The 64,357-nt window shown below is 50.6% G+C and overlaps 9 protein-coding genes and 2 non-coding genes across 23 annotated transcripts in view; 8 read left to right on the plus strand and 3 right to left on the minus strand.

Annotated features, from left to right (window-relative positions):
• The window catches only part of TRIR (telomerase RNA component interacting RNase), a 3,510-nt gene extending 1,271 nt beyond the window's left edge, over positions 1-2,239 (plus strand). Inside the window, exons 2-3 of the mRNA XM_043976550.1 lie at positions 82-159; positions 417-2,239. Of these exons, the coding sequence (XP_043832485.1) occupies positions 82-159; positions 417-524 (186 nt within the window). The 3' untranslated portion in view covers positions 525-2,239. The remainder of the gene's footprint in view (positions 1-81; positions 160-416) is intronic.
• A 788-nt stretch (positions 2,240-3,027) lies between these two features.
• On the minus strand, positions 3,028-6,476 carry LOC122739803 (RING finger protein 11-like). 3 transcript variants are annotated; one of them, XM_043981668.1, is made up of 4 exons: positions 6,125-6,476; positions 4,884-5,053; positions 4,079-4,292; positions 3,028-3,313 (listed from the first exon to the last, which is right to left on the minus strand). In XM_043981668.1, exons 1-3 carry the CDS (start codon positions 6,302-6,304, stop codon positions 4,121-4,123), a joined length of 522 nt encoding a protein of 173 aa, XP_043837603.1. In that variant the 5' UTR covers positions 6,305-6,476; the 3' UTR covers positions 3,028-3,313; positions 4,079-4,120. The 3 variants fall into 3 exon arrangements, with proteins under 3 accessions (XP_043837603.1, XP_043837537.1, XP_043837468.1); XM_043981602.1 differs by having other exon boundaries at positions 3,028-3,335; XM_043981533.1 differs by having other exon boundaries at positions 3,028-4,292.
• Positions 6,477-9,207: 2,731 nt separating this feature from the next.
• On the plus strand, positions 9,208-21,245 carry TNPO2 (transportin 2). 2 transcript variants are annotated; one of them, XM_043985913.1, is made up of 25 exons: positions 9,208-9,362; positions 9,930-10,044; positions 11,348-11,423; positions 12,251-12,400; positions 12,555-12,661; positions 12,837-12,970; positions 13,165-13,246; positions 13,386-13,508; positions 13,603-13,721; positions 14,410-14,470; positions 14,673-14,844; positions 14,965-15,117; positions 15,222-15,447; positions 15,723-15,894; positions 16,046-16,132; positions 16,360-16,467; positions 16,556-16,714; positions 17,139-17,226; positions 17,497-17,595; positions 17,693-17,788; positions 18,196-18,301; positions 18,526-18,625; positions 18,747-18,821; positions 18,901-19,033; positions 19,157-21,245. In XM_043985913.1, exons 2-24 carry the CDS (start codon positions 9,946-9,948, stop codon positions 19,006-19,008), a joined length of 2,700 nt encoding a protein of 899 aa, XP_043841848.1. In that variant the 5' UTR covers positions 9,208-9,362; positions 9,930-9,945; the 3' UTR covers positions 19,009-19,033; positions 19,157-21,245. The 2 variants fall into 2 exon arrangements, with proteins under 2 accessions (XP_043841848.1, XP_043841856.1); XM_043985921.1 differs by having other exon boundaries at positions 18,226-18,301.
• On the plus strand, positions 14,515-14,585 carry LOC122737806. Its single transcript, XR_006354578.1, has one exon. It is a non-coding gene; the product is annotated as a small nucleolar RNA SNORD41 (small nucleolar RNA).
• On the plus strand, positions 15,576-15,645 carry LOC122737804. Its single transcript, XR_006354577.1, has one exon. It is a non-coding gene; the product is annotated as a small nucleolar RNA SNORD41 (small nucleolar RNA).
• Positions 21,246-21,885: 640 nt separating the features above from the next.
• On the plus strand, positions 21,886-27,002 carry FBXW9 (F-box and WD repeat domain containing 9). 2 transcript variants are annotated; one of them, XM_043985941.1, is made up of 10 exons: positions 21,886-22,790; positions 23,048-23,187; positions 24,586-24,714; positions 24,803-24,915; positions 25,017-25,108; positions 25,389-25,537; positions 25,733-25,851; positions 26,294-26,383; positions 26,465-26,530; positions 26,619-27,002. In XM_043985941.1, the coding sequence occupies exons 1-10, from the start codon at positions 22,379-22,381 to the stop codon at positions 26,683-26,685; spliced, it is 1,377 nt and encodes a 458-aa protein (XP_043841876.1). In that variant the 5' UTR covers positions 21,886-22,378; the 3' UTR covers positions 26,686-27,002. The 2 variants fall into 2 exon arrangements, with proteins under 2 accessions (XP_043841876.1, XP_043841867.1); XM_043985932.1 differs by having other exon boundaries at positions 25,733-25,846.
• A 366-nt stretch (positions 27,003-27,368) lies between these two features.
• On the minus strand, positions 27,369-28,581 carry GNG14 (G protein subunit gamma 14). 3 transcript variants are annotated; one of them, XM_043985951.1, is made up of 3 exons: positions 28,551-28,581; positions 27,987-28,082; positions 27,369-27,897 (listed from the first exon to the last, which is right to left on the minus strand). In XM_043985951.1, the coding sequence occupies exons 2-3, from the start codon at positions 28,077-28,079 to the stop codon at positions 27,772-27,774; spliced, it is 219 nt and encodes a 72-aa protein (XP_043841886.1). In that variant the 5' UTR covers positions 28,080-28,082; positions 28,551-28,581; the 3' UTR covers positions 27,369-27,771. The 3 variants fall into 3 exon arrangements, with proteins under 3 accessions (XP_043841886.1, XP_043841895.1, XP_043841903.1); XM_043985960.1 differs by having other exon boundaries at positions 27,987-28,079; positions 28,551-28,580; XM_043985968.1 differs by lacking the exon at positions 28,551-28,581 and having other exon boundaries at positions 27,936-28,079.
• A 3,351-nt stretch (positions 28,582-31,932) lies between these two features.
• Positions 31,933-35,470, plus strand: DHPS (deoxyhypusine synthase). Of its 6 annotated transcripts, XM_043988301.1 has the most exons (10): positions 31,933-32,123; positions 32,260-32,410; positions 33,096-33,260; positions 33,424-33,545; positions 33,629-33,725; positions 33,863-33,949; positions 34,163-34,268; positions 34,410-34,513; positions 34,948-35,073; positions 35,163-35,470. In XM_043988301.1, the coding sequence occupies exons 2-10, from the start codon at positions 32,408-32,410 to the stop codon at positions 35,256-35,258; spliced, it is 906 nt and encodes a 301-aa protein (XP_043844236.1). In that variant the 5' UTR covers positions 31,933-32,123; positions 32,260-32,407; the 3' UTR covers positions 35,259-35,470. The 6 variants fall into 6 exon arrangements, with proteins under 6 accessions (XP_043844236.1, XP_043844256.1, XP_043844229.1 ...); XM_043988321.1 differs by having other exon boundaries at positions 32,021-32,410; positions 35,012-35,073; XM_043988276.1 differs by having other exon boundaries at positions 32,027-32,410.
• Positions 35,471-35,489: 19 nt separating this feature from the next.
• On the minus strand, positions 35,490-38,198 carry WDR83 (WD repeat domain 83). 2 transcript variants are annotated; one of them, XM_043988337.1, is made up of 9 exons: positions 38,065-38,175; positions 37,677-37,797; positions 37,251-37,356; positions 36,813-36,861; positions 36,596-36,722; positions 36,434-36,501; positions 36,254-36,362; positions 35,723-35,837; positions 35,490-35,642 (listed from the first exon to the last, which is right to left on the minus strand). In XM_043988337.1, exons 1-9 carry the CDS (start codon positions 38,165-38,167, stop codon positions 35,490-35,492), a joined length of 951 nt encoding a protein of 316 aa, XP_043844272.1. In that variant the 5' UTR covers positions 38,168-38,175. The 2 variants fall into 2 exon arrangements, with proteins under 2 accessions (XP_043844272.1, XP_043844264.1); XM_043988329.1 differs by having other exon boundaries at positions 35,723-35,865; positions 36,254-36,501; positions 38,065-38,198.
• On the plus strand, positions 38,172-39,816 carry WDR83OS (WD repeat domain 83 opposite strand). Its single transcript, XM_043988350.1, has 4 exons — positions 38,172-38,410; positions 38,715-38,820; positions 38,990-39,087; positions 39,260-39,816. Exons 1-4 carry the CDS (start codon positions 38,361-38,363, stop codon positions 39,324-39,326), a joined length of 321 nt encoding a protein of 106 aa, XP_043844285.1. The 5' UTR covers positions 38,172-38,360; the 3' UTR covers positions 39,327-39,816.
• A 126-nt stretch (positions 39,817-39,942) lies between these two features.
• MAN2B1 (mannosidase alpha class 2B member 1) lies at positions 39,943-59,596 on the plus strand. The gene is made up of 24 exons (XM_043988264.1): positions 39,943-40,187; positions 40,608-40,710; positions 42,495-42,668; positions 42,865-43,058; positions 43,196-43,328; positions 43,673-43,818; positions 44,128-44,244; positions 44,358-44,440; positions 44,530-44,650; positions 44,850-44,928; positions 45,064-45,173; positions 45,272-45,379; positions 45,562-45,678; positions 46,020-46,208; positions 47,862-47,959; positions 48,096-48,213; positions 56,640-56,758; positions 56,861-56,962; positions 57,762-57,849; positions 58,291-58,371; positions 58,486-58,728; positions 58,830-58,985; positions 59,067-59,172; positions 59,299-59,596. Exons 1-24 carry the CDS (start codon positions 40,068-40,070, stop codon positions 59,412-59,414), a joined length of 3,021 nt encoding a protein of 1,006 aa, XP_043844199.1. The 5' UTR covers positions 39,943-40,067; the 3' UTR covers positions 59,415-59,596.
• Positions 59,597-64,357: the final 4,761 nt, after the last annotated feature.

Consider the following 64,357-nt stretch of genomic DNA (forward strand, 5'->3'; position numbering starts at 1 on the left):
CGTTGTGTAGTGGGCTACATGGCCGCCAGGGCAGCCCCCAGGGCTCCTATAATGGTTGCAGTCTTCTATCCCTTCACCCAGGTGGGCAAGCGGAGAGGCGGGAACAAGCTAGCCCTCAAGACAGGAATAGTAGCCAAGAAGCAGAAGACGGAGGATGAGGTGAGTGCCTTCAGCATGTGCAAGTCCTGGGGTCCAGGGGTGGCTTTTCCTTCAGGGAGATTAGGACTGACTGGCCAAAGTCTCCGCAAAAGTCTGGACTTGAGAGCTGAAAGGACCTTCCCCTTCTAGGCTGCTATGAACCTGGCTCCTTATGTAGCACGACAAGGTTTAAGGCCTAGGGGGAAAATGGCCTTGGGCATCCTGAAGCCCTCATGGCTTGTGTGCCTGTCTTCCCCACTTTGTCCCCTGCTTTCCAGGTTATGACAAGTAAAGGAGACGCTTGGGCCAAGTACATGGCGGAAGTGAAAAAATACAAGGCCCATCAGTGCAGTGATGATGACAAAACCCGGCCCCTGGTGAAATAACTCTTTCCGCCAAGGACTTTCTGCATTGTACATACTTATTTAACGCAGCAAAAGAACAATAGCATTTTCACCAAGGACTCCAAACAGAAGACAAACTTGTAGCTTTCTGGCGCCAGCGGATGATTCTTCAAGACTTTTTATACCTTGAGCACTTCTGAGACTTATTAGTATGTGGTTTATTGTTTCAACCTTTTTCCTCTATCACTCTCTTCTCCACACCTTCACACCCCCCCCCCCCCTTTCTTCCCCATCACTTCTGGGAAGTAAAGAACTCAACTAAATAGTTGGAGGATTTTTGTTTCTTAATTTTTTTTAAATTTTTATTAAAAAGACAGGTTAGGAAATTGAGAATGACTTCGCCCTGAGTTGTACCCAGGGCCTGTGTTGGTGCTGCCATCTTTTCTAGGGGCCCCTCTGGTTTGGTAGACTCCTGTGGTATCTTTTGGGAAACCATCTCTGTCTCCTGGCTTGTCAGAAACACCCACCCTTTCCCCCCTTTCTGGAGATGGGGCTAGTGGGTTTTTCTGGGGCTCTTAGCAGCCTGGCTCTTGTTTCACTCTGTAATATAGGACTGTGGTGGTTTGGGTGGGACAGCAGGTGGCACTGGACATTGGAGTTCAGTGGAGTTTGACATTGTTCACTTTTTCTCTAGATTGACTTCTTTCCTCTGCCCAGGTACCCTTGTGACATTTATTCTCTGCCCCATGTCTTTTGCTTCTCTCCCCCCAGAAGTCTTTACCCCCTTCTCCAGGGTCCCTTTGAATCCTTATGACCTTCAAAGGGAGTTCCAACATCAGAGGCTTCTATTGTAACTGGTTGGCCTGCTGTGAGGCCAGTGTCTGTGCCAACCCCCTCACCTTCAGGCCACACATGACTTTTCTAAAATTTATTTTTAAAAATAACTTGGGTGTCCACATACGCTAAAATCCAAGTGTCTATATTTGTTTACCTTTGCCCCCCTGGCCCACTCCAAAACATAAACCTATGGCTTTGCCCCATTGCATCCCCTTCATAAGTGTGTTTTTTGAGTATGTATTTTCCTCTGAAGGCCTCGGTCTAAGGCCATGCTTCAGGGACACCTCAAATTTTACTTTTTGATTTTTGCCTTTAATGTAACTATCCCCTTCAGCCTGTGTTTAGGTACCTGGGGAACTGTGGTGGAGCAAGTGTTTCCTGTGTGTTGTGTTGGGAAAATGTTGAAGGGACAATTCCTTTGACCCAGTGTGTGTTGTGTCTCTTGCCCTTTGGCTAGGGAAAGTGAACCTGACTGGGGAGTGAAGACTGTCCCTTGCCTCTGAATGATGTTCTGTCTGATCCCAGTTTGATGTCCTAGGTAGCTTTGGGGCAAGTTTCACCCCCTAAGGCTGGTTGGGGCTTTTGCTCCTTGTGCTTTCCTTTTTCTTCCTAAAAGGTCCCTCCCCCCAGCCCCACCCCACCACACCCCCAGTAGCATGGATGGTGCTTGTCCCTGGACAGTGAGGTAATGCTTCAGGATACAGGAGGGGTGGTTGGGGTGTAGTGTAGGGGTATCCTTCCTGCTCTCCTGTGGTGCTGCTCTGCTTGTCTGAACTTAGAGTAGCCACTGGTCATTTTTCTTCCTTCTGGCTCCCTTTTTCTACCCCCACACATGTCCCTTTGTGTGGCCCCTTTACCTTTCCCCAAGGAATTAATGTTTAAAAATGCTGACTTTAAATGAAAATAAAAAAGTGATCTAAGAGCTGCCTGTATGTGTTCCTTCTGCAGGCAGCTTCTGTCCCCTGCCTGCTAGCTTATTCTTCTAAGCTGGAATCCCAGGCCTGAGATCACAGGCTTATAGATATGAGCTGGAAGGGACCTTAGAGCCCACCTAGTCCAATCCTCTCATTTTATAAATGAGGAAACCGCAGTTTAGGAAGGTTAAGCGGATTTGTTCAAGGTCACACCTTCAGACGGCATGGGGCAAAAGGTCTGGATTTGAACCCAGAAAGACAGCACATTGGCTAGCTGTCCCTCCTGCTTCCACCTCTTAAGTGCCAGGCCCCAGGAAGAAGTGTGGATACCCTGCTGCTTTGCCAGCTGATTTCTGGGAATGACCCAGGCCCTATGAGAATCAGTATCCTATGTACCTTTAATAGCATACTTCACTAGCCGTGGCTATGAGGCCCCAGGCTTCTTGAGTTCTGCCCCCTTGGTTCAGTAGGAATGTACTGGCATGAGATAGGATCTGAGCTCAGTATTGAGAGAAAACACTGCCTTCAGCTTGCTCAGAAGTAGGGAGAATAATTGTACCCATTTTGTGGAGTGAGCTGAGCCAAGCTGTAGTCTGCTTCTAAGGGACCCACCAGGATTTGGATTCTTATCTTCCCCAGGGAACCTAAGGCCTGAAGTTCTGTCCTGTTGGTGGATTTAACAAGACTGTAAGTCTTTTACTTAGCTGTTAGGCTTACTTTTATTCCTTTGGGTTTGGTACTCTGGAGCATTCAGTCCTGCCAGGTTTCCCATTTCAAAAAGCACAGGGGTCCCATTTTATGTGCAACACATTTTATTGCTTGTCTTCCACATGATCAGGGGCCCTGTTCATCTCTTCTGGAACTAGCCCAGAGATAATCATTTAGGAGGCTCCTCTAGTCACCTTCCCCCTACATTGACAGTGGCCCGGGGACACCCTCAATTACCAGGGGCAAGAAGAGCCCCTGCCAGCAGAAAGAAGGGCTGTGCCCTGGGGTGTCTCTTGGTTATGTTGAAGGCAGTAGTTCCTCCTCAGGTGAGCCGTATGTGTGAAATGTCATGCTGCTTCCCTCTTTGCATCCCTGCTCCACAGAATTAGTTTAGCTTAAGAAAAATAAACCCCAGATCTAAGAACCCTGGTTCCCAAAGTAGGTCATGTATTTTACCCACTGTCCTCAGGTCTAAACCAAGGCCTTTAAGGCAAGCAAGATTCACCCTGTCCAGGGAGTAGGGGAAGGACAGATGAATACCCCAATCCCCAGGATTATGAAAGAACAGAGGAGATACTGGAACCCATCAAAGTTGACCCAACCTGGGAGGGACCAGGAGTCTGACCCAAACAGGTGTGGGCCTGCAAAGAGTGAGGTATTGAGAATAGAGACTAAAAGAGTTACAAAATCCCAGGTTTGTTAGGAAAAGTTGCCACCAGCAAAGGCCCAAGCTATTTTATCTGTTCCTCCTGTACCCTCACCCCAATCGTCACTGAACTTTAGCCACAGTGGACATCTGACTCCTGGAATTAGATTTTAAAATGCTTCCTCTCCCATCACCCCTAAGGGAAGCTTCAGGTACTGGGCTTCAGGGCTCAGTATTATGGAGTTTTGAGAAATCATCTTTAAAAACTCAGCAGTAAAAATAGTCCATGGTGGGGGTGGGGGAGGAAACCGTAGTTACTTGACTTGAAAGAGTCAAACTTTTGAGCTAGGGACATTAATAGCTGTCTCAGGCAAGGACATCGATGGAACCATCACCTTGAGCAGGTACCAGCCTAGCTTCAGCATTCTTTGGTAAGTTCCCCAAATAGGAAAATTTCTAGCTCCAGCAGCTGCTTTTCCCCTGGGGCTCACCTGAGTAGGATCGGGGGACATGTAGGCTGCCAGGCTCCAAATTCAGCTTGTCTCATAGGAGGAAAGCAGGGCTGCGTCCACTGGCTCCATGCAAGAGGGACATGTGAGAGAGCGCATGAGCCAGTCATCAATGCACTGAACGTGGTAGGTATGCAGGCATGGCAAGAATCGTATGGCATCCCCATACACAAAGTCCAACATGCAGATCACACACCTGCAGGGACCAGGGATGGATGAATAGATAGCACCAGTTCTCACCCCCTTCACCCCCAGCCCTCACCCAATCCCTCTCCACTCCAGCCCAGCATCTCAGCTCTGACTGCCACAGAAGCCTCCCGATGTGTACCAGGCCGGCCTCGAACTACACTCTGTGGATTGAGGAGACAATAGGGCCTGGCTTCAAGGATCTTAGCCGGGGAGGGGGGGGGGAGACAAGGAATGGTAGACCAGATCCCCATCCATCTGGAGAAAACAAAAGCAGATTTTCCTGATCCTGCCCTTTAGTTCCGAGTTTGGGAGAGACCCCAAAACCTTGCCCTTTAGGAGCTGCCAGACTTGGGGTGAAGGGAGTTGGACATGGACCGTGAGCTCCCAAAACAGCCCGATAGAGGTTGAGTTAAGAAAGAACACAATGGGTGTGTCTCAGGCCTGGGTGTTTCCCCAGACTTTTCTCCTGAAAAGAAAGACTGAGAGCCTCAGCTCTCAGGGGTCTCAGATTTCTGCTGCCCGGAGGGCTATGCTGCAGGTCTACAGCAACATTCCCTTCCGGAGCCCTGAGCATCCTTATCCTGTTCCCCACCCTTACTCTTTCATTTTCTTTTCGGACCCCTCAGAGCCAGGGTCGTAGATGCCCTTGGGCAGGTGCTGGATGAGGCCAATTCTCTGGGCGATGCGGATCTGCTCCTCCTCTGTGAGCTGTGTGGCCAGTCGGCTCTGGCTCGGAGATGGGTGGTACACTGGGATTGGCTCCCGTCCCTGGTGGGGATGGGGATAGGATATATATGGCAACTTGTCTGTGGAGAACTTCTCTTTCAACCTGCCTGTGTCTAACCTCCTATCAGGGCCTCAAGTGGTCCAGCTCAAGGTCTGATTTAAGAGGATCTGTGAGCCACGCACTCTCTAGACTTCCTCTAGCAGTTCCCTAGGGATCCTAATACAAAATCAAGTGCTTCATTCCGAATAGGACCAAGCCTTAATACCCATAGCCCTACCTCAGTCCACTACTATCTTGCCTGACTCCAATAAGTTCTCCCATCTCTGAGTCTGATTATAGGATCTAGAACTGAAGAAGCCTGAGAGATCATTTAATCCAACTCTCATTTTCTAAAGAAAACAAGGGAAGGACTTTGGCCAAGTTCACAGGAGCAGATAACTGGCAGAGACAAAATGGAAACGGGTTTCCTTTCTGAATTCTGTGCTGTTTGCACTGTCTAATGATCTTATTCAATAGGAGGGCTTGTTTCTTTTGTTTTGTGATTCCTAGCGTCAGTCCTCTTACCCCCAGTCCTGACCTGGTCTGGGTTGGCAAATTCCCGTCCCCCCCCCCCCCCCCATCAGCCCGGTTCTATTCCTTTTCCCGTCTGCTCTACCATGTCCTGTCTTCATTATGTAGGGTGAAAAGGGTCGATTCCAAAGGTTTCCTCTGTCTCCGGGACAGCCCGACTCTCAGGGTCGCAGCCGGGGTCCTCCTGACCCTCGAGGTTGTAGGTTGTGGTGGATGCCCAGGGTTTCCCTGTACCCAGCCCAGTCCTACCTCTCTGGGGGTGGTGGGTGAGATACCTTAAGTTCCCTATACCTGCCTTGCCTTGTCTCCCTGGGGAACTGGGTGGTGGTTCCACAATCCCTTGCTCCCAGTTCTGCTCTGCCTCTCTAGGGCAGTGGGTGAGTAGTGGCAGATGCCGGAGTTACCCTGGTCAAAGTTCCTCCTAGCCTTTCTGGGAGTCGTCGCAGATACTCGGGGTTCCCTTTTTTGCCTCTCTGGGGCGCAGGGGGTGGCAGATGCCCCAACTCTGGCTCCCAGCCCCGTCTGTCTGGCACGGTGCTCACCCTGTGGGGCGGCGGCGGCGGCGGCGGCTGAGGCTGCTGTGGCGGCGGCGGCGGCGCTTCCCCGGGGAGACTGCTCCTGTCCCCGGAGTCGTTGAGAAGCGACAGGTTGTCTGAGGCTCCGGCCCCCGCCTCGTCTCCTGCCCCGGTGCCGGACCGCTGCGACGACAGGCAGTTCCCCATGCCCGGCCCGGCCCGCTCAGCTGCAGCCGAGGCCTCTCCTTCCAGGCTCCCAGGCCCCGGTGTCTGTTCTAGCTCCGGGGACCCCGGACAGACCGAGCCCCGCCATCCCACCTCCACCGCCGGGGCTGTCGGCCCAACTTGGACTCGCCGCTGTTTACAACTCCAGCCGGAAGTGCAGCAGCTCGAGGCGCAGAGCATCGTGGGAGTTGTAGTTACGGGTGTGCTCGGGGGCGGGGCGTAAAACTGAGTGAGATGCTGGCTTTGTCATGCGCATGTGCACGCGCAGGTGAGGCGCCTCCACTGCCTTGTATGAGGGCGGCGGGAGAGGGGCGGGGGACCACGTGTTCCTCCTTCTGGCCCACGCTGAGTCCCCAAAGCTCTGTAGACCCCAGAACATCTAAGGGGAGGGACTGTAACCTGTTTGGACCACATCCTTCCCTGTTTTGTAATTATTCTTGGACCTTTCTTATCTGCCCTTAGGTGATTGTGACCCCCCTCCCCCACTGATCACATTATTTTTTTTCCTTTCCCTCCGTTTTTTAAATTAAATATATATATATTAAACTTTTTGATCATAAATGATCACATTCTTTAATCCTTGTCTCCCCCTGAGGTGGGGGTGGGGGTGGTCGGGAGGATGAGACTTGGTGTTCTAGTTTTGAGAAAATATTTGTGGAATGAAGGCAAAGACCTTGAGCCCTGGGTAGGATTAAAAAAATATCTGCTCTTCCCTCCCGCATCCTTATCGTGGCAGTCCTTTCACTCCAGTAAGCAAGGGCCTTGATCTCTAGTCCACCCTAGGTTGCCCTTCAGGATCCTTTTGTAAACCCAGCAGGATACCAGGGAAGCACAGAGCCTCCTCTAGCCCTTGGCTGCAAAGACTGGGCACTCCAATGAGTTCTGTTAACCTCAAATTAAGGAAACAATCAATATAGGAGAAATAAGGTCTTTAATCCGGGCAGAGGAACTATAGCTCGTGGTATCGCAAAGCTCGGGAATAGAGGACAGGGTTTTTAATGGGGTAACTGAACAAAAAGGGAACCAAAAGATTGCTCCAGAGTGACATATAGCTAATTAATGTAAATGAACCTTTGACAAAAGAAATAATAGAACTGCATTATAGGCATTACCGACTCTGAATAGAAACTACTTAATGTAGGTGGACCCTTTTTACATAATAACGTAAAGTTCTGGGAGTAAGGTGGGGAACATTGGGAGGGGATAAGTTGCTTGGGGGAAGGTCCATAAATTCATCAAGAGTCAGGAAATGACAAAGACAGTCAGCCCCAGGCAATTCATTTGCCTGGGAAAGAGGGGACTGGGTGGGGAATCAGTTCTCTGTAAATTTTGCAGTTCTCAGTTCATAGGATCATGACTTAGAACCCCATTTATTTTAGAGAGAAGGAAACTGAGGCAAAGGAGGAGATTTTTATGTCAAGTTAGAGAGCAGAGCAAGGATTGGATCTCAGGATCTTTGGCCTCAAATTCCTCTTTGCTCTGTATTCTCTTCTAATTTTTAGGATGAGGGCCTTAATCCCAATTCACACTGTTCATGGTTCCCTTTTATGGCCCAAACAATGGAAATTCCAACAGAGGTCTCCTTGAAAAAAAGTGGGTTGCTTCTCCTTTTAATTCATCTCTACAAGCACACACACTTTCCTTCCCTTGCCCAGAAGCCTGAATCCAAGATCCCCAGAGCCAGGACTTCCCAGCCAGAGTAGTTCACCCTAATTCCCCCCTCCACTCTGACTGGCCTCCTCACTAAGTTTCAGTTACAAAGACCGGTTCATTCTCCCTCAGGCCTTTATGTTAATTTCCCCCAACCGTTCTCCCGTCCTCTCAAATTTACTAAGCATTGGAATGTTTAAGATACTTGATGGATTGCAGCTATGGGGGAGTGGGAACTAATAAATCAAGGCTCTTTAGATCTTCACCCCAGGGTGAGGACACAAAATAAACAAAAGGCCAAGGACTTTCTTCTCTTACGCCTGCCAAGCCCAGGGTTTGAGGAAGGTGGCAGAAGTAGCTTGGGGAGGGATGCAGAAAGGGAGAAAGGATAAGAAGAATGGGGGGGGGGGCGATTGGGAAAGGTAAGGGGCAGGAGTAGGTGAGGTTGTTTGTGTACAGATCATAGAAACCCAGAACCTGTGTGATGGAAAGGATCTTCAAATCCCTTCCTCCATTGTATCTAGAAGGAAACAAGCAAAATCAGGGAATTTGGAAGGGCACTCTGGAACAGGAGAGACTGCGATATCCGGAGTGTCCTGACTCCTAGACCAACCCTCTCCATTGCACCTATAGGATGCTAGGGTCAAACAATGAAAGCCGGAAGAGAGGCTTTGGAGGTGATCTGGTTCAGCGCCCCTCACCCCTCTCCCGCCATTTTCCATGAGGAGTCTGTGACCCAGACAGGTTAACTGATTTGTCCAAAGTCACAGAGCCCGGCAGGGGCAGGGCTAGACGTCAGGAAGGGTGAGGGGAAATGGAGCATGGAAAGGGGTGCCCCTGGATGGAAACGAACCAGGTGCTTCACCGGATACAAGGTTCCGGCCCTCCTCACAGGACCAGGGGGTTGCCCAAGGCTCAGGACAAGAGCCAGTGGGGAAGAGTAAACGGGAGACCGGAGGACCCAAAGCACAGACAGACCCAAGAAGTAGCGGTCTCCCCCACCACGTGACGGAGTCCCCCTTCTGGTTCCGCTTCATTGCGGTCGACGGTCACGTGATACCCCCTCGAGGACGTGCTCCTCCCTTCCTTCCTTTCCCACCACCGCTCGTCGCCTTTCGCTTTTCTCCCTCCTCTCGAGTCACAGGGCCCGCCCAGCGTCTTGATTGGCTGGGAGGAGACAGTTTGAACGGCGGACGGAAGCCGCTGCGGTTCAGGCCAAATCGCGTTCTTTTTTTTTTTTTTTTTTAATTCGCTTCCTCGCTCCTCCCCGTGTGTGTGTCTCGGGAGAAGCCGCAGAGCGAGGAGTCGCCGCCGCCGCCGCCGTCACCGTCGCCGCCGCCGCCGCGTCTGCTGCCGTCGTCTCCGCCGCCCCGGTCCCCGTCGGGTCCCGGTGAGTGGCTCGGCATGAGCCCTGGTCGGGGCTGCCGGCCGCGGCCTGTTGGGAGGGAACAGGCGCGCCGGGACTGGGCCTCGGGGAGCGGCCAGGCCTGTTAGAGGCCCGACCCCGGGCCCGGCCCCAGGCCCTAAGAGGACAGGGCAAGCAATGAGGGGCTGGCTGGGCGCGGCGGCGGTGGCCGGGCTCGATGGGGGGGCGCAGAAGGCCTCGGCCTCGGCCTCGGCCTGGGCCCGGCGTGCACCCACCTCCCGGCACCTCCCCTCCCCCCAGGCTTCAAGTCTTTGCCCCGGCTGGGCCCAAAGGAGCCTCGGCCCTCTTCCTCCCGGGAGCCTGCGCTTCGGGGGCCCCCAGCTAGAAGCGGGATGTGGGGGGGGGCAATCGCCTCAGGCTCTTGTTTTCTGCCCCCCCTCCCCATTTCCCCACGTGGCCCCGGGGGCTTTTCTGCCTCCTCATCCTTCTCCCTCCCGTGGGGGTGTGGGTGCCCTGATGGCCAGTTGTGTGACCAGGAACTCTCCCGAAGGATCTAATCTGCCTTCTTTTCCCCTTCCTGCCGCAATTCAGACCAGCCCGCCCCACCATGGACTGGCAGCCAGATGAGCAGGGCCTCCAGCAGGTCCTCCAGCTCCTCAAGGATTCCCAGTCCCCCAACACGGCCACTCAGCGAGTTGTCCAGGACGTATCCTTTGGCCGGGTGACCTCAGGCCGATCTTCATTGTCTTAATAGAGAGGGAAGGGACTTAGGGCGTATGTCCTCAGGGCCTTTTTCCCTCTCGGGAATTGTAGGCCTGGGTGGGTTAGGTGGTCTAGGCCTGGTAACAATTCCCCCTTTTTATTAGGCCCCATTGCATGGTCGTATTGGACTCTTTACCATAATTTATCCTCAAACGTTAAAAAATGCCTACAGTTTACCACTGTTCCCCAGCACTCTGACATGGGGGAGGGGGCTGGTGAAAGAAGAACCGCTAGCATAGTGGGAAAACTGCTAGAAATTAAGTCAGAGGTCTTCGAAACAATTCCTGCCCTCCCCCTCTCCCCCACTACTTGATTTTCTCTACTAGTCCCTTCTCACTGAGTCTTGGTTTCTTTCTCTGTAAAATCAAGAAGTTGCACTGAGGTGATGTTTAAGAGCCATTCTTACTCTAGCACGGAGATCGTAGCTTTAGAGCTGGAAAGAAACTTAGTGCTTATCCAACCTCTCCTTTTATATATGAGGAAACTGAGGCCCAGAGAGGATAAATGACTTGGACAAGGTCATAGAGATTTTATTTTAGTCTGAGGTGTGATTTGGTTTTTTTTTTTGTAGTTTGTTTGTTTGGGTTTGGTGAGGCGATTGGGGTTAAGTGACTTGCCTGTGGTCACACAGCCCCCTGAGGTGTGATTTGGACTCCCAAGTATGATACTTTATCCACTATCCCACCACACTGCCTCTAAAAGAGCTATGGAGATGCCAGGGATTGAACTCAGGAAGTCATATGTTCAAAATTGAAGCATATGCCCTAGCCCTGAGCTAAATCCTCTCCAGGCATTCATGTGAGACTCTTATATACAGGGAAGAAAGGTAAAGAGTGAAATCTGAGGGTCAACTAGGTGGCTCAGTGGATAAGGCACTGGCCCTGGATTCAGGTGTACCTGAATTCAAATCTGGCCTCAGACACTTGACACTTACTAGCTGTGTGACCCTAGGCAAGTCACTTAACTCTCATTGCCCCACCAAAAAAAAAAGTGGAATCTGGGCCAGTTAGGGAAAACTTCATCTCCCCATTGGTCAAGACTAATGAAGCTTGTTTGGGGGTTGTACATGTAGTAGCATGATGACCACTAAGGATGAATAGAGTTTGTTAAAACAGAAAAAGATATTATGAAGTAGTGAGGGTCCCACGGGTCTAATTTCTTTTCTTCTCTTTCATATCTAACTCCTCACCCGTGTCATCTAGAGGGGTCAGTACTGAATTGCCTTAGTCCTTAATATTGCCCTACAGAAACTAAAACAACTAAACCAATTTCCTGACTTTAACAACTACCTGATCTTTGTCCTGACACGATTGAAGTCAGAAGGTAAGTCTGGTGAACCCTGGGCTCCAGCTCTCTGCCCTTCCTACTCTCCTTTTTCTGGCCTAAAGGCTAAGGGCTCTCACAGCCCCATCATCAGTTCAGCAAGTCCAAATCAGCAGATGTATAACAGGTACCTGTTCTGGGTAAGTCACTTTACTGAGGATACAGTGGTGAAAAATGGAGTAATTCCTATACTTGAGAAACAGCTATGGAATAGGAATCATACCTAAACAAGTAGAATATAAAATAAAATGTGATTTATAAACAATGGAATGGGGAGGGGGGTGTCCTGGGGAAACGGAATCAGGGAAGGCTCCATCAAGAGATGGAGGTGAGGGGTGGGCAGCTAGGTGGCACAGTGGGTAAAGCACCGGCCCTGGATTCAGGAGGACCTGAGTTCAAATCTGGCCTCAGACACTTGACACTTACTAGGTGTGTGACCCTGGGCATGTCACTTAACCCTCATTGCCCCTCAAAAAAAAGAGAAGAGATGGTGGTGAACAAACAGTGCATTTGAGCCACAGGAGGACAGCCTGTGTGAATGTGAAAGTGCCAGGTCAGGACTGCTCATAGAACAGTTTGACTGGAACGAAGAACATCTGGGTGTTTGAGGGCCACCTGGAAAAAAGGGGATTAGAGCCCATTCTCCCATTCCACTGTAGCAGGCTGACTAGGTCACTGACAGGTAAGTTGGGTCAGCTTAATTGTTCTAGTTCTTCAGTGTAGCTCTGGATCCTGCCATTCCCTAACCCTAGGCAATAATTCTGGTGAATTGGAATCGAGCCCCTTAGGACTTCTGCTCCAGTGTTTTCCTTGATCCCTTTCCCCAGATGAACCAACACGCTCCCTCAGTGGCCTGATTCTGAAGAACAACGTAAAGGCACATTACCAGAGCTTTCCGCCACCAGTGGCTGACTTTATCAAGCAGGAATGTCTCAACAATATTGGTGATGCCTCCTCGCTCATCAGAGCCACTATTGGTAAGGTGGGGTGGGCCGGGGGGGCTGGATTGGGTGAGGTTGCTATCTCAGTAAGGCCTCATTTATGCCATCTCTGTCCTTGCATCCCCTGCTGTCTCAAGGCAGGCACCAGTTCATAGCTTCATGATTTTCAGTCTTCCCTTCTTCCCACTAGGCATCCTCATCACCACTATTGCCTCCAAGGGAGAGCTCCAGATGTGGCCAGAACTGTTGCCCCAGCTGTGTAACCTGCTCAACTCTGAGGACTACAACACATGTGAGGTAGAAGGTCTTGCAGCCACCATAGAACTAAAAGTAGACTGTGCCGCTCTTCAGGAGGGAGAGAGACGGGGGCCATGTGCAGGGGCTGCTGTGCCTCTTTGGGTGTGTGGAGAGGACTGTGTGCCCTTCTCCTCTCCCACTGCCATCCCCCAGCATCTTCTCATATGCCACACAGGGGGCCTTTGGAGCCTTGCAGAAGATCTGTGAAGACTCATCAGAGCTCTTAGACAGTGACGCGCTCAATAGGCCCTTGAACATTATGATCCCCAAGTTCTTGCAGTTCTTCAAGCACTGTAGCCCTAAGATCCGGTATGTGTGGCTGCTCCAGGAAATCCAGGGCTGGGGAAGAGGGCAGGACCTTCAGGACCATCGGGGTTAGGCAGAGGTCACTTGCTGGAGCCGAGGCTGTTAACCAGCAGATAGGGACTGGATTGCTAGTCCCCTCTCACCCTGTCCTGTTACTTGAGCTGATCTTGGCCTCCTTTCTTGTTTGGTTTCTCCAGGTCCCACGCCATTGCTTGTGTAAATCAATTCATTATGGACCGGGCCCAGGCCCTGATGGACAACATTGACACCTTCATTGAGGTAGGCGTTTTGTTGTTATGGTTGGATGGTGACGGGTGGGGAAGGAAGAGCACTGACCCCACCTGGGGTCTGGCCCTTTTTGCCCCTGTTGGGTTCAAACTGTTGACTATAGGCTGGGCTGGGGTGGGGGCATGTCTAGCACCTGTTTGCCCTGGCGGTGGATGAGGACCCAGAGGTGCGGAAGAATGTGTGCCGGGCACTGGTCATGCTGCTGGAGGTTCGGATCGACCGGCTCATCCCCCACATGCATAGCATCATTCAGGTGTGCAGGGGTCTGGAGTGGGGGGGAGGCCTTCTGAGGAGAGCAGAGTTCATAGCATGCTGACCCTCTTTGCTTCTCTCCTCCTCTCCTATAGTATATGCTGCAAAGGACTCAGGATCACGATGAAAATGTAGCCTTGGAGGCCTGTGAGTTCTGGCTGACACTGGCTGAACAGCCCATCTGCAAGGAAGTCTTATCTTCACACCTGGTGCAGTGAGTTCTGACTGTCTCTCTGAGGCCCTCTCCTTCCTCACCCAAGAGGGTCATGCTGTCCTGGCCACTCTTGTCTGTCCTCCTCTGGGGTCAGACTGAATGACTTGCCCGTGGTCTTAGTTTTTTTTTTTCCTTTTTTTTCTGGGCAATGAGGGTTAAGTGACTTGCCCAGGGTCACACAGCATGTTCTTGTAACTACTTGGTGGCAGAAGTAAAACTAGAATCAGAACCTGGCTCCTGGCTCCTAATCCAGTTTTCTTGCCACTGAAATCTTAAGAGGAGCCTCTGTTAACCACATTGGGTTGGATTCTGTGCATCGTCCCTAATAGATTCAGCCACTTCTGGAAACTCAGAATCTCAAACAAATAAGCAGTTAAGTAGTTCATAAGATCACATGGATACCTTTATTCTAATTTAAAATGTACATGTGTTTTAAGGGAGGAATATAATTTAATTTAAAAGTTGACTTTGATGTAAATCCTGGGAAAGGAATGCTTCTGGCTTCTTCTAATGGCTATTTCTGAGCTGAGAAGACTACTTAAGTTGACAGCCAAGCCTCAGGGAGCTGCTGCTTGAGGTCTTTGCAATCACTTCTCTCCCCTCTTCCTTCTCCTCCTCCCCTTCTCCCCCAAGTATATGGTAAATGCACCTGTGGCTGCCTGAATTCACTTATTCTTCCTTTCCCCAGGCTGATTCCAATTTTGGTGAATGGGATGAAGTATTCAGAGATAGACATCATCCTGCTCAAGGTAGGGAGGGGTCTCAGGGGTGGGCTGGAGGGCTCCTTAGCTCTTGGGAAGTGATGCATCTTTCTTGGCCTGAATGTTCCTTGAAGGTTCGTTGTATTCATACTGTCTGATCCCAGGAGACTTTGCTCTGGAAGGGGAGGGGGAAATGGCAGGAGGTATCAGTCTTCCCAGCAGCATGACCCCTCCTGGGCCTTCCCCACAGGGTGATGTGGAGGAGGATGAGGCCGTTCCAGACAGTGAGCAAGACATCAAGCCTCGGTTCCACAAGTCTCGCACAGTGACACTGCCTCATGAGGAAGAGCGCCCTGAGGACCCTGAGGATCCTGAGGAGGATGACGATGATGATGATGACACCTTGTCAGACTGGAACTTGAGTATGTGGGGGAGGGGAAGGACCAGTGCCCAAGGGCATTTTCCCTGGTGGACTTGTCATCCCTGTTCTTGTCTGATGCCATGGGACCTGGGGAGGTGACTGTTCCCTTCTCTGCTTATAGGGAAGTGTTCAGCAGCAGCGCTGGATGTCTTGGCTAATGTGTTCCGGGAGGAGCTGCTTCCTCACCTGCTGCCTCTCCTGAAGGGGCTGCTTTTTCACCCAGAGTGGGTCATCAAGGAATCCGGGATCCTGGTCCTAGGAGCCATTGCCGAAGGTGAGAGCCACAGTGGGTCAGGGAGGGCAGAGGGTAGGAAGCACCTGGCTCAGATGTGCCCATCCATCAGTGCTTGCTGAGGGTATACCTCCCCATTCTTCCAGGCTGTATGCAGGGAATGGTTCCATATCTGCCCGAGCTCATCCCCCACCTGATCCAGTGCTTGTCGGACAAGAAGGCTTTGGTGCGCTCCATTGCCTGCTGGACACTAAGCCGCTATGCCCACTGGGTGGTCAGCCAGCCACCAGACATGCACTTGAAGCCCTTGATGACTGAACTGCTTAAGCGGATCCTGGATGGCAACAAGCGTGTGCAGGAGGCAGCCTGCAGGTGAGGCCACAATGAATCCCTTTCCCAGCCTGTGCTTACCTGCCTTAGCCTGTAGACATGCAGCACCTAGTGAGGGTGGTCTTAGGGACTTGGTGAGAACAGCCTTTGAACTTGACTTCCTGTCTTCCCTGGATATGACGAACAAGTTACTGTTTGATGTCAAACTGATCTCTGTTGTATTCATACTGTCTGATCCTGGGCATGCCAGGCCTCTTCCCTTGGGCATCCTGGCTGCCTGGGCTTGCCCTTATCATGGTGCCCAACCCTTCCCACAGTGCCTTTGCTACCCTGGAGGAGGAGGCCTGCACAGAGCTGGTCCCTTACCTGAGCTTCATCCTGGACACTCTTGTGTTCGCCTTTGGCAAGTACCAACACAAGAACCTCTTGATCCTCTACGATGCCATTGGGACGCTCGCTGACTCTGTAGGCCACCACCTCAACCAGCCAGTGAGTGCTGAGCACCTGGGAACTTCAGGCTTTTTTCTTCATTTCCTTCTCTTCTCTCTATTACTCCTTTCTTCTTCCTTCCTCACTAATATGAATTATTTTAATTATTATTAGTTATAATGATTAATTAGTTACTAATTCTAATAATTAGGAATACATCCAAAAGCTGATGCCCCCCCTGATCCAGAAGTGGAATGAATTGAAAGATGAAGACAAGGACCTCTTCCCATTATTGGAAGTGAGTGGGGAGAGATGTGTGTGTTTGGGTTAATTGTTGTCCTCGTTCCTCTTTTCTCAGAGGAAGAATGGGTTTGGTTCATTTTGCCCATTCCTTGCCTCCAGTGTCAGACCTTTGAATGATGTACCTGCTGTGTAGCATAGGACAGCATCTTGCCCACCTTTTGGGATGGCGTGGTGGCCAGGGCCAGGGCCGTTCCCTCACTACTTCTTTTCCTGCCCACACAGTGTTTGTCATCTGTGGCCACAGCCCTCCAGAGTGGGTTCCTGCCCTACTGTGAGCCTGTGTATCAACGCTGTGTCACACTTGTCCAGAAGACGCTGGCCCAAGCTATGGTAGGTCTCAGGCTCCGTGGGATCCTCTTGGCCGTTGTTCCCCTCCCTGGGGCTCTCCTTTCACTCGTCTTTCCTCTGCACTCCACAGATGTACAACCAGCACCCAGACCAGTATGAGGCCCCCGACAAGGACTTCATGATTGTGGCTCTAGATCTCCTCAGTGGGCTGGCAGAGGGCTTGGGAGGCCAAGTGGAGCAGTTGGTTGCCCGAAGCAACATCATGACTCTGCTGTTCCAGTGCATGCAGGTGAGTTGTCTCCCAGGCCTCAAGCCCTTCAGTTGTTCATGCAGCAGACACTGAGGGATGTTTATAGAGTGTCATGTCTTGAGTCAGCAGCTGAGGAGGCATGAACAAGAATAAGCCTTCATCCCTTCCCCTGACAAGTTACAAACAGAACCCTAAGGGTGGAGCTGGTAGAGGAGTGTAAGCGGCAAGTTTTGTGGGAGGTCAGAGGATGGAGAGATGACTTCCAGCAGGGGTGAGAAGAGGAATGCCTTGTGGTTGATCTGTTGGGCCATGAGGATGGAGAGGATTTCCCTAAGGTAGACGTTGGGGAGGCGGGATGTTGGAGGTAGTTACGGGCCCCATGGTTAGGACACAGTGAAGCTAGCCATCTGGCTGGAGAGGCGGTTGTGGCCACTGACCTTTGGCTGTTTCCCCCTTTCCCCAGGACACCATGCCAGAAGTCCGCCAGAGCTCCTTTGCTCTCCTGGGAGACCTTACCAAAGCTTGCTTCATGCATGTCAAGCCCTGCATCGGTACTTGCTAAGAATCTGCTGTACCTCACCTTAAGAGGCCATATTCTAGCTCTGCCACCCTCCTGGAAAGTGTTGGAGAAAAACCATTGGGGGGGGGGTGCCATTGATCTGATTTGTAGACATACTGTCTGGTCTGAATAGGGCCTGGGGCAGGAGATCTTCAGGTTTCAGTCCTCAAAAGTCATTGGGGTCAGGAGGTCCTGCCACATACTCCCCTTCCCTGTACTTCCTCTTGTGTAGCAGTATCTCACCCCTGACCTTTCCCCTCAGCTGAGTTCATGCCAATCTTGGGCACTAACCTGAATCCTGAGTTCATCTCCGTCTGCAACAATGCCACCTGGGCCATTGGGGAGATCTGCATGCAGATGGGTGAGTGCCCCGGGTCTCACAGAATGTTTGGAGTAGAAGCTGATTCATTGATTTTTTTTTTTTGTGGCCCTAATTATTCCCCCTTCATTTCCCCTAGGGGCCGAGATGCAGCCCTATGTGCAGATGGTCCTCAACAATCTGGTGGAAATCATCAACCGGCCCAACACTCCCAAAACCCTGTTGGAGAACACAGGTGGGAGCCCAGGCCTGACCTGGGCAGTTTCTTGCCCATCACCAGTTTGGAGAGCCAGTTTCCCCCCAGTGGGGGTCCCCCTTTCCCCTTAACCTTGGGGCCCCATATGCCCCATGTCATTGTGCTAAACTAGCTGGGGACAGGCCCCCAGTCCTCTTCTCCCCATGATTTGGGGAAGAGAGAAATCCACAGGAAATAGCCCAGTCCAGCCTCCTTCCCCAAAGAAGGGTCAAGGGACTGAGCCCCCAATGGGGCCTGAAGCCTGGCACAATTGGACTAGGCATCTTCTGTCCCCCTCTGCTGGCTCCTCTTGAGTGAGTCAGCTGGGGTTGGGGGCCAGGGTGGGGGTCGGTGCCCCCACCCAGAGGCCCCGCCACGTACAGTCCCGGGGCCACTCGGGGTTTCAGGTCGCCTGACGAGTCCCTCTGCCATTCCAGCCATCACCATCGGCCGCCTGGGCTACGTGTGCCCACAGGAGGTGGCGCCTATGCTCCAGCAATTCATCAGGCCCTGGTGGGTGTGTGTGTGTTTGCTGCTTGTGGCCCTGCTCTCTCTCCCCCCACCCCCCAACTCCTTCCCTCTCCCCACTCCTCCTTCCCTCCTTCCCTGCCCGGTTCTGCTCCCCAACTGCATGTCAGCCTTCTATTCCCCAGCGCTCCTCCTGTGATTTGTCTTCCCACTGGTCTGTGACTCTCAGAGCTGCCTGACTAGCCCCCTCTCCTGCTGCCCTGCCACAGGTGCACATCCCTCAGGAACATCCGAGACAACGAGGAGAAGGATTCGGCCTTCCGGGGCATCTGTATGATGATTGGGGTGAACCCAGGAGGGGTTGTTCAGGTAGAGGGGCCGGGGAATGGGAGGGGAAGGGGCTTTCCTCCCAGGCACCAGGACGTTGGGATGCTGGGGATTGTGACAGGCAGCCCCTCACAGCCAGCGTGGATGGGGTCTTCATTTTCAGGATTTTATTTTCTTCTGTGACGCTGTGGCCTCTTGGGTGAGCCCTAAGGACGACCTTCGGGACATGTTTTATAAGGTGAGTTCTGGGGCTCCTCTGTCTCCCCTTTCCCTAGGGGCGTGGCACCTCTTCTACCACCCTTCTTTCCCTCCCTCAGATACTCCATGGCTTCAAAGACCAGGTGGGGGAAGAGAACTGGCAGCAGTTTTCAGAGCAGTTCCCACCCCTGCTCAAGGAGAGATTAGCTGCCTTCTATGGCGTCTAGGCGAAGCAGGGAGACCACGCACTAGGTAAGGCCTGGGCCTTTGGGACCAGCCAGGGGAGGGGCCCTGCATGCTGGGGGCTGGGACAGGGGCCAAGAAGCCAAGAAGTCCCTGTGCTGATGCTCTCTCGATCTACCTCTTTGTCCCCAGGTTCCTGACGGCGTTGGGAGGGGTTGCTGGGAGCTCATCAGCATCCAGGTGTTGCAGTGCCCTGTCAGTGGGGGGTTAGGGAGGAGTACGTGGGACACAAAACTAAACGACTTCCCGTCTTCCTGCCATTGCGGGGGTGGGGGGTGGGGGGGCCTCCACGCTCATTCTACAAACCAGGGGCTTTCATCTCTGGCAGAAGCCTGAGCAGTGCCAGCCACACGGGGGGCGGTGGGTGGGGGGAGGACTCACTGCAACAGGATCTTGTTTTGGAGGAGGAGGAAGAGGAGGAGGAGGAGGAGGGGGAAACAAACGGGGAAAGGGAATTGTTCTCGTGATCTGAGAGACACTGACAGATGGTCTCTCACGTGCGCAGAGTAGGGTTAAAAAACGTTTAATAACGAAAGGAAACAATAGAACAAGCAGCCACTATTCTGGTACTGCCCATCAGTCTGGCGGGGTGGGGGGCGTCGCTGTGGGGATTATGGTGCATCCAGATTGGTGGGAGCGGGCTTTTGCCTGCTTCTCCCACCTTTTTCCCTGACTGCATGGTGACATTTAGAGTAGCGAATCCTGTGAGTTAGGCCATAATGACTTAATGTAACCTTCATCTAGAGTTTAAGATGCTTCTGTAATAGGTGCTGTGCAATGGTCCCAAGAAGGCCGTGACGGAGGGTCCCAGCTGGCGAGAGCCCAGGGCCTGGGGGCCAGGGGAGGGAGGGAAAAGAAGGTACAGAGCCTCCTCTGGGCTCTCTGGCCCAGACATTCATCCAGGAGGGGAGCGCCACTTCCCGGGCCCTGGGCCCTGCTCTGCTGCTCAGCACTGTAGAGACGCATGCTTCTAAAGCCACTGCTCAGCGAATTCTCCTCTCACTGGTGTGCACCTGTGTCTCCTGCTGCTGCTGCTGCATTTACTTCACCTTTCCCTTTCAAACCCAGTGGGGGGAGAGAAGGGGGGGAGGAGGTAGCATAGCAGCGGGGAGATGGTGAGGGGCTTGGAGCATATGGTGAGCCCTTCACCCTGAGCCCACTGTCTCCCAGCCTCTGTCCTGAGGCTGCCTAACAATCTTCCCACTGGGGGGAGGACTGTTTGCTTCTCTACCACTGTCGGTTCCCCATATGTGGATGGGCCCTAAGATATCTGAGTGTTAACTGAATACGACTATAGTATCTCTCCTTTCTCTCCTAGAAGTTTTGATAGGACAGTCTTAGGGGTTCCTTCCTGTTTCCTTTTCTGTCCTGTTATGGCCTCAAGGCTATCCTTTTATTGTCTCATTTTATTTAACATTTTTTGGTCCTGGGACAACGGCTGGAACCAGCTTTGGCAGTAGCCAAGAAAGGCTTTTCTTCTGGGTGGTTTACTTGCTGGGAATTGTCAGCCAAGTGGTGGCAGCAGGAATCTCAGTCAGAGCCTGGGGAATCAATGAGAGGGGAAAGTGAAATGGATGGCCCATGGTATTTCCACTTATTTATCACTCAGTCCTCACCAAGAGCACAGAAGGAAAAAGCGGTTGGTTGAGGTACATTGCTTGCGCTCCAGAAACCAGGACAGGGACCTTCATAAATGCTGCCCAGCCTGGACTGAAGGCATTCAGGCCTGGCGATTTTCCTGGGCCTGAGGACTGTCAGGATCCTGGAGGACTCCAGCTGGATGTGGGTGAAGGGGGTTGAGGGATGGGATCAGGGCTGTATCCCCTGGAGAGTTTACTAATGGGCTTTGATGGAAGCAAACTTACTTGGGCAGCATTCCCCCTCCAGTGGCTTTCTGCTCCCTCTTGTCTCCTTCCTCTGTCCTTGGATTTTGGTGTCTTGTCAGCCCTTAAGTGGGGGCCAAGATCTCCCTTTTTTTCCCTTTCTTGGTTGATGCCTGCCTTCCACCTCAGGGTGGGGAACCTTGTCCGCTTTGAGTCAGGGCCTGTCTGACCCTTCCATTTCTTCCATCCCTCACTCACCATTTCAAGCGTGGTGTCACGCACATTCCTCAGCTCAGCTTTTTAATTTAATTTTTTAAAATCGCGTAAAAACTCGAGCAGGTCTCTGGGAGCCGTTTACAAATGTTTTTTGTTTTTTTGGGTTTTTTTGTTTTGATTTTTTGTTTTTTTTTTTATTTTGTTAATTTTATTTTTTAAATTCTGGTTATTTGGAGAGCCTTTTCCCCTGGGGTGCTGGAGACTCAGCCTGTGTTCTGGGTTCTGCCTGTGCTCAGCTCAGGGTGAGAGGTTTAACCTCCGCGGGGCCCAGAGAAGGGGACGGGGGGAGCAAGTATTTTTGTTTTTGTTTTTTTTCCAGATTATTTAATTTTTTAGTTCATTTTATTTAAACTTTTTGGTTTTTTTGCACAATGAAGTCAGAGCTCCATGATCCAGCCGCCTCTGCCTCTGTTTGAGTTCGGTTCTGATTTCGGGAGTTCGCTTGGCCTGGGTGACGGTGCTGACTCTGTAGCTTTTAGCCTCCTGTCTGTTGAATCCTCGATTTGTACATTTGTAAATGTGCTGTAATGTTTCCTATGGTAAAACTGCTGTGGATTAGTGTTGAAGCAACTGCTTGCACCTTTGCTCCGATGAGATTTTTCTCATTTTATGTATAATTTTTTGTTGACTAAAAACCAGTTTCTTGTGACTCAAGTTTTTTTGGCCTTCGCCTTTGTGTCTGCCTGGTGTGGCTGCCGCGGCCCGGGAGGATAAACGGACCGCCGAGGGGTGGGGGAGTGGGGATTATCCGGGAGCCCGCGCGTGCTCGAACAGTTCGCGCCGAGAGGCAGCGGAAGCTAATTTCTCCCCTGCTTCCGCCTCGTGTGCCCGCTGATAGCTGTTACGTTACGTCATCATTCGGTGCCGGAAGTAATGCCCTGGTGCCTTGGAGACTGAATACAGCTGGTGCAGTGGCGCCCGAGCGGGTGACAGGTGGAAGGTGGGGCAGCTTCGGGGAAGATCCTTCGGCCGGTCCTCTGTTTTCACTCCCATCCTTAGACCTCTTCTACCCCAGGCTCCCTCTATAGCACGGTGTGGTGCGGTGGGAAGAGCCCTGGATTGGAATGAGAAGAGCTGGGGTTTATGTGACACTGGGCGAGTCCCCTCGCTTGAGCTTCAGTGTCTTCCTCCGTAAAGTGAGGAGGTTTTATTAGGGGGCCCGTAAGGGCCCTTGCAAGCCCTCACCCCGTGATCGTATGCTCTCAGGGTGTTTACCCACCAAACTCGGCCCCTTAGAGTGTCCCCGCCCCCCGGCATGGAGCCACCCCCCGACGACTCCCAGGACTGGGATGAGGACTCGGACCCAGAGACGGACCCGGACGCTCAAGCCCAGGAGTACATCGACCGAGTTCTGGGCTCGCCCGGTCCGACACTCGCCCGCACGGTCCTGGCTCCCCCGCCCACGGTCAGCCCCCGGCCACCCCCCGCGGAGATATGTCGGGAGTCCAGGCGGTCTCCCGGCGGGGAGCCCGGCCTGGCCGCGTCTGGGCTGCTGGGCCTGCCCCTGGAGCTGATCTTGGAGATCTGCTCCTACCTCGAAGCCAGGCTGGTGCTGGGGGTCCTGCCCCTGGTGTGTCGGGCCCTCCGAGACATCGTCCAGGACCAGGTCATATGGAAGATCCGAGTGCAGAAGCTCCTGGGGGGGGCCTCCTACCCCGTAGTGGAAGGTGCGGGGTGGGTGGGGTCGACGGGGGAGGGACCCGGCCCTGCGCTGGCCTCGGGGCTTTACAGGGTGAGGGACTCGGGTCCTTCGGGACTTGGCACCCATGCCAAGTTGTTTTCCTGGGTCGTGTCTGGAAGGGGCTGAATTAGGTATCGAGGCTGGGGTTGGGGGCGCGGGGGCGGGGAGGAGAGGACTAGAGAAGACAGATTTTCTGAATGGGGCAGAGTTCAGACCTTGCCTTCTCTCCCCCCCCCCCCCCAGAGGAGGACTTTGACTGGCCAGCTGCCTGCGTCGAATTAGAGGAGCACTTGGCCCACTGGGCAGACGATGGGCGCCGGGCCGAATACTTCAGCTTGTCTGACGGCCACTTTGCCTCCATCGACTCTGTGCTCCTGCTGCAGGTGAGGACCGGGCAAGCCTCCCCCCCGCTGTGAGAAGGTTAGAAGCGATCTGCATTTGAACTGGAGTAGAGTTAGCTGCAAGAGACCTCAGCTATGGTAACAAGTCCGATTTCTATAACTTTGTAGGTTTGCAAAGCATACCGTCCAAGGGATAGAGAGCAAGTAATAGATAAACGTTTATATTTGATAGGTGAAAAAACTGAAGTTTAAAAGTTTAGTAATTTTTTGGGAGGCAATTGAGGTTCAGTGACTTGCTCAGGATCTCGTGGCTAATTTACATTTTGAGCTCCACTCCCCATATCACCTCTTGGACATCTCCACCTGGATGTCCCAAAGACATGTCAAAATGCTACATGTCTAAAACTGAACTCATCATCTCTTATCTAAACCCACCTTTTTCTTCCTTGCTTCCTATTTCTGCCAAGGGCTCCAGCATCTTGCACCCTTCTCTCTCCTTTTCCCCCATATCCAGCTTAGGAACCAAGTATACTTCATTCTATTTCCACAACATCTCTCAGGCCCAAGTCACCTACCGACCCTGAAGGTTACAATTCCTCTTCTTGCCTCCACTGCCCCTCTTCTCTCATATATTTACTGCATGGATCTGAGCATTTTGCCCTCCTGCTTGAGAAACTTCAATAAGAAAAATGCTGATCATTTAAAGAGTATTTAAGGGGCAGCTAGGTAGCACAGTGGATAGAGCACCAGCCCTGGAGTCAGTAGTACCTGAGTTCAAATCCGGCCTCAGACACTTAACAATTACCAGCTGTGTGATCCTGGGCAAGTCACTTAACCCCAATTGCCTCACCAAAAAAAAAAAAAAAGGCATTTAGAGTGGTTTGTGTTTTTTGTTTTGTTTTGTTTTTTACAAAATCTGGTTCCATCCTCTCCTGTCTCTTGAGATTTACTGTGTCTTGATCCTCCTGCTTCCCTTCCCAACTAGCTTATTATTTGCTGTTCCTCCACCTCAGAATTGGACCTTTACTCTCTGTGCCTTTGCCCACCATCTCTGATGCCCAGAAATGCACACATTCCTCACCTTAGCTCCCTTCTAGTCACAGCTCAAGTGCTTTTTCCAAAAAACAAAACAAACAAAAAAAAGGCTTTTGGCTTACTTGGACACTTCTATAATGAATATCCATGACTATGTCCAGTGCGCTGGTTATTACTGATTACTGGAGCCAGGATTTGAACTCCAGTCCTAAGCGTGGTAGAAAGAACTTTGGCTTTGGTGTTGAAGAACTTGATTTGAACCCCGGCTCTTTGTGACCTTGGGCATATGGCTCAAATTTCCTGGGCTTCGGTTCCCTCATCTGTGTTGTGGTGGCTTTAGTCCTGTCCTGTGACTATATTCCATGCTTTTTATGGTCCTCACACCCCATCCATTTCCTCCTTCAGGGTGGGGCACTCTGTGTCTCTGGCTCCCGGGACCGAAACGTCAACTTATGGGACTTAAGACAGCTTGGAGTAGAGCCAGGCAAGGTTCTGGTCAAGGCCCTGGGTACTCAGCGAAGTGGGACCCACAAGGTGAGAGATGGGAGCAGATCTTTCTGCTGGACTCATGCCTGTGCCTCCCAGATGGGAGGCCTTGACCTGACTCCTCCCGGTTTTCCAGGGCTGGGTCTGGTCCCTGGCCGCCCAGGAGAACCGTGTCTGCTCCGGCTCCTGGGACAGCACCGTGAAGCTCTGGGATATGGAGGCTGACGGGCAGCAGTTTGGGGAGATCAGGTATGTGGCAGACTTGGAGGATCAGACCTCCTGGGGATGAAGACATGTGAGACCCAGAGGGCCCAGCTTCCCTTCCCTTAGCCTCATCCCTGTCTCCCTAGGGGCAAGGCTGCAGTGCTCTGTCTCTCCTACCGTCCTGACATCCTGGTGACTGGAACCTATGATAAGAAAGTGACTGTGTACGACCCCCGAGGTGGGCCCCAAACTCCTGGGCAGAGATAGGGAGAGCAGGGCCCCGGGAGTGCAGGAGAGGGCTCTGTCTGGCCAGACAGAGAAGACTTTCCCAGGGGTGTGTGGCTGAGAGCCAGCAGGTGGCTCCTTGTGCTATAGCTGGGGATGGCTAATGGTATTGTTACAGCCTGGGATCTAGTGTCAAAAGATGACCTTCCCAAGGATGCACCTGGCCTAGACCTGGAGTCCCTTGGGAGGGGAGGAGGTGACCAGCTTCTAATGCTGACCTCCCTCTGGCATAGCGGGCCAGGCCCTGGTGAAGAGTCGAAGGCTGCACTCCAGTGCTGTGCTGGCCTTGTTGGCTGATGACCAGTACATCATCTCGGGAAGTGAGGACCGGACCTTGGTGGTGTTTGAACGGCGGACCAACAGTGTGCTACAACGGCTGCAGGTGCTGGAACCCAGCAGGGCGAGGGAGGAGAGCGGCTCCCATCTGGTGCTGCCTTTGCCCCTGCCCCAGCCACATCCTTGATGGGGGGCAAGGGGGAGGAGAAGGGTGGTGCTCAGCTGCTGAGCAGCCCTTGGGCTGGAGTGGAGGGCAGGACCTAATCTTTCCTGCCATGAGCCTTCCTCTTCTTGCCTCCAGCTGGAGTCCTACCTACTGTGCATGTCCTACCGAGAGCCCCAGCTCTGGGCCGGGGACAACCAGGGCCTGCTCTATGTGTTCGAGAAGCACGAAGGCCAGTTCAAGCACATCAGGGTGTGGTACTTCTGACCTCCTCCCCCCAACCCTACTTCCCCCCTTTCCATTTCTCTTGTGGCAACAGGGCTAGGAGTGGGGGACCATGGCGGATGATCTCCAGTGCTTTCATTATCCTTTTCTCTTAAGCCTGTGTCTGGTTTGGGGTTTGGGGTGGATAGAGCACTGGCCCTGAATTCAGGAAGACCTGAGTTCAAATCCGGCCTCAGACACTTGACACTTACTAGCTGTGTGACCCTGGGAAAATCACTTAACCCCCGTTGCCCAGCCAAAAAAAAAAAAAAAGAGTTGGGAGAGGGGGTGGGTGGGCAGAAGGGCTCTGGGTCAGCAGCCCCTGGGAACACAATCTTAGTCGGGAATCGGGTTAAGAGGATGTGTGGAGAGCAGGGCCTGGTGTTGTGTCATAGAAACCCTGCGTGTCCCATCCCTTGTGTCTCTTCCTTGTAGTCTTTCGATGTGGGGCATAGGTCACAAATCACTGGCATTGAACATTCCTTGGGGTCACTTTATACCACATCCACAGACAAGACCATTCGGGTGAGTACCAACTGGCCAGGCTCCCCAAATTGAACTGTAGATCTTCACCTCCAGACCCTGAGCCTAATCTCTCTTCCCCAGGTACATGTGCCCACTGACCCACCACGAACCATCTGTACCCGAAGCCACCACAATGTTCTTAATGGGGTAAGGCCCACTTCCCAAGCTCTGCCTTGCTATATACCCTGTGCCCCCTGCACTCCCATAAAGCCTGTTCCTGATTGCCCTCTGCCAGGTCTGTGCGGATGGCAATATGGTGGTGGCTGCATCTGGGGGCCTGTCCTTGGAAGTGTGGCGGTTGAAGCCCTGAAGAAATGGGGCGCCCAGACGACCGGCTCTGGCTGAGGCATCCTGGGATCTGTGCTGCTGTCCACACTTTCCCCATCATGGCCCCAGGCCCTGTTGTTGGGGACCACCCCAACTCTCCAGGTCACAGACCTGCTTCTGTGGTGCTATCAGAGGCCCTGGCCATTTTCTCTAGTGAATGGGGTAATATCACTCCCACTGGGCAAGTTCCTGGCTCCTGATGAGGGCCAAACCCCATCACCCAGGGCCTGAAGAGCATTGAGAGTCCTCCAGTGAGGGCTCAGTCTCATTCCATCCCCTCCCCTGCCTTCCCCTCCCCTGCCTTCCCCTCCCCCACCTTGCTGTTATTTATCATTGGAATTCCCTTTTCTGTGCTGCTGAGGATGAAGCTCAGGAATAAAGCTGTTGGATGATTGCCCCCTGCTGTGACCTATCTGCTTCCGGGGCCTCTGATGGCAGGGGTGCATTTGGGCCTTCCTGGGCATGGAGCTTGTGTAGACATACATGTGACTGCTCTTGGGGGTGGCACTTCTGAGACGGTGTTTGTGGCCATGTACATTCGATTATGGCTTACTGAATGGCAGCATCAGGTCTGTGACAGGAGAATCATGGTTGTCAGAGACAGAGTGAGGGTTTGTGCAAGGGCTGGGTGGGAGATAAACTCGTGGGACATCTGAGTCTTTGGGAGGGCAGAGGAGTTCTTGGTTCTCCTTCCCAGACAGGAACTCAAACTCACACATGGAGCTGAGGACTTTAATAAGGCTTGACCCTCATTTTCCTGTGGCTCTCAGACCCTTTGGAATTGAAGGGCAAGGAGAGGAGATCAAGGGGATCTCTTGCTCTTGGCAGGGCGGGGGGGGGGGCGTGTCACAGGGTGACATGGGGGACCCGGGTGTTGGGGAATGAGGTGCTGTGGAGTGGCTTATATCTCAGGCCAGAGGGACCTGCTGGGCAGGGGCATCTTGGGACAGGAAGATGAGGAATCTCTTGATAGGAGTGTTGAATGGGGAATTAGAGCGGTGGGATCTCAGGATGGGAGTGTCTAAAGACACAAGTGTTCCTTTGGTGGGGAGGGGGGGGGGTCACAGGATGGTGCATGGCTTCTTCTCCTTGAAGGGGTTGACGGCAGCTGGGATGCCCATGAGGAATGGGTCGCTCTTGGCATGTTCCACACAGTATTGCAAGAGTTCCCCTGCTGCCTTGGATACCTAAGGCCAGATCAGGGGCCCAGCTAGTCACTGAGGACCCAGAGCCATCCCCTCCCCCTCCCCATCCTCTCCCAGGCTCGAGCCCTCACCTGGACACGATCAATGCCAGCCTCCATCCGCAGCTGCTCCACTGCCCGACGTGCTTGGCCTATGTCACTGCCGCTGGACATCTTGCTGGACATCTGCTGCGTGGGTGAGAGGAACCTGGAGCTGCCCAAGTAGGATCAAGCTCCCCTAGCTCCTCGAAGCTGTCAGCCCTCATGCCCCAATCCCTCCCCAGGCACTCTGAGATCCCCTCAGGCTCACAGACTTGTCCTGGCACTTAACTGTGTAACTGTGACCTTGGACAAGTCATACCTCCCCACCCCCAGTGCTCTGAGAAATGAAGTGCTAACCTTGAGCACCTCAGCGGCCTCTCCTAGCTTCAAGTACCATGGTTCCCAAGCCTGCTTCCTTCATCTCCTCCTTCCTGTGAATCCCCCTGGCTGGCCCAAGCCCACAACCCAGCAGGGAATGGATCATTTCCTGAAAGGCAAGAAGGCTGGGCTCTTTAAGCCTCTCCCCTTCTCTGGCCCTCAGTTTCTTTGAAAAATAAAGATATCGGACGAAATCATTGTCTTTAACCTTTCTACTCTAAATCCTATGATCCTCACCTCTCCAAGGAGAGAGTTCCTCTCTTTATCAGTCTGGTTCTGGTTAGTGCTGGGAAGCAATCCTGCCTCCCCCATCCACTATTAATAGCCCAGCCCCCTGGACTCCCAGGGTCTAGGCTGGCTCTTTCTTCCCTCCCACCAGTGCCTTTGAAGCCAGGACACCTGGGGAATAAAATGTCACAGCCAGGAAACTGTAGCAGCTGCAGTGGCTGTGAGGTGGGCAGTCCCTTTGAGGGGTGGGCAAGGGATGAGCATTAGCAGGAACTGGGAAGAAGCCTAGTGTTGGAGGTCCACCTACATAGCTTGATGTCTCGGGGTCCTGGCCAATATGGCAGCCAGAGGAATAGAGATTTACCTACAGCGGTGGGCTCCAAAGGAGAGTCCCCAGTGGTACATGATTCCAGGGGCAGTGACCATGGGTCACATCTCACCTTCCCTTCCATAAACAGTCATGGGCTTTTTTCCAATGCTTCCATACCAAAAAAAAAAAAAATCCCTATAATAAGGGATGCTCAGTTTCACCACGACCTTTTCTTCTATGCTTATGGAAATACTTCAATTCACTTGGCATTTGTTAAATTCAGAATAAACACCCCTCTGCCATCTTCCCCACTTCGCAGTATTCCACTACTGACCCCTTGTGGCCACATCAGGTGCCTGTTCCTCAGGGTGGTTCTCACTTCATCCTGACCCAGGGAACCTGAGGCGGATGGGACTGAGAGTCAGGGCAAAGCCGCTCCCCCAACATTCTCTTATGGTTAGACCTTGCTTCTCAGGAGGAAGAGCCACCTCTCTCCTCCCCGTTTCCTCATCACTGAGTCACCAAGGATTGGGAGAGGTTGTAGTCCTTTAACCCCTGCTGAACTTCCCTATTCCTGGCACCCAAGTTGATGTTCATACTCAAAGCCACCTCGTGCTCCTGAATTCCTGCCTCATCCCACACAGCCGAGCAATAGCTGTCTTCCTGTTTCTACTGCTCACAACAGTCCCTTTTTCTCAATTCACCCTTGCTGGGATCTTTGCAACCTCTCATCCAGACTTTTACCAATAGACCCATCGTAGCTGCCAAGGAGATTTTCTCAAAGCACACATCGTATCACACCATTCCCTTTTCATTCCAATGGCTCCCTGTTGGGCTGTATGATCAAAGATTGTTTTTAAATTTACGTTTTCATAAATTTTATTATGTGTATGTTATCCCAGTGGTAGGGTGATAGGGACTGTGATTTTCTTTCTCATGTGGAACTTCCACATATGGAAATTCCCTGTTCCAATGTAGGTTGACATCTTGGCAAATTTCAGCCTTATAGTTTCCTAAACCAGATCACCTTGATATTAAGTGACCTGTCCATCATCACATAGCTGCCACATGTCAGGACTTGGACCCAGCTTTCTTATCCACTATGCCATTATTTGTTGTTTCAGTTGTGTCTGACATTTTGTGACTCATTTTGGGGTTTCCTTGGCAGCAATACTGGAGTGGTTTGCCATTTCCTTCTTCAGCTCATTTGACAGATGAGGAAACTGAGGCAAACAGGGTGAAGTGACTTGTCCAGGGTCACACAGCTAGTTAGTATCTGAGGCTAGATTTGAGCTTGTCTTCCTGATTCCAAGCCTGGTTCTGTTTACTGGGTTGCCTATCTGCCCTTATACACTGTATATCTCTATATAAATAAGTTTATATAGAAAACTCAAATGTACACCCATTGTGCTCAAACTTTTTTTTTTGATTGACAACATGCATGATATCGGAAGGTTTGGAGACCATTGTGGCCACATCATTGTTGATTGATGAGTTATGATACAATAAAGTTTTGGAGACTTGATCTAGTGTGCAATGGAAAAAGATCTGAGTTTGGAGTTAGAGGATAGTAGTTGGATTCCTACCTGCTACCTAGATGCTATGTGACCTGGACAAGCCCATCAAGCTCTCAGCCCCAATTCCTTCATAGGTGGTAAGCCTTCCCTTGTTTTTTTGCTGCTCTACCATCCTTTATAAAGTGTATTATACCTTGGCCTGGCTCGCTTCCGGTAGCAAGGTGGTGCAGGGAAGAGAGTGCTGGAATCAGGAAGACCTGTCTTCAAATGTGACCTCAGACACTAGCTATGTGGCCCTGGGCAAGTTACTTAACCTTGTTTGCCTCAGTTTCCTAATCTGTCAAATGAGCTGGAGAAGGAAATGGCAAACTACTCCAGCATATCTGCCATGAAAACCCTAAACAGGGTCACAAAGAGTCGGACTGACAAAACAATCTCTATCTTCTCTGCTAGATTACCTAGCAATACCACTACTAGGTTGGTATCCAAAAAGAGGTAAAACCTCCCAAAGTGAAAGGACCTATATGTACAAAAATATTTATAGCAGCTCTTTTCTGGTCGCAAAGAATTGGAAATTGTGGATATGTCCATCAATTGGGGAATAGCCAAATAAATTGTGGTATGTGATTATGATGGAACACTATTGTGATATGAGATGATGAGCAGAATGCTGGATTTACATGAGCTGATGTAAAGTGAAATGTACTGTGTACAAAGTAACAAGAGTATTCTAAGATGATCAGCTGTGAATGACTTGGCTACTCTCAGCAATACAGTGATCCAAGACAACTCTGAAGGACTTATGATGAAAAATGCTATCCATCCCCAGAGGAAGAACTGCTGGTGTCTGATTACAGATTAAAGCACTTTTTTGGGGGGTGGGGTAATGAGGGTTAAGTGACTTGCCCAGTATCACACAGCTAGTATGTGTCAAGTGTCTCAGGCTGGATTTGAACTCAGATCCTCCTGAATCCAGGGGCTGGTGCTTTATCCACTGAGCCACCTAGCTGCCCCCCAAACTGCTTGCCTTCTTTTCTGTAGTTCCAATTTTAGTATATGTGCTGCCGAAGCGAGCATGAATTGCTTGCCTTCTTAAAGGGGGTGGGGTGGGTGGGGAGGTAGGAAGGAAGAGAATTTGGAACACAGTTTTAAAAACTGATGTTAAAAATTGTTTTCATACATAATTGGGGAAAATAAAATTAGATGGAGCTGCATGAAGGCAGTTATGCCGTGTCTAAACTTTCCATCGTTTCTGCTTTTCTAGCTCAGTGCCACCTACTTTGTTGATAGATCTGTGAAATGGGCAGATTGGCCTAGAAGATGGATCGCCAAGGTGACTTCCATCTTCCAGTCCGTGATTTTACAGAGACCCAGGGTGGGGCAGGGTCTTGTCCAAGTTTATTTTGCTCCAAAGCTGTGAAGGAGCTTTGACCCTGTCCGAGTCCGGAGAGTCCGCACCCTGTGCATCACCTAGACACGGTGCAGAAGCAAGGAGCGTCCACCCGTCTCGTAAGACTGAGAACCAAAACCGGGAGCCTGGAGGCTCTCTGCGGACCATCGACAGAGGGCGGGAGAGCGCTGGCGAAACCTTCGCGGCATCCGTAGAAGGAATGAGGCACAGGAAAACAGGGCAGCTGGGCTTTCGTCGCCACGTGACCCGCACATTTCCGGTCCTTCACCGGCTCTGTTCCCCGGCCTCACTTCCTCCACTAGCTGGGGAAGGGATGCGGGCGCTGGGGTCGCGCTGAACCCCCGGTGAGTCGAGGTCGGGCCGGACGGCCTGCCCCTGACCTCCGACCTCCCCCGTAGGCCGCATGGAGGGCTCTCAGGAGGAGGGAGGGGAGGGGCCCGGGCTGCGACCGCCCCCGGGAGCTGTGGATGCCGTCCTCAGGCACAGCTCGGCGCTGCCTTCGGGGGCGGTCCAGGTCCGGGGCTACGACTTCAACCGCGGCCTGGACTATGGCGCTCTCTTGCGCGCCTTCGCTACCACCGGCTTCCAGGCCACCAGCTTCGGCCGCGCCGTGCAGCAAGTCAACGCCATGGTGAGGAGGCGGGGCTAGGGAAAGCAGGGCTGGAGCGTGACGAGGGAGGGGCGGGGCTGGAGAAGAGGAGTGGGTCCAGGCCAGGTTTGGGGGCGGGGCCATGGCCGGGGGGCGTGGCTACAGCGAGGGTCCTTGGAGGAAAGGGAGCCAAGGCAGGGCCGGTCATTGCCAGCGTTATAAGGAGTGGATGAGGGAATTTCTGATAATCCAACTGTATAGAAAGATCCCAGAAGGGGAGGCCCGGTACCAGGGGAGCCAACCACAAAATTTGATTTCTGCGGGTCCAGGGCGAAGGCCCGGCAAGAGGGTAACCCAACCTTAGGGTAAAGGGGCACTTCAGGCTTAGGGAAATTAGGGACAGTGGGACCCTGAGGGGACCCTCAAAGCATGAGAGGCTGTTGGCAACAAGGGGCCCGGGTCAGTGCCGGGGTGAGTGGTGAACCGACGTTGAGCTACTGAAAACAGGATCCAGTGTGTGTCATTGTGTGCACCTCTGCCCAATCCAGGATTGAAGGGATTCAATCAGGAGACAAGTTCAGGTTTCCCTTTACGATTTTCTCTAGGTTCCAGTTTCTTCATCTATGGAACGACTTAGGGCATATTATCTTTAGGTGGGCCCTACTTCCCAGCAGACCTGAGTTTTAGGTTTGGGGAGATATCAGTGTCACTCCATCTTTTCTCCCAGATTGAAAAGAAGCTGGAGCCCCTTGAGGAGGAGGAGGAGAATCACTCAGATCTGAACCCAGGACGTCGGCCAGTGAGTGGCTGCACCATCTTCTTGGGCTACACGTCAAACCTCATCAGTTCTGGTGTCCGAGAGACCATTCGTTACCTGGTGCAACACAATATGGTGAGGGAGAGTGGCTGGGGTCAAGGCCTGGAAACCCCAGGGAACCTAGTTCAAAGATTTCCTTTGGAAGGGGGCAGGGCAGGAGTTTGGGGGGAGGGAGGCTGGAATGCCACCTAGGCCAGGGGTGATTTCTGCTGTGATTTTCCTGGGCTCGGCCATGCAGGTGGATATTCTGGTGACAACTGCAGGTGGTATAGAGGAAGATCTGATCAAATGCCTGGCACCCACATATCTGGGTGAATTTAGCCTGAAGGGGAAGGACCTGAGACAAAATGGCATCAATAGGTAAGGGGGTGGCAGTGGCAAGCCACTGTGGAGGCTTCTTCTCTGCCTCAGAGCCCTGAAGTGACTGACCCCTAACCCTTCAGGATTGGAAACCTACTTGTACCCAATGACAATTACTGCAAGTTTGAGGACTGGCTGATGCCGATTCTGGACCAGATGGTTCTGGAGCAAAATACAGAGGTGGCCACATTTGGGGGGGTGGGATCGAGGGTCTGGGGAGGGCATTCTCCAAGGGACCAAAAGGAGTGGGGCCACTAGGGACTGGGAGGGAAAGTATTCCTTGAGGTCAACAGACCCAAAGGCCTGTCCTTTCCTAGGGGGTGAAATGGACCCCATCGAAGATGATTGCCCGATTGGGCAAAGAAATCAACAACCCTGAGTCTGTGTATTACTGGGCCCAGAAGGTATGGCATAGTATTGAAAAGGGTGTGGAGTGTTAAGATTCCTGTCCAAATATCCCTGAAGCCCTGTCCCCCTGATCTTTGAACTTGATGCTTTCCCATTTTTTATCCTCTTCTCCTTTGGCCCAGTGGTTGGGGAGGGGGAGAGTATGGACAAGGAAGGGACTCTTGTATCCTCACCTGTCATGACTTCTGATTCCCAATCCCACTGTCTAGAACAACATCCCAGTGCTAAGCCCGGCTCTGACAGATGGGTCTCTTGGGGATATGATCTTCTTCCACTCATATAAGAACCCAGGACTGGTGTTGGACATTGTGGAAGGTGAGCTTTTCCCCTACCTCCTAGGGCCCAACAGTAGGGCCGGGTGGTGTGGCATGAAGGGGAAACCGAAACCATGGTATAAAGGGGATGATGGCATTGGGAAAACAAGGAGCCACTAGTAAAGCCTGATCTTTTGCCCAGATTTACGCCTCATCAATGCTCAAGCCATTTCTGCCAAGTGCACAGGCATGATCATCCTCGGGGGAGGCCTGGTGAAACACCACATTGCTAATGCTAACCTCATGGTAAGGGTGTCTTTCTCTTGGGGACTTTGTACTGTTTGATAATAATGCTCTGTCCTTCCATTTCAACCTGGAAAGTTCTTGCCCCTCACTGTTTGACTGTCTAGATGTTACTGTGAGTCTAAGAGTACTGTATAATGGTAAGTTTGTGACTTGGAGATAGGAGGGACCTGGGCTCAAATCCAGCTTCTGACACTTGTCCTGTGACAAGTGGATAAGTGGGGGGCAGCTAGGTGGTGCAGTGGATAAAGCACCAGCCCTGGATTCAGGAGGACCTGAGTTCAAATCTGGCCTCAGACACTTGACATTTACTAGCTGTGTGAAACCGGGCAAGTCATGCTGCTGTGAGGATTAAGAGATGATATTACCAAAGCACTAATTCGAGCTGTTGAGTGTCAGCTGCACCCACTCTCCCTCATCTCCCTTCAATCCAACAGAGGAACGGGGCCGATTATGCTGTCTATATCAACACGGCCCAGGAATTTGATGGCTCAGACTCAGGTGCAAGGCCAGATGAAGCTGTGTCCTGGGGCAAGATCCGAATGGATGCAAAGCCAGTTAAGGTGCATCTGGTCTCAGGCTGGGGTGTTGGGGGGTAGCCTTGGGCCTCTAGTTACTTAGTTCTCCCTTTTTTTCTAATTTCCTTCCCCAGGTGTATGCTGATGCCTCTCTCGTCTTCCCTCTGCTTGTGGCAGAGACTTTTGCCCAGAAAATCAGTGCTTTCACTCCTGAGAAAAACAATGACTGAGCAGCTAGTTCTAACAAGGATCTGGAAGCTGGGGGTTCTGGGATCTGACCCCTCCTATTTATTGTCTCACAGTTAGTCTCCAGACATCCCCAACTTTCATTGTGCCCTGGTCAAGGTTAGCAAATACCTAGGCCTGAGTGAGATGCAGGTTTCTTTTGGGGCAGGTAATGGTACACATCCCTAAGGCCAATAAAGTCCATGCGTCCCATGCAGGTATGTCTGTGCTGCCCCTCAAGCCGGCAGGTCATCTTCTGCTACAAAAGATTCTTCTCGCCAGCACTGGACAGTGCCTTCTGAGGCAGTCAGCAGGCAGGGCTCAGTGGGGTGGAAGGCCAAGGACTGGACTACACCTCGGCCCACAGGCAGGGTCAGAGCCAGAGTGCCCTGTGACAAGAAAAGACTGCAGTGAGGAGAGAGAGGGCAGGTTCGGGCTTAGGGGAGGGCGGGGAGATGGGGACACTCACCTCTACCAGGTCCCAGAAGTAGACGCTTCCATCCTCAGAGGCACTGACCACATGGGTATCACGCTCGCTTAGGCAGCAATCCAACTTGTATTCACGATTCTTGTGCCCCATGTACCTGGGATGGGGAAACATCAGGCTGGCTCCTAAGAGATCGAGTTTTCCCCTCTTACTGTGAGGAACATGCACTTGAAGCTTTCCATAGGGTAGTCTCACTCTGCTTTATCTAATGCTCTTCCTTCTCTGTGCCTAGGCCTGGAATGTAGTTGTTTCTGTCTGGCTTTGTTGAAACCCCCCATCCTCATTCATTCCAGACCCAACCCAGGCATGCCCTCCAACTGTGTTAAGCTTTCCCAGACTCCCCTGGGAAAGTCATCTCTGATTGGTGCCCCTCTCACCATCTTGTATTTTATAATTGTACACCCACATCCCCCATCATGGCTTTCTTTGGGTCAGTTTTCTGTGCCTGGAGAGCTTAATTGTACATGGACGCTTAATTGAAAGGCCGCCTGCCTGCTTTGTTGGCCTACTCACTCTCCAAGCAGCTCCCCTGTGTCTTTATCCAGGAGTCGAAGGGTGGAGTCAAGGCTGGAGATGAGTGTGCACTGGCCATCTTTGCTAAAGCACACACAAGTGATGGGACCTGCAAAGGGGTAGGCTCAAGCATTAATGTTCTCAGCTGTGCTCTCCCAAGCCCCTTGTGCCCATACTCACTTCCTACATAGTCTGCAGCCAGCTCTCCCATCCGAAGGTCATAGCGTCGTGACCGTCCATCCACAGAACTGGGGAGAAAGCAGTGAGAGGGCTTAGAAGTGTCAAGGCTCTGTCTGACCTCTGCTAGACACATTCCTCTTCTTCTTTCCCTCTGGTACTCACCCTGCTAGGATTTCATGGTCTGACAACTTTATACTGGATATACCATCTTTGGCTTCATCTAGGATCTGGACAGGGTCGGGGCGTCGTGACCGGCAGTCCCAGCATCGGACGCTGGAATCAATGGAACCTGTAGCCAGAACCCAGCTCCCAGTCAATGAAAAGAGGGCAGGACCTAGGCTCTTGAAGCTTCCCTATGCCCCCAGAACTCTTAACTTACCAGATACAATTACCGTGGCTTCTTCATTGAACTGCACACAATTCACCTTCTGTAAAGCCACCATGGGATGGGGTAGAGGAATGATTGGTCAATATGGGCTACTGTATGAGGCCACAAGGCCCAGCCAGAACCAAGCAAGGGTAGTTTAGGTTGTGGGATGGAGCAAAGGAATGATTTGGTTGGCTAGGGTTTCTTGGGAGAAGTGGCCCCTAAACTGGACTTTGAAGGCAAAGGAAGCATAGAGGGCTATGGTAGAATCATGGGTAAAGTCTGATTGCCAGGGCCTCACATCAAGTAGAGCATAGTTCAGGGTCTGGGGGACTACATTCAAAGGACTCGGGTTGGGGGTAGGGTGGGAGACAGATTCTCTGGGATGGCAGGGCATGGGGCAACCTTGAATCCAGCCCCTGCCCCAGTCATTCTAATCTCTGTTCTTACCCCTGCATGGCCCCGGAATTTTCGGAGAATCTGGCCCGATGCCACATCCCAAAACAGAACAGCTCGGTCGCTTCCCCCAGAGCATAGGCGGCTGTTGTCAAATGAGCTGGGAGGGTAGGGTGGGAGAATACAGGGATCGTTCAGGTACAGGAGGTGCCTATAGGAAAGCCTGGGGTGGGGGTGCAGAAGCTGGAGAGAAGTCTGAGTGGGAGGCAGTTTACAGTTTGTGGGTACATAGATGAAGACAAGGCAGAAAAACATCTGGAACCAAAGGAGTTCTGCCAGGGGAACATCTTGGGAAGAACAGAGGCCAACAGGGGCAATCAGGGAGGGCCTCCAGGAGGTGGCAATGAAGCAGATGCTCAAAGGAAGAGGCACGTTCTGAGAACAACTTAAGAAGGGATGGGGTGGGGTGGGGGCTCTCACCCTGCAGCGTCCAGCACCTCGGCCCCGTGGCCACTGTAGGTCCGAAGCAACGTCCCCCGCAGTGGGCTCCACAGGGAGAGGGACTTGTCACTGCCACAGGTCAGGCAGTATCGCCCATCAACTGCAGGGAAAGGGAGACCTCGAGCCCTCTCCACTCTCCCTGCCTCCTTCCCCACCTTCCCTCTCTTCTCTCCCTCTCGCCTTCCCTCTCTCCCTCCCGCCTTTCCTCTCTCCACACTCCCTCCCTTCTTCTCTCCACTCCCCCGCCCCCTCCTCCCTTCCTTTCCTCCCCCCCCCCTCCTCTCCCGCCCCTCCTCCATGTCCTTTTCTTCCCCTCCTCGCCATCCTTCCTCCCCATCTTCCCTTCCCGGGTAGGGAAAGCACGGACCATTGAAGCGCACGGCCCGCACGGCTCCCTGGCGGCATGGCAGGCTCCGTACGGACTTCCGAGGCAGCTCTGGCTTCGTTGGTCTCGGCTCTGGGAACGCCATGTTCGCGGCGGTAACTGGAACGGAAGCGTTCGAGTCTGTAGTGCTACACCTTAGAGGTTCCCCCACGCTTCGGTAGTTGTATGGTACCGGAAGTGCCGGCGGAGGGAGCGGAAGGGGCGGGGTCAGGACCGGTGGTTCGCGTGTCTTCTTTCCTACCCTCCAGCTGCACACCCCGCCCCTTCCCGGCCCGGCAATGTCCGCGAACAACATGTCGGACCCCCGGCGTCCCAACAAGGTGCTCAGGTGAGTATCTGACCCCGCTTCTGCCTCCAAACTCAGAGATTTCCTGACTGTGAAGCCCATTCCATAACTGCAATCTGCACTTAGAGATCCTAGGAGGAAAAGCTATTTCCCTAGACTCCCCAGCCTGCGCTTAGAGATCCTTACCTGGGAAAGCTGGTTATGTGTCTATCCTGTGCTTGGAGATCTGGAGAGGGAAAGTGATTCCTTGTGTTTCCCTACCGAGAGCTTGGGACAGGAAAGCCTATTCGTTGGGCTTGGAGACGGGCTGGCAAAGCCCTTTTCTGTGTCACCTTCGTGTTCCCAGGTACAAGCCACCTGCCACGGAGAACAACCCGGCCCTGGAGGATCCCACTCCGGACTACATGAACCTGCTGGGAATGATCTTCAGCATGTGCGGCCTCATGCTCAAGGTGCAGCCCTAGAACGGGATGGGGAGGGTCTCTGAGGAGGCACCCTGGGTGAGAATACATGCCCCTGGGTTGAGGATTCAGGCCTCCGTTTGAAGGGATCCTGGGGTTCCTGGTCAAAGGAGGAAAGGACTCCATCCCAGCCTGATTCTGGCTTTCTTCTCGAACCCAGTTGAAGTGGTGTGCCTGGATTGCTGTCTACTGTTCCTTCATCAGCTTTGCCAACTCTCGAAGCTCTGAAGATACCAAGCAGATGATGAGCAGCTTCATGTAAGTCCTGGTGATTGGGCAAAGTCCTAGGGAGGGCCCTGGTGTTGAGAAGGAGAGGCAGTATCCTTGATCTCCCCCACCCCTTTCCCCCCACCTGTCAAAGGATTGAAAGAGCCCCAGTTCTTCCTGGGCTGTTTGTAGCCCCAACCTCACTCTCTTTCCTCCCACCCAGGCTCTCCATTTCTGCTGTGGTGATGTCCTACCTCCAGAACCCCCAGCCCATGACACCCCCGTGGTAGACACCATCTCCTAGCTCTTCAGCCCGGACCTCAGGAGCTTACGGCTTTTACTATTGGTTCCTGGGCCAGAAAAAAGGAAAAAAAACCCTAGAAACTGTTTCATTCCTCACTTCTATGTTCACTTCCCAGCCTCTGATCCAAGTCTGGGGCCTCAGATTGTGAGTTCACGGTGGAACGTCCCCACTCTGACCTTACCTCCGCTGAAGGATTGTCTGTTCTTGGGCCTTGGCCCTGTCAGTGTCCTCCAGCCCCAAATTCCTCTCCAGCTTTTCTGCCCGCAACACCCTGGGCAGAGGAGGATTCTGCACCTGTCTGGCTCCTCGTCACATTGTCTATCCTTCCTTCTGGGCCAGAGTCCTTCCCAGGAGGCCGAGACTGGGCACTGACGCCTTCGGGCCGGGGCAGGCCGGGCTGGGGGTGCGGGTGCGAGTTTGGGGCTCTATCGCTTGTAACTACTTGTAGCAACCAATACAGATGGATGTGTAAGAAAGTTTCTCTCGGCTCTGCTTATTCTCCGCCTCTCCTCTCGGGCCCCGCCTCTCCCTCCCCCCGATTGGTTGGTCGGGTAACGGGCCCGCCCCCCTCGCGGGCCATTGGCCGGGCATCGGTTCCGGGGTCCGGTTCCGACTGAAGAAGGGTTAAAGGACCAGGCGGCTCTGCTGCCGGACGAGTTGCGGCCGTGCTGGGGCCGGAGCTGGGCCACTGAGACTGCGGCTGCGGCTGCCCACGGGGAGGAGAGCGATGGCCGCGGGCTGCTGGGCTCGGGCTCCGGGGCTCACGCTGCGGCTGCTGCTCCTGGTGGCGGCGGCGGCGCTGTGCCCGGGGGCCGGGGCGAAAGACGGCCGCTGCGACTACTATGAGGTGAGAGGCCGGGCAGCGTTCGGCCGGGGCCAAGCCGGGGCCAAGCCGGGGCCGCCCGTCCTCGTGCTGTCCTTCCCCTCCCCGCCCCCCCCCCCCCCGCAATGACCCAGCCTGGCTGGGGAGAAAAGGGGAAGTGACCCAGGGTGGGGGGAGGATGGCGCGGCTGCACCCCAACACTTCATGTTTGCTGGGTACACCTTGCCTTCTCTGGGAGGCCCTTAAGGCGAAAGGGGCTTCTCAGTGTGCAAGGAAGGTGGACTCTGGACTCATCACCCTTCCCCTTTCCCCCACCAAGCCTTTTCATGCCATTTCCCTATCCTGTGGTTTGGGGCCCTACCCGGAGAGGTGGGGCTGGCCAGGGGTTGTGACATTTCTAGTGATTAACAGCCCCTATGGTGGGGGTCTCTGCCCACTGCCCAGTTGTGCCCAGCTACCAAGTCCTCTATGCTCAATGTGCACCTCCTGCCCCATACCCATGATGATGTTGGCTGGCTCAAGACTGTGGATCAGTATTACTATGGAGGTAAGGGGAAGGGCAGTCTGGGACTAAACCAGGGGTCCAGTCATCCAGTCTCTGGGTCACTGACCTTGCATCGTCCTTTTTTGGGGCAGGGAGGGAATGGGTGTCAGTGACCAAGGGCCTCTCTGTCTTCAGGGCTTACTCAGCTGATCTGAAGTAGAAGCCTTCTCTACCAGATTCCTTTGGAAGTTCTGCTTTCAGCTTCTTTCTTTCCTTGTACTTTCTCCTCTTGCCTCATCATCTTATCTACTCCCATAGCTTGAGTTATCATCTCCAAGAAAGTCCAAGAAGCTATAATTTGAGTTGGAAAGGATCTCAGAAGCCATCTAGTTCCACCCATATCTAAAGGAGAATCCTTTCTACAAACCCTTTGGAGAACTGGTTATCCAGCCTGTTTGAAAATGTCCAAAGAAGGAGAGCCTCCTGCCTTCTCAGGCTTCCCATTCTCCTTGGATAACCCAATTAGGAAGCTTTCTAACAGCAATCCCAGATTTACACATTGCAACTTCTGCCTATTGCTTCTATGTTTTAGCAGAAAAAAATCGCATTAACAACATAGTAACAGGGGTACAAAAGTTTTATATTTGTGTAAATTAGCCCATGACTATGGCCAGGGCGGATCAGTACAAAATCTTATTTTCAGCCCCAACCTGAGATCTAGCTACACATCCCTATATACTTAGGGAGTATCCTGCCAGCACCTGAAACTGAATATAACCAACATTAAACTCTTCATTTCCCTACTCCAGACCTGCCTTTCTCCCCTTTTCTGTTTTTGCTGAGGTCATCACCGTAACTATAACTCATACTTGCATAGCATTTTTTTTTTTTGCATAGCATTTTAAGTTTCAAAAAGCACTTGCCTCAATCCTATGGACTAGCCATTGAATTCCCAAGGTAATTTGTTCCCAAATCCAGCGTTCTCCTCATTAAGTCACCTGACTAGTCACCCAACTTCAGTTATCTTGGCTCTTCTCCCCCTCCCAGCTTCCCATTGGTTGGCAAGTCCTGTCCCTTCTGCCTTCATCATATCTCTTTCATTTATCCCCTTTCCATGCACAGGGCCACCACCCTAGGTCAAATTCTCATTCCTTCTCACTTAGACTATTGTGTGATCTAACCAGTCTTCCTGGTCTCTCTGATCCATCCTCCCTATTTCAGTCAAATTATTCTTCCTAATGATTACTCTGATCATGTCATTCTCCTGATGAAAAATCTTTAGCGACTCTTTTTTTTTTGTCTAACAAAGTATAACCCCCTGACCAATTAAAGCCTTCTGTAGACTGACTCCAAGCTACCTACTTGTCCTACCTGTCTCATGTTGCTCCACTTCATATACTCTATTCCAGCCAAAGTGGACAATTTTTTATTCCCCTTTTTTATCTTGTCTTCCATTCTGAGTCTTTGCTCATTCTATCTCCGCTGCGTAGAAAGGATCCTTCTCCCCTATGCACATCTGTTCCATCAAGTTCTCCTTCCATGATATCTACTCCACTACTCCAGCTGAAAAAATATATATATATATATTTCTTTTTAGTGAGGCAATTGGGGTTAAGTGACTTGCCCAAGGTCACACAGCTAGTAAGTGTTAAGTGTCTGAGGCCGGATTTGAACTCAGGTACTCCTGACTCCAGGGCCGGTGCTCTTTCCACTGCGCCACCTAGCCACCCCCTGAAAATATTTTTTTCCTCAAAACTCTCTGATTTCATTTCTATAGCCATAGCACCTGCATACAGTAGGTGTTCAGTGAATATTTGAACAAACTGAATTGCATTAAATGCCCACAGCTCGAGATAGCATCCAGCATGCTGGTGTGCAGTACATCTTGGACTCAGTGGTATCAGCTCTGCTGGCCAATGAGTCCCGTCGCTTCATCTATGTTGAAATCGCTTTCTTCTCCTACTGGTGGAACCAGCAGACAGCCCAGATGCAGCAGGAAGTTCGACAGCTGGTCTGCCAGGGTGAGGAATGGGTGCTGCCTCAGTAGCATGCCTATCCTTCGTAGGGGCCCACCATGACATGACCCAGAGCAGCCTGGCAGCCTGGTGCCTGCTCTAGGCTTCTTGCAGCCAGGCCTCCTGAGGTCAGGGGTCAGGAGTTGGGCCCTAGGCCTCCTTCTTCGGGGGAACTCCCCTGACCCCATCTTCTACTCCATAGGGAGGCTGCAGTTTGCCAACGGAGGCTGGGTCATGAATGATGAGGCTGCCACATACTATGCAGCCATCATCGACCAGATGACTTTGGGGCTGAACTTCCTGAAAGATACCTTTGGGGATTGTGGCCGCCCTCGAGTCGCTTGGCATATTGACCCCTTTGGCCATTCACGGGAGCAGGCTTCCCTCTTTGCCCAGGTCTGCATTGGTGTTCTCTGATTGTGTCTCATCTTGCCACCCCTTTCCACCTTCTGTGACCCTTCCTTCCCCTTCCCACAGATGTTGTTGGAGAAGACCTTTCAGGCCCTGACCTCTCTCTGATTCCCTCCTTGTAGATGGGCTTTGATGGCTATTTCTTTGGCCGTCTGGATTATCAGGACAAGAAGAGGCGAAAGATTCAGAAGGAGATGGAGCAGGTCTGGAGGGCAAGTGCCAACTTACAACCTCCTCAAGCTGACCTTTTCACTGGTGAGTCTTTTTTCCCACATCATCCCTGAAGCTTGTTAGGCACTCACAGGGCCTGGGGAGACCTGGAGGTGGAAGAAGGAAGGCCTGGGGGGCAGCTAGGTGGCGCAGTGGATAAAGCACCGGCCCTGGAATCAGGAGGACCTGAGTTCAAATCCAGCCTCAGACACTTGACACTAGCTGTGTGACCCTGGGCAAGTCACTTAACCCTGGGTGGGGGGGAGAAGAAGAAGGAGGAGGAGGAGGAGGAAGAAGGCCTGAGAATAGGGGCTGAGGCTGGGGGAGTTCCCAAGAGCAGCATGGGCCCTGCAGTTTGGGAACCCTTGACCTCACTACCTGGTCCTTAGGTGTCCTACCCAATGGCTACAACCCACCCATGGATCTCTGCTGGGATGTGCTTTGCTTTGACTACCCTGTAGTGGATGATCCAGACAGCCCAGAGTACAATGCAAAAACACTGGTCAACTACTTCCTGAACATCTCTGCTGTCCAGGTCAGAGCTGTCCCTGGTGATGAATCAGAAGCCCTATACAACAACCTCAGGCAGCCAGGGAACAGTCCACATGGCTTTTGCTTTTTAGACACAAGCTCCAAGGTTTCTCCATCTTCAGGGCCTCCTCCTGAGGTCTTTGGCCTTGGGCTGTTTTCTTCTACTGGTTCAGACAAGGCTGACCGGTACCAGAAACCGACCTTCTGAAGAAGTCTTGTGGGGTGTTTCATTCTACACAGCAGCCCAGGCTGCTGACTGGGGAATGGGGGGAAGATTCTGCACCAGGATCCTGAACTGTCCCCCATTATGCAGGCCCAGTCCTACCGCACTAACCACATTGTGATGACCATGGGTAGTGATTTCCATTATGAAAATGCCCATATGTGGTTCAAGAACATGGATAAGCTGGTTCAGATGGTCAATGCTCAGGTGTGTACATATTGGTGGGAGAGGGAATGTCTTTGGGGGAGGGGGGAGGGGGGAGGGGGCAGCTGGGTGGAATGGGAGGCCACGTCAGTCACCCTCCTGTCCTTGCCTCACAGCAAAGCAAAGGGAGCCACGTCAATGTCCTCTACTCTACCCCAGCCTGTTACCTTTGGGAGCTGAACAAGGCCAACCTCACCTGGTACTGGGAGGGGAGGAGCGGGGGGAGAGGCAGGGAAGCCCAGTGGTCCCGGGGCAGACAGGGACTTCTGCCTGACCTCTGTGCCTCAGGACAGTGAAGCAGGATGACTTCTTCCCCTATGCGGACGGCCCCCACCAGTTCTGGACTGGCTACTTCACCAGCCGCCCTGCCCTCAAGCGCTATGAGCGCCTGAGCCACAAATTTCTGCAGGTGGGGCCCTGCTGGGGAGGGAGGAAGGAAGGGATGAGGCTTACTGGAAGGAGGATGGAATGGGCCATATTGGGAGTAGAGGCCAATGGGAAGGGAGTGAACAAAAGGAAGGAAGAAAGGAAGGAGGGTGGGTGGGAAAGGTTTTGCCTGTCTTTCCCCAGATCCTCAAACTCTTTCATTCATCTCACCCTCCCCTTAGGTTTGTAACCAGCTGGAAGTCCTGGCTGGGCCTGCAGCCTTAATGGGACCCTATGGACAAGGCAGCAGTGCTCGCCTCAGTAGGTGACTGGGTTCCTGGTCTGGGGGTAGGCATGGGGGAAGGGAAGAGCTTTTTCTTCCTTACTCATTCCTAGTCTTTTAGTCCTTCCCATGATCCTGCGAACCTTACACACTGTCCATTCTGGGTCCCCCAGGACAAGCCATGGCTGTGGCCCAGCACCATGATGCCGTCAGCGGCACCTCAAAGCAGCATGTGGCCAATGACTATGCCCGGCAGCTGGCTGCAGGCTGGGAGAAGTGCCAGGTATGGGGTGATCTAAGATGGAACCAGGGCAGGCCACCTGAGAAGCCGGAAAGGGGGGGGGGCAAGGTTCCTGTGATGGACACTCATTCCTTCCCCAGGTGCTGGTGAGCAATGCTTTGGCAAGTCTAGGGGGCTCCAAGGAGGATTTTGTGTTCTGTAACCTGCTGAATATCAGTGTGTGTCCACTGACCCAGACAGCCGGCCGTGTGAGTGGGGCTGAGCCGGGCCAGGGAGGAGAAAGTGAAGAGAGGGGAATGAACTTCCTACATGAGAGCAGCGGGAGCTGGGGTTACTGGGAACAGGGTGGACTCTGGGAGCGAGGACGGGTTGGGGGGGCGTGGTACAGGCACAAGAACCTTGGTTTGATCTCTCATTCTGGGCTGCCCAGTTCCAGGCCATTCTGTACAATCCCTTGGCATGGAACGTCACCCAGACCGTGCGACTGCCTGTCAGTGATTGGGCCTATGATGTGCGAAGTCCCAGTGGGCAGATAGTGCCCAGCGAGGTATTTCCTTGTGCTTTCCTTGGCCCTTCTCCAACCACCCTCCATCCCACAGGAAAAAAAATACAAACCCTCTATCCTGGTCCCCATTGTCCTCTCAGCTTTCCCATGAATGTCTTCCAGAATTTCTGCTCCTGAGTTCACCCACTGACATTTCTGTATCCTTTGTTCTGCGAGCCCAGATATATCATTTCCCCCTTGAAAGGCTTAGGACATTAGCATATAAGTACCATGCCTCTTAGGGACCACTTCCCCAGCAAGCTTGTGGCAAAGGGAGACAGAGAGTCTGTCACATTGTACCCCCATTTCCCTTCCCTAAACAGTGGCCCTGTTTCTCTCCCCAGGTTATTGATGTGTCAGCTAAACGATTAGAGAATTCCCATCCGGAGCTGATTTTCCCAGCCTCAGCACCTCCCCTTGGCTTCAGCGTTTATTCGGTGACTCGCGTGCCCAGCAGGACACCCAAATTCAGGGATTGTTGTTCTAGCTCTGTCGCCCAGAATTTTGGCCGTCCCCTGGTCATCCAGAATGAGGTGAGCTGCTGAGAGCAGGAGATGAGAATGGGGAATTCCCCCTAAGACGAGCCGGGGCTGGGGGGAGGGAAGGAGACCTTGGGTCTCAGGAGATGGGCCCCCATTTTAGAGTCACAGAATCAGAGAGTGACCGTGTCTAATCCAACTCATGCCCCAGAGGAATCACCACAAGCACATCCCCAACGAGTGGTCATCCAGTCTCTGCTTGAAGACTTCCAAGGAGGGGACACCCACTACCTCTTGAAGGGAAACCGTTTGGCTGGGCGGCACTTTTCCTGACACTGAGCCTCCCTCCATTCGCCCCTCTGCCACTTTCAGGCATCACTCCTAGTTCTGCCCTTTGGGACTCAGCAGAACAAACCTAACCCCCCTTCCAGGGATGGCCCTTGAGATACTACAAGTGGCTCTTACCTCCCCCCCACTTCCCCACCTTGAGTCTTCCCTTTTCCAGGCTACCCATGCCCAATTCCTTCAAATGATCCTCACATGACATGGACTTACGGCTTCTTACCGTCCTGACTGGTCCTCCTTTGGAGGCCCTTCCAGTTTACCAATGTCTCGCTTAACCCCATGGTGCCCGAACTGAGCTCAGCACCCCCAAGGAGGTCTAACCAGAGCAGAGGACAGCAGGACCCTCCCTTCCCTCTTCCTCGAAGCTCCACCCCTCTTCATGCTGCCCAACATCCCATTAGCTTTTTTGGCTTCCATGGCACGCTGTTGACTCATTGAGCTTAGCCGTCCACTCAAACTCAGATCTTTTTCGGATCTACCGCTGCCCAGCCCTGCCTCCCTTGTCGTGCTAATGAAGTTGATTTCTTTTGTACCCCAGTGTAAGACTTGACGTTGGTCCCTGTTGAATTTCATCTTATTCGGTTCAGCCCAAATGCCCTGAGAACCTCTCAAGATCCCTTTGGATCCTGTGGGTCAACCTTCTTCCTCCAGCACAGGTGTCAGCCACCTGGGCTGTGGAGTCAAGCCACAGGCTCCCCTTTCGGTGTCCCCGCCTCCTACTTTGGATTAGGGTGATGCATTCTGGGTGCCACAACTTCAGGACACTGGTAGACTGGAGAATGTCCAGAGGAAGACCACCAAGATGAGGAAGGGCCTTGAGCCCAGGCCTAGGAGGAGCAGCAGCTCTATTGACTCGACTGGTTTAACCCAGAGAAGAAACATATTTGAAAGGCTCTCATGTGGTAGAGGAATTAGGTGATGTTGATCCCAGAGGGCGGAACAAGAAACCATGGATAGATATAATGAAGAAGCAAGTTTAGGCTTGACACCAAGATAAAACTCCTCTCGGCGCTGGCTCAGAGTAGATTAGGCTGCCTCGAGAGAGGCTGGGGTCCTCCCCCACCTCCTCTTCTCCCTCTCCCTCTTCCCCCCTCCCTCTTTCCCCTCCTCCTCTTTTTCTTCCTCCTCCCCACTCTTCTCTCTTTTCTCCCTCCTCCTCTTCCCCCTCCTCCTCCTTCTCCTCTTCCTCCTCCATGGACAGCCATTTGTTGGGTAGGTGATAGTGGAGACTCCTTTCAGGTATGGGCTAGGCTGGAGGATGCCTGAGGTTCTTTACCACGTTTGCATTCTGTGATTAGGTGACCCCCCCCATTGCCACCCCATTCCTTTTAAGCTTTCCCACTTGTCTTTGGATCTGTTCAGCATCTCCGGGTTACATTTGATCCAAACACGGGGCTACTGCAGGAGATTGAAAACCTTGACCGTGGCTTGCGGTTGCCAGTCAGTCAGGCCTTCTACTGGTACGTGGACGGGATGGGGAGGGAACCTATCACCAGTGGCTTTTGATGAGATATCTTGGTGTACAAGGTGGTAAGAGAAGTCATCTAACCTGTTTTTCCTTATGTGTCTTTCTTGCCTCGCCCCCTGGTCCCCCAGGTACAATGCCAGCAGTGGGGACTTCATGCACCCACAGCCCTCTGGGGCCTACATCTTCAGGCCAGACAAGACAAAACCATATCTTCTGAGGCATTGGGTCAAGACCCATCTGGTGAAGGTATTTGGGAGTGTGTGGCTGCCCAGACTTGGCAAAGCTCTGGGTATGAGGGAGTGTGAGGAGTCAGAGGTGGGTCTCTTGTAAACAATGAACCATCTGAGGGTTAGGAAGAAGTCATGTTCTTTCAAGTGCAAGAGTATTTGAGGGGCGGCTAGGTGGCGCAGTGGATAAAGCACCGGCCCTGGAGTCAGGAGTACCTGAGTTCAAATCCGGCCTCAGACACTTAACACTTACTAGCTGTGTGACCCTGGGCAAGTCACTTAACCCCAATTGCCTCACTAAAAAAAAAAAAAAAAAGAGTATTTGAGAGGAATTCTTTTAAAAAAGAATGTGTATATATAACCTTTCCATCTTGGGGAGGGGGGAGGGAAGGGAGAGAGAAAAATTTGGAATGAAAAATCTTATGAAAACAAATGTCAAAAACTATCTTTACATATAACTGGAAAATAATAAAATACTTTTATGATTAAAAAAAAGGGAAAAAGAAAAAGAATGTGTAGCCGGAACTCCTCAAAGCCAACAAGAGACTAGGAGAATTCCTGATTGGCTAAGCATGAACTTGGCCTTGTAAACTCTCAGAGTTGGAAGGGGCCTTACATTTAATTTAGTTCAACATATACCTGAACCAGAATCCTTTCTTCAATATCTCTGAATATCAAGTGTTATGGTTCTTTTTTTAATATTTAAAAGATTAATTATTTTTTCTTTTTAGCTTTTTTTTTCTTTTTGAATTTTGAGTTCCCAAATCTCTCCCTCTCACCTCCTCCCCCAACCCCTGAGAAGGCAAGCAATATGAAAAGTGACATAAAACATTTCTATATTAGCCATATTTTTTAAAGCAATAAAAAAAGAAAGAGAATCATATTTCAGTTTCTACTCAGAGTTCATCGGTTCTCTCTCTGGAGGCGGATAGTATTTTTTTCATTGAGTCCTTTGGAATTGTCTTAGATCATTGTGTTGATCAGAGAAGCTAAATCTTTCACAATTGATCATCATTACAGCATTGCTCTTACTGTGGACAATGATCTTCCTATTCTTTTCAGTTTGCATCAATTCATGTAGGTCTTGCCATGTTTTTTTCTGAAACCACCCTCCTTTGCCATTTCCTACAGCACAATAGTATTCCATTACAATCCTATGCCACAACTAGTCCAACCACTCTGGGGAGCAATCTGGAACCATGCCCAAAAGGCTATAAAATTGTACATACCCTTTGATCCAATAATACCACTGCTAGGCCTGTACTCCAAAGAGATCAGGCAAAAGGAAGAACAACATATATGTACAAAAATATTTATTGAGCTCTTTTTGTGGTGGCAAAGAATCGGAAATCGAGGAAATGCCCATCAATTGGGGGAATGGCTAAAAAAGTTGTGGCATATGATTGCGATAGAATACTATTATCATTAATTTTTCGCTCATCTCCTCCAGCATTTGTCATTTCTGATAGGTGTGAGGTGGTACCTCAGAATTGTTTTAATTTGCCTTTCTCTAATCAATAGTAATATAAAGCATGCATTTTTTCATATGAGTATAGATAGCTTTGATTTCTTCTGAAAATGGTCCTTTTATATCCTTTGACCATTTATTAACTGGACAATAGCTATTATTTTTTTTAATAGCTACTATTTTGATAAATTTGACTCAGTTCTTAGGAGTAATGTATATCATCTTGCCATATAGGAATATGAACAGTTTAACTTTATTATCATTACTCTTTCATGTTTACTTTTTTATGCTTCCCTTGAGTCTTGTGTCTGAATGTCAAATTTTCTGTTCATCTCTGGCCTTTTCATTGGGAATGCTTGAAATCCCTCTATTTCATTAAATGTCTATTCTCCCCCCTGAAGAATTTTATATTTAGCTTTGCTGGATAGGTTATTCTTGGTTGTAATCCTAGCTTCTTTACCTTCCAGAATATCATATTCCAAGCCCTGTGCTCCTTTACATAGAAGCTGCCAAAACTTGTTATCCTGCCAAAATATTTGAATTGTTTCTGGCTGCTTGAAGTATTTTTTTTTTTTTGACCTGGGAGCTCTGGAATTTAGCTATAATATTCCTGGGAGTTTTCATTTGGGAATCTCTCTGAGGAGGTGATTGGTGGATTCTTTCCATTTCTATTTTACCCTCTGGACCTAAGCTAACAGGGCAGTTTTCCTTGAGATATGATGTCTGGGCTCTTTCTTTGATTATAGCTTTCAGGTGGTACAATAATTCTTTTTTTTTGTTTGTTTGGTTTTTTTTAGTGAGGCAATTGGGGTTAAGTGACTTGCCCAGGGTCACACAGCTAGTAAGTGTTAAGTGTCTGAGGCTGGATTTGAACTCAGGTACTCCTGACTCCAGGGCCTGTGCTCTATCCACTGCACCACCAGCTGCCAGGTACAATAATTCTTAAATTATTTCTCCTTGATCTATTTTCTGGGTCATTTGTTTCTGATTAGATAGTTTATATTTCTTTATTTTTTCATTCTTTTGACTTTGTTTTATTGTTTCTTGATGTCTCATGGAGTCATTAGCTTCCACTTGCCCGATTCTAATTTTTAAGGAATTATTTTCTTCAATGAAATTTTGTACCCCTTTTTCCATTTGGCCAATTTATTTTTTAAGGATTTCTTTATTTCAATGAATTTTTTTAACCTCTTTTACCATTAAGCCAATTCTGTTTTTTGTTTGTTTTTTTTCTTTTCTTTTCTTTTTTTTTTTTTTTTGCAGGGCAATGGGGGTTAAGTGACTTGCCCAAGGTCACATAGCTAGTAAGTATCAAGTGTCTGAGGCCGGATTTGAACTCAGGAACTCCTGAATCTAGGACCGGTGCTTTATCCATTGTGCCACCTAGCCACCCCCCCAATTCTGTTTTTAAGGTGTTATTTTCTTCAGTGTTTTTTTTTTTTAAATGTCTTTTACCAAGCTGTTAATTCTCTTTTCAGAATTTTTTGTATCATGCTTGTTTCCTTTCCCAGTTTTTCTTCTACCACTCATCTCTTTAATGCTTCCACGAATTCTTATTGGGCTTTGGTCCAATTAGAATTTTTCTTTGAGGCTTTGTTTGTATCTGTTTTCATATTGTTGCCCTCTTCTGAGTTTGTCTTTGTCTTCCCTACTACCTTAGTACTTCTTATGGTCGCATTCTTGTTGTTTATTCATTTTTCTAGTCTGTTTCTTTTTATTTAAAAAAAATTTTTTTTTAGTCTATTTCTTTTTCTTTTTTTTCTTTCTTTTTTTTTTTTTTGTGAGGCATTTGGGGTTAAGTGATTTGCCTAGGGTCACACAGCTAGTAAGTTTCAAGTGTCTGAGGCCAGACTTGAACTCAGGACCTTCTGAATCCAGGGCCGGTGCTCTATCCACTGCGCCACCTAGCTGCCCCTTCTAGTCTATTTCTTAACATTGAACTTTATGTTAAAGTTGGGCTCTGTTCACCTGGAGGGTAGGGAGGCAGTGTCCCAAGTTTCAGGCTTTTTTGTGCTGCTGTTTTCAGAACTAGTTCTGAGGGTCTACTAGGTTTTAGTGCTTCTAAGGTGGTGTGATCCTGGGAGAGGTATAGTCACAGCTCTCCTGGTCTGTGCTCTGGTCTTTGCCTAGGAAGGACTCATGGTCCCTTGCATCCACAAATGCTAGTGCTCCTCTCTGCTTTGATACTTTGGCCAGGGTCCCTGTTCCCTTGTCACCAACCTCCAGCACTCCTCTCTGCCTCAGAACTGCAATCCAGAAGTATGTATGGCCAGTGGAGTGCCAATTGACCCCAGCTGTACCCAGTGCCAACAGAGGGTCCCCTGTAATCTGTTTCTGACCAGCTATCTGACCTCTTACTGTCTCTGGGTTGAGAACTCCTGAAGCTGTCATGTTGCTGCTGCTATATGTGTTGGCTCTGCTGCTCCAGAATTTAATATGAGGCTTTATTTTAAAATTGTTTGGAGAAGAATGTTGAGAAAGTTCAGCGAGGCAACTGCTCTGAATCTGCCATCTTGACTCTAGTGTTGCAGTTCTTAAACACCTCTGGTGAGGGCAGTCCCACCCCTTCTGATAGCAGCCCATTCTAGTGTTAGACGAGAGGCTCTGATTATTAGCAAGGGTTTGAGTTTTTGTTTTGTTTTGTTTTTCTGACTTGGTGCTTAGAGCAACCTCTCTGTAACTCAGAGCTCCTAGTTTTGTCCTCTGGGGCCAACAGGACAAGTCAAGCCTGCTTGTCCACACGATGGTTCTTTAAATACTATTGTTGTAGCACTAATGCCTCCCCCCCAGCAAGTCTTTTCTGATCCAGAGTAACCATGCCCACTTTCCTCATAGGGCACATCCTTGAAGTTCCCCTCCCCTTTGTCTTCTCTGGAGGCCTGTAACTTATCAACATCCTTCCTAAAATGTGGTGCTCAGAACCGAAGCATCAGTCACTCAAGAGGCATTTATTTGGTGTCTGCTACGTGCAAGGCATTGTGCTAGGTGCTTGGAAATACACATTGAAAAGTGAGATGATCCCCATCCTCAAGGAGCTAACATTCTACTAGGGTGATACAACATGTGAGCAATAAGAGGCAGTTTGATATCTCTGAGAAATGACCTTGGAATTAGGGTAATCAGAGTTCAAGTCCAACCTTGGACAATATAGACTATGATCCTGGGTGAGTCCCTTAATTTTTCCCACAATTCTCTAAGACTGAGTTATATTTACTTGCTGAGTGGCATTGGTAGAAGGACCTTTCTTTATTGGGATTTGCCTACACCAGTGAAGTCAAAGGTCTGGTTAAAAAAATATATATATATTTTATGGGGTGGGGAAGGTGTCATGGTGAAGCACTAGGGACTGGAGAAATCAGAACAGGCTTCCTGAAGGAGGTGGTATCCAAGCCAATCCTTGAAGGGAGCTGGAGCTTCCAAGAGCTAGAGGCGAGGAAGGCGACAAGCCATGCAAAAACATGGAGGTGGGAGATAGTTTGTTGAATATGCAGAAGAGCAAGCAGACCAGTTTGGCCACAGCACCAAGCTTGTGAGGGGGAGTGATGTGGAATTAGCCTGCTGATTACATCATATCCTGCATGTGGTCTGACCAGAACCCACCATAGCCAAACTGTCTTGGTTCCTGGAAGTGAGACCTGGCATGGTGGCCCCAAATCACACCAGCATTTTTGGCTGCTATGGAGCACATCCCCTGCCCCCTTGTCAACTGAAGCATCCAAATCTTTTTCAGATGGACTACTGCTCGCAAGGCCTCCTTCATCCTTTACTTAGGATGCCGGCTTTTGAACCTAGTGTCAACCTTTATATTCATTCTCAGTCCATTTCATTTCATTAGATTTGTTCCTAAACTGACCCGTCAGAGAGGGTTTTTGTTTTAACCCGTCTCTGCATTAGCTAGTACTCCAAATTTGGGTCATTTCTAATTTTGTAAGCATCCCACCTCTCTCTTTTAAGTCATTGCTAAATATGTTAATAGCAAAGGGCCCAGGTCAGGTGCTTGAAGTACTACACTAGAGACCTCTGCTCGTATTAACATCAGAGCATTGATAACTGCACTTTAGGATCAGCCACTCAACTGGTCCTGAATCTGATCAGTTGTAATGTTGCTGAGCTCCTCTTTCCCTAGCTCATAGTTCATGTGAACCAAGCGACTTAATTCATTAAGGTTTAGCAAGGTGCTAGCATTATCTCCTTCATTTTAGCTTTCACTGCCCTGTGAGCCTGTTTTGTTTGGGCCTTTCCAATCTGGCAGAAGAAACAAGCAGGATAAGAGGTTAGGAGTAATTTAATCAGTGAGTTAACTCCCTATGAATCCACCTTGGTCTCTTTTCCTGCTCTGTGGAATTGTTTCTCTTTGGGCCTTAAGGATTCCATTCTTCACAGCTGCCCATTGTTCCTACAGGGGATGGACACTCCTTAGAGAATCTTAGTTCACCTTGTCCCTGGATGTGAATGGAACTTGAAGCTAGAGGTGCTGGTTTGGGGGTTTTTTTGTTTGTTTTTTTGGTGAGGCAATTGGGGTTAAGTGACTTTCCCAGGGTCACACAGCTAGTAAGTGTCAAGTGCCAGATTTGAGCTCAGGTCCTCCTGACTCCAGGGCTGGTGCTCTATCCACTGCGCCACCTAGCTGCTCCTCTTTGGGTTTTTTAGATGGAATCTCTAGTGAATTTCTGGACATCTCTTATTATCCTGCATTGTGGTGTTTCTTTGTGCCATTTAGCTTGGGAGTATGTGTGTAGGCAGTTTTCTTTCCCTTTCAGTCTAAATCCCTTTTGCTTGGTTGGCAGAACTTCAAATGAATGCTTTTTAAATTTTTTTTTTAAACACCAGCCCTCTATCCCTAGCCAAGATCCTGTCATTTTTATATTTTAATTTGTGTTTTGGGAATCCATTCTCAGACACCATCTTCTTAACCAGCTGTTTACTCCTCCACCAGCTGGGCCAATCCCAGTACAGCAGGAGATATTTTCAGGGGGAAGAATAAAAATGCCATTGTCCTTTGGGACCAGGTCTGGGGCAGGTCACCTGAGATGCAGAGAATCATAGGGACCAAGTTGTACCGGAAGTCTTAGCTCTGCAAGGGAGCTTAGTAATGTGGCTACTGTCTAGTGCAAAGGTGTCAGACTTGTGGCTTGCTTCAGGGCCTGCCTGATGAAGCAGATTAAAATGTAATTAGGAAATGTTTAGCAAAATGAATACGACATATAGAGAATGTTAACTTGTGGTTTTCTAACACAACATATGGTCCCCTTTTGTTCCATAGACATCCCTGATAATTTCCCCATAATCAGCTTTCTTAATCAGTATCCTCCCTTTCCTTCTCCATTATCTGTTCAAAAAAACCGTAAGTGTGGGGATACTCTAAAGCTGTGCTCTGGTGTCTAGCTCTGTCTCTCTGTCTTTGTCTCTGTCTCTTTTTCCCTCCTCTCTCTGTCCTTTCTCTCCCTCATCTCTCACTGTGTCTATGTCTCTCATCAGCTCCCATGTGTCTCTGCAGATCTATACATCCAGCCTGTTTCTTTTTTTGTTTGTTTGTTTTGGTTTGTGTTTTTTTTTTTTTCAGGGCAATGGGGGTTAAGTGACTTGCCCAGGGTCACACAGCTAGTACGTGTTAAGTGTCAGAGTCCGGATTTGAACTCAGGTCCTCCTGAATCTGGGGCCCGTGCTTTATCCACTGCACCACCTAGCTGCTCCCATAGCCCGTTTCTTTCTAGAATTCTAGTTCAACATCATCAATTTAACTGCCTGTTAGGGATTTCAAACGGGACGTCTTATAGACATCTCAAACTCAACATGTTCAGAGCCAAACTCATGACCATTTCCCCCAGAGCTCCCCTCTTCTGGTTTTCTCTACCTTTGTGGAGGGTACCAGCATCCTTTGGGCATCCCAAGTTCGATGCCCTAGTTATTCCCCTGGACTCTTCCCGCCCCCTCACACCATGTATCCAGTCACGTGTCAGATCTTGCCATAGCATCTTTTGGATCTGTCCCCTCTTCCTATTTACATGTCCACCACCCTAGCCAGGCCACCACTTATCTCCTAGACTATTGTGACAGCCTTCCAAGGCCTCCCCTCAGCCTGGATTGGACTGTGTGACCTCCCTACTCAAATCAACTCCAGTGGCTTCCTGTTGCCTGCAGGATAAAATTGAAGCTCCGTTGCTTGGCCTTCTATAGTCTTTAACCCAAACTTTTCTTTCTAATCACCTCATTATACATTGTCCCCCTTCTGGCACTGCTGTGCAGCCAGCCTGGCTTTCTCTCCCTCCCTCTTGTGATCTCTTATCTCTGGGCCTTTGCACTGACCATCCCCTGAAGCAGGAGTGCGCTCCCTTCTTACTTTTACCTCAGAACACTCCTTATTTCCTAAAAGATTCAGCTCAAGCACTGCTGTTTACGTGAAGCCTTTCCTGATCTATCCTCACTCATTATCTTGTATTGATTTCCTGTTTATTTCGACATATACTTGTGTGTTGTCTCCCATGATAGACTGTGAGCTTCTTCGAGAGCCTGCAGGGATGGTCGAAGTTTTGTGTTAATATCACCAGCACCTGGCAAGGTGCCCACAATGTAGTGGGCACTTTATAAGGGCTTATCAGTTGACTGACCTGATCAAGAAAGAGCGTTTCGAAGCCTTGGACAAAGGTTCCCTCGGTCAGGACAGGGTCAAGGGATGGAGCTGGTCCTTGGGAAGGCTTCCAGAAGCCTTAGGTAGGGGGCAGCTAGATGGCGCAGTGGTTAAAGCACCGGCCCTGGACTCAGGAGTACCTGAGTTCAAATCCGGCCTCAGACACTTGACATTTACTAGCTGTGTGACCGTGGGCAAGTCACTTAATCCCCGTTGCCTAAAAAAAAAAAAAAAAAAAAAAAAAAAGACAGAAGCCTTAGGTAGAGGTCGTGGAAGTGGCCAGAGAGGCTCAGTCCAGGTTAGAGCGAACGCTTTCTCCCCTGAATGTGCTCTACTCTTCATTCCCCAGGCATCCCTGGTGCAGGAGGTGCATCAGAACTTCTCTGCCTGGTGCTCCCAGGTTGTGCGTCTATACCCTGGGCAGAGGCACTTGGAGCTAGAGTGGACGGTGGGGCCGGTGCCTGTGGGGTGAGTGGCAGGAGAAAATTGGGGGATGAGAGCAAGGCAGGAAGCCAAGTGTGGCTTGCCTTTGACTCTTCTGAGATCTCCCTATCCACTTTACTCCTATAGGGATGGCTGGGGAAAGGAAATCATCAGCCGCTTTGACTCCCCGTTGAAGACCAATGGGCGTTTCTATACTGACAGCAATGGGCGGGAGATCCTGGAGAGGAGGTACAACAGCCACCCCCATCCTGTCCTGCTCCAGGGTCAGGGCCAGAAGTGGGGGTTGGTACACTGGCCAGAGAGTTTTGGATTTGGGGTCAGAAGTGCTGGGTTCAAATCCCCTCTCTGCCAGTGTGGGACATCGGACAAATCCCTTGGACTATCTGGGACCCATTGTGGTCATCTGTAAAATGAGGTATGGGAATGACATCCTCTAAGGTCTCTGCCAGTGCCCCGTCTGTGATCCTGCCCAGCCAGGTTTCAGCCTCCCTTTCTAGCCTTATTAGACATTATTCCCCTTCACACACTTCTGTGTTCCAGGTAAGCTGGCACACGGCTCCATCTCCCATCTCCATGCCTTTGGATCCCCTGGACCTAGTGCAGTATTTGGTTAAATGCTTGGCATGTAAAGCCCACTGAGCCCTAGTCCCAGCCTTCCCTTGCAGCCTTCATATATATTCCTGCTTTCACCTAATCAGCAGTCCAGCCAAATAGCTCTCCTTATTGTCCTTCTGACATGACATTCTCACCTCCAGGTCTTTGCACTGGCTGTCCCTCATGCCTGGAATGCCCTCCTGCCTTACCTTGGTCTTTCAGAATCTCCAGTTTCCTTTCAAGACTAAGATCTTAAACGCAGGCCCCTCCCCCACCCCCCCCCCACACATATGCATGCACACACACGTGCACACACATGCACAAACATAGACTAATGGTTCCTACAGTCTTGCTCCCACCCTTCTGGGACTCTGACACTGGAGAAGTAAATCCTGGAGTGATCCATAAACTCAGCCTGTCCCCACCTCTGCAGGCGGGATTATCGGCCTACGTGGGATTTAAACCAGACCGAGCCTGTGGCTGGAAACTACTACCCTGTCAACAGCCGCATCTATATCACGGTAATCCTCGCAATGTGTTCCTTACCATCAGGGCTAATAGCATGTATCCCGGGGGATCAGCGACATCAGGCAGCCCCTGCTTCCAACGGCCCCAGCCCCCATGCCCCACGCAGGAAGCCTTTGCTGGTCCCCCTCAGAACTGGAGTCTTCCTCTCCAGCCTTACTTACCTCTTTTTTGCTTTCCTTACTTACATGGCTTGTCACCTCACATAACAATCCTCCTTGAGAGGAAGGACTCCTTCTGCCTTTCTTTGATCCTGTGCTTAGCAGGGATCAGGCCCATAGTAAGCATCTCAGAAATGCTTTGTCACTGGCCAGTCAATGGGCCTCAGTGGGTCCCCAGTCTCAGGGAACCTGGAAGCAGGCTGCCCTGGAGCTTGGAGCACCCACCTACTCTTCCAGAAAGACTCATCCTGACTCCCTCTTGCTCTTACCCCCCAGGATGGGCAGATCCAGCTGACAGTGCTGACAGACCGGTCCCAAGGGGGCAGCAGCCTGAGGGACGGATCCCTGGAGCTGATGGTGAGTTAGGGTGAAGAAGATGGGGGGAGGGGATGGGGAGGGAAAAAGCCCTGGGCCATTGGGGGGGTGGCACACCTCTGTGCCCCCAAGGCTGATGCCCCTGTGTTCCTGCAGGTTCACCGTCGACTACTCTTGGATGATAACCGAGGGGTGGGTGAGGCCTTGTTGGAGCCCGGGGATGGGCCTGGCACTGGGCTGGTGGTGAGGGGCAGGCACCTGGTGCTACTGGACACAGTGGAGGCAGCAGCTGCTGGACACCGCCTCCAGGCCCAGAGGGAAGCTCTGGCCCCACAGCTGGTGCTGGCCCCTGCAGGGCAGGGCACCCCATACAGCCCGGGGACCCCTGCCCTCACACAGGTGAGAGTGTGTCCAGGAGGCAGGAGGGTGGGCCTTAGCAAGGGGAGACTTTGCCCCAGGGAGCCCTCTTTCCTCCTTCCTCCCCTCTCCCTCTGTGGCAGTTCTCTGGACTTAGAAGAGAGCTCCACCCAGCTGTGCACCTGCTGACCCTGGCCCGCTGGGGCCCCAGCACAGTCCTGTTGCGCCTGGAGCACATTTTTGAGCGTGGGGAGGGTAGCACCTTCAACCTGTCCCAGCCAGTGACCCTGGACCTCCAGGTAAGTAGGGGGAGGACAAGAGATGGGCAGAGGGAAACAAGAGAGGACCCACTCAGCCCCACCATCTCTTTGGTCTCTCAGGATCTGTTCTCAGCCTTCACCATCAGCCATCTGGAGGAGACCACTCTGTCAGCTGACCAGCCCCTGTCCAAGGCCACCCGGCTTCAGTGGAGGACCAGCACAGGAGGTGGTATAGGGTGGGGAGGGGGCAGGAAAGCAGCTGCTGGTGAATGGGCTCTTGGGAGGAGGAGCCTCCTGGGGCTGGGGTGACACACCCCTTTCATCTTCCTATCCCTCTGGTCTCCTTCAACAGGCCCGGCTCCTCTGCAGCCAGCGTCCTTCCTGGACCCCTCTGCAGTCACTCTCCAGCCCATGGAAATCCGCACCTTCCTGGCCTCTGTCACCTGGAATGAGGAAAGGGCCAGATGAGGCTGTGAGCCCTGAGTGGGCCTCCTGAGACTGTGCTCTCTCTCCCCAGGCTGGGCCAGAGAGAGCTTCCCCTTTGTTCCTTGTGCTGGGCTCTCGAGGTATTCAATGAGGTACCTCGAGGTTTCTTGGTTCCTACTGCTGCCGTCACCAGTGAAGGCATTAAAGTGACTGTGGCTCCCACAGAATGGCTGTTTTCATTGTGGAATGTAGGGTTGGCTGGGAGGAGGAGAGCCCGGTTCTACAGGAAACAACCCCTCCATGACACCCTTAGCCTTAGCAGAGCCATGGAGAGGAGGGATCCTCAGTGCCATCAAGAGGCCCCCTCACACTTCCATCTCTGACCTGATGCTCCCCAACTTGTGGCCATGGGCAGAGTTACAGGCCCCAGGAACAGAGAGGGAAAGGAATTCTTGGAATGTCTTTCAGTTGTCTGTTCTGGCTTCTTTCTTTTTTTTTCCCCCTTTTGTTGTTTGTCCTTCTCCCCCCCCCCCCTTTCTTTCTATTGGTTTTTATTTGTTTGTTTTTGCAGGGCAATGAGGGTTAAGTGACTTGCCCAGGGTCACACAGCTAGTATCAAGTGTCTGAGCTCAGATTTAAACTCAGGTCCTCCTGAATCCAGGGCTGGTGCTTTATCCACTGTGCCACCTACCTGCTCCGCTTCTTTCTATTGTAATAGGTCTTTTGTGTCTCTTCATGTGATGTGTTTTACCCCATTCTGCCTTCCCTTTCATCTTCTCCCAGTATAATCCTTTTTGTTACCCCTTAATGTTATTTTTTACAATTACATGTAAAGACAATTTTCAACATTCATTTTCTGAAAGATTTTAAGTTCCAAATGTTTTCTTCCTCCCTCTCTCCTCTCCTCCCTCCCCAAGATGGCAAGCAATCTGATATAGGTTATACATGAATGATCATGTAAAACATTTCTGCATTAGTCATGCTGTAAAAGAAGAAACAGAACGAAAGGAAAAAATCATGGGGGGCAAAAAAACCAAAAAGTAAAAATAGTGTGCTTTGCTCTGCATTCAGACTCCATAGCATTTTCCATCATAAGTCTTGGAATTATTTTAGATCTTTGCATTGTTGAGAAGAGCTAAGTCCATCATAGTTGATCATTACACAGCGTTATTGTTATTTATTGTGTACAATATTCTCTTGGTTCTGCTCACTTCACTTGGCTTCAGTTCATGTAAGTCTTTCCAGGTTTTTGACATCCACCTGCTTGTCATTTCTTTTTTTTTTTTTTTTTTTGGTGGGGCAATGAGGGTTAAGTGACTTGTCCAGGGTCACACAGCTAGTAAGTGTCAAGTGTCTGAGGCCAGATTTGAACTCAGGTCCTCCTGAATCCAGGGTGGGTGCTTTATCCACTGTGCCACCTAGCTGTCCCATGCTTGTCATTTCTTAAAGCACAATAGTATTCCATAAGTTGTTCAGCCATTCCCCAATTTATGGGTACCCCCTCAATTTCCAATTCTTTCTGGCACTCCAGCTCTCCACGCCTTATTGGCCATCTCCTCCTCCTTTTAACTCCCTCTCTCCCAAAACCTACATGCACACAGACACACAGAGACAACTACCCTATGGTAGGTTGGAACTAGAAGCAGATTCCATGCCCAGCCCCAGCCCTCAGCCACTAGAGGAGTTTGGTCTTAAGCAAACAAAGTGATCAGCCGGAGAGCTGAGGCCAATGTAGGGTGTAGGGTGGTCTTAGTGACAATCAGCTTTCCAAAAAGTGACTGTGAGACCCTAGGGAAGCTCATCTCATCAGTGTTCCCTTTAAAAACACCAATAAAAACATTAAAAGACGGTGGTTGCCAGAAATATTCAGAAGAAAATTAAGTCACACTGTGAATGAATTAGCCTGCCAACCCAAAGAGAAAAGTCCCTGGTAATATTGACTTTCATGATAGCAAAGAACTGGAAACATAATAGGTGCTTCATCAACAAAACAAGGGAGGTATTAATAGAATGGGAGATTAATTTGTTATAAGAAATGACAACCAGGAATTCAGACAGACACAGGCAGGTTTATAAGACATGGGCACAGTGAAGTCTTCAAAGCCAGGAGCCAGCTGGCACAGTGCCTACAAGAATAACCAGAGCAAGAAAATGCGACACAATTCTGTGACTCCAGCGTCCAGGCAAGGCCTGGAAATCCGCACCTAAGCAGAGATGGAGATGTGACTCCCTCCTCTTGTCCGGGAGGGGAACCACAGACTCACTTCTTGGCCTGCGCCTTCACCATCCCTCTATGACAAAGAATAAAAAAGAGGTTTAAAAACACACACACACACACACACACACACACACACACACACACACACACACACACATACACTGTTTTTAAAAAAATCTTTGGTCCAAGGAAAAGCTCCTTGGCTCAAGGTGGGGGAAGAAATAGATTTGGAAATAAATGTGACAGAAAGGCAAAAGGCAAAGATAAAACTTTTATTTCTGACCACCTCGGTCTACCTTCCCTTCTATCAGCCCCACCTCCTTTTTGTCCTTTCCCCTTTTAGTTTTACCCTCCCTTCTATCAGCAGCCTACCCTTTTCTTTCCCCTTTTACTTCCTTATAGGGTAAGATAAAATTCTATACCCAACTGAGTGTGTATGTTATTCTCTCTTTCAGCCAGATCAGATGAGAGTAAGGTCAAAACAATGCATACCCCTCCCTTCTTTCTATTGTAATAAGTCTTTTGTGTCTCTTCATGTGATGTGATTTATCCCATTCTGCCTTCCCTTTCCTCTTCTCCCAGTATAATCCTTTTTGTTACCCCTTAAGTTTTGTTTTTTTAACATCATCACATAAGAATCAACTTATACCCACACCTTCTGTCTGTGTACTCCTAGATATGCCTTAATAAAGATACAGTTCTCAAAGAGTTACAATTATCTTCTTCCCATTTAGGGATGCAAACATTCTAACCTTATTGAGTAACATTCCCCATCCCCTCTTTTTACCTTTTCATGCATCTCTTGAGTCTTGTATTTGTAGATTTAATTTTCTGTTCAGTTCTTGGCTTTTCATTAGGAAAGTTTTAAAGTCCCAAATTTCATTGAAGGCCCATCTTTTCCCCTGAAAGATTATGCTTAATTTTGCTGGGTAGCACATTCTTGGTTGTAATCCCAGTTCCTTTGCCCTTCAGAATATCATATTCCAAGATCTCTGTTTCTTTAATGTTGGAGCTGCCAGGTCCTGGTGTAATTCTGATTGTTGTTCCTTGATGTTAAATTGGTGTTTTTTGTTGTTTTGTTTTGTTTTGTTTTGCGGGGCAATGGGGGTTAAGTGACTTGGCCAGGGTCACACAGCTAGTAAGTGTCAAATGTCTGAGGCCGGATTTGAACTCAGGTACTCCTGAATCCAGGGCCGGTGCTTCATCCACTGTGCCACCTAGCCGCCCCAATATTAAATTGTTTCTTTCTGGCTGTTTGCAGTATTTTCTCCTTTATTTGATAATTTTGGAATTTAGCTACAATATTCCTTGGAACTTTCCTTTTGGGGTTTCTTTCAGGAGGTGATCCATGGATTCTTTCAATGACTACTTTTTCTCCTGGTTGTAAGACACTGGGGCAGTACTCCTTGATAATGTCATATAATATGCTGTCTAGGCTCTTTTTTTGATCATGGTCCTCAGGTAGTTCAAATATGTAGGCTGGCCCTCCTAGATCTATTTTCCAGGTCTATTGTTTTTCTGAAGAGGTATTTTACATTTTCTGCTCCTTTTATATTCTTTTGATTCTGCTTTATTTCTTCCTGTTGTCTCATTGAGTTATTAGCTTTCACCTGCCCAATTCTGATTCTTAAGGAATTATTTTTCCAGTCAGCTTTTGTATCTCCTTTACCATTTGGCCAATTGCAGTTTTTAATGAGCTGTTTTTCTTAGTCAATTTTTGTCCTTTTCCCAAGCTATTGACTTTCTTGCATAACTCATTTCTTTTCCCAATTTTTTCTACCTCTCTTAATTAGTTTATAAAATCCTTTTTGAGCTCTTCCAAGAGGGCTTTTTGGTCTTGAGACCAATTCTTCCCCTTTAAGACTTCACATGTAGGCTTTTTAACATTGTTGTCCCTGTCACCATAGTAATTGTCAATGGTGAGGGTTCTTTTTTGTTTCTTATTCATGCTTTAGCCTCTTTTGTGCCTTTTAAGGTTGAGTTCTGCTCCTGGGGTGCAGCATGCACTATCTTAAGCTTCTTTTGCTGGGGGCCAGGGACTGGGTCACCAGCTTTCTGCTCTGGGGCATCAGCAGCTTGCAACTTGCTCACTGCACTGGAGCAGCCCAGCCTAAATGGGTCTGTGGGGTAGCTGATACTCCAGCTGGCAGATTGTCTTTTGCTTTGGGGCTGGAGGTATCACAACTGGCCTGCCGTGCCACTAGCTTGCTGAGCAATGACTGTGGGTCCTCAGCTGCTGATCTGTGCTGTGACTAAGAAAAAACTTTGGGGGGGGGGTGAGGCAATTGGGGTTAAGTGACTTGCCCAGGGTCACACAGCTAGTAAGTGTCAAGTGTCTGAGACCAGATTTGAACTCAGGTCCTCCTGAATCCAGAGCCAGTACTTTATTCACTGTGCCACCTAGCTGCCTCCTGCCCCTATATACTTTCAAACTGGGAAGTCTGGAAAGCATTTTTAGACTAGAGAAAATACCATTTAAAAATATTTTCAGTTTTACTAAAAAAGAGGCTTTTAATATATGCCCACAGTAGGAAAGTTATGAAGAGTTTTAAGTGGCAAAGAAGTTTATTTTTTATCTTAGAGGTAATAGGGAGTCACTGGAAACCACCTTTCCAGCTGAGTGGTGGATAGATCTGAGTAGAGCAAAGCCAGTTAGAAAGTTATGCAATGGTCTTTTTTTTTTTTTCGGGGCTATGAGGGTTAAGTGACTTGCCCAGGGTCACACAGCTAGTAAGTGTCAAGTGTCTGAGGCCAGATTTGAACTCAG

Source organism: Dromiciops gliroides, chromosome 1, assembly GCF_019393635.1.
Source record: "Dromiciops gliroides isolate mDroGli1 chromosome 1, mDroGli1.pri, whole genome shotgun sequence".
NCBI classification, from domain to species: domain Eukaryota; kingdom Metazoa; phylum Chordata; class Mammalia; order Microbiotheria; family Microbiotheriidae; genus Dromiciops; species Dromiciops gliroides.

Excerpts from the sequence above, each read along its gene's own strand:
- GNG14 (XM_043985968.1), bottom strand. The coding sequence starts at position 28,079 with ATGTCCAGCAAGATGTCCAGCGGCAGTGACATAGGCCAAGCACGTCGG. Across the intron at positions 27,898-27,935 it reads GGGGGAGGGGATGGCTCTGG|GTATCCAAGGCAGCAGGGGA; the intron begins GTCCTCAGTGAC and ends ATCTGGCCTTAG.
- MAN2B1 (XM_043988264.1), top strand. The coding sequence starts at position 40,068 with ATGGCCGCGGGCTGCTGGGCTCGGGCTCCGGGGCTCACGCTGCGGCTG. Across the intron at positions 45,679-46,019 it reads GGCAGATAGTGCCCAGCGAG|GTTATTGATGTGTCAGCTAA; the intron begins GTATTTCCTTGT and ends TTCTCTCCCCAG. Across the intron at positions 56,759-56,860 it reads GTGGGGCCGGTGCCTGTGGG|GGATGGCTGGGGAAAGGAAA; the intron begins GTGAGTGGCAGG and ends TTACTCCTATAG.
- TNPO2 (XM_043985913.1), top strand. The coding sequence starts at position 9,946 with ATGGACTGGCAGCCAGATGAGCAGGGCCTCCAGCAGGTCCTCCAGCTC. Across the intron at positions 10,045-11,347 it reads CTCAGCGAGTTGTCCAGGAC|AAACTAAAACAACTAAACCA; the intron begins GTATCCTTTGGC and ends ATTGCCCTACAG. Across the intron at positions 12,971-13,164 it reads CACTGTAGCCCTAAGATCCG|GTCCCACGCCATTGCTTGTG; the intron begins GTATGTGTGGCT and ends TGGTTTCTCCAG.
- DHPS (XM_043988321.1), top strand. The coding sequence starts at position 32,183 with ATGGAGGGCTCTCAGGAGGAGGGAGGGGAGGGGCCCGGGCTGCGACCG. Across the intron at positions 33,726-33,862 it reads TTCTGGAGCAAAATACAGAG|GGGGTGAAATGGACCCCATC; the intron begins GTGGCCACATTT and ends GTCCTTTCCTAG. Across the intron at positions 33,950-34,162 it reads TGTATTACTGGGCCCAGAAG|AACAACATCCCAGTGCTAAG; the intron begins GTATGGCATAGT and ends CCCACTGTCTAG.
- WDR83 (XM_043988329.1), bottom strand. The coding sequence starts at position 38,167 with ATGGCGTTCCCAGAGCCGAGACCAACGAAGCCAGAGCTGCCTCGGAAG. Across the intron at positions 36,862-37,250 it reads AATTCCGGGGCCATGCAGGG|AAGGTGAATTGTGTGCAGTT; the intron begins GTAAGAACAGAG and ends GTGGCTTTACAG. Across the intron at positions 36,723-36,812 it reads AGCCACGGTAATTGTATCTG|GTTCCATTGATTCCAGCGTC; the intron begins GTAAGTTAAGAG and ends TTCTGGCTACAG.
- LOC122739803 (XM_043981668.1), bottom strand. The coding sequence starts at position 6,304 with ATGGGGAACTGCCTGTCGTCGCAGCGGTCCGGCACCGGGGCAGGAGAC. Across the intron at positions 5,054-6,124 it reads CGCCGCCGCCGCCCCACAGG|GGACGGGAGCCAATCCCAGT; the intron begins GTGAGCACCGTG and ends CATCCCCACCAG. Across the intron at positions 4,293-4,883 it reads TCCGAAAAGAAAATGAAAGA|GTGTGTGATCTGCATGTTGG; the intron begins GTAAGGGTGGGG and ends TGGTCCCTGCAG.
- WDR83OS (XM_043988350.1), top strand. The coding sequence starts at position 38,361 with ATGTCCGCGAACAACATGTCGGACCCCCGGCGTCCCAACAAGGTGCTC. Across the intron at positions 38,821-38,989 it reads TGTGCGGCCTCATGCTCAAG|TTGAAGTGGTGTGCCTGGAT; the intron begins GTGCAGCCCTAG and ends TCTCGAACCCAG. Across the intron at positions 39,088-39,259 it reads CAGATGATGAGCAGCTTCAT|GCTCTCCATTTCTGCTGTGG; the intron begins GTAAGTCCTGGT and ends CCTCCCACCCAG.
- FBXW9 (XM_043985932.1), top strand. The coding sequence starts at position 22,379 with ATGGAGCCACCCCCCGACGACTCCCAGGACTGGGATGAGGACTCGGAC. Across the intron at positions 25,538-25,732 it reads GTGTGCTACAACGGCTGCAG|CTGGAGTCCTACCTACTGTG; the intron begins GTGCTGGAACCC and ends TCTTGCCTCCAG. Across the intron at positions 26,531-26,618 it reads ACCACAATGTTCTTAATGGG|GTCTGTGCGGATGGCAATAT; the intron begins GTAAGGCCCACT and ends GCCCTCTGCCAG.